A 72,089-nucleotide genomic window follows, 5' to 3' on the forward strand; every position below is an offset into this window, starting at 1 on the left:
CGATAAATCCACATTTTTAAGCAATTGATAAAGCAGACTGTTGTAAGACACCTGAATTGGATCACTCAAGAGGACTGAAGCGAGAAATTGTTGGCTATGTCATATATCCCAAACATCAGTTTCTGGACTAAAATATTTTGAAGTTAATGTTTTTGGAAAAGCTCTAGTCGTTATTCTGAAAAATACAAACCAAGTAGCCAAAACAATAATGTTGCCATCTTGAACATTGCTAAGGGTTGGTTGGCTGTGCTGCCTCTCGGTTAACAATACAAATATTTGTATATGGCTGTTTACCAAATACATGTTACCCTTAAACTTAGGACTGTGCCTCACCTAAACCGAATAACATCTGAGGAAGTTTGCATTCATCTGCAATTGCAGTTGCAATTAATCTAGCTATACACCTATCCAGCTCATAGTGCTCACTGCATTATAAGCTAAATTGCATTTTTCTCAAAATGTCTTCTCTAGCTTGGAATGATTGCCCTCCTCCCTCTCTGGTGACTTGAAAGCTGTAACTGTAGTGTCATATTCCAGGAACTCTGGGATATGTAGTTTTTCAGGGCATCTGAGTCCACTGCATGCCAGTTGTCCTAGGACATTACATGACCCAGGGCTTCTTGTGCCTAGGATGTCACTAAGCACACACGTGCTATCACAAATGCTTTCTACTCTTCACAACACTGTGCACAAGAACCTGGTTGTCTTTCTTTTGCTGGCAACAAAAACAGACATGGTGTGCCAGTGAAAAAGGCAAGATGCTTTCACAACAGAACAATGGCATCAAGAAGTATGGTCCTTGATCATTAAGGAACAAATAACTAAACACATGGGTGCCAATAATAAGCAAGGAATAATAGCTTGGAATCTCTTAAAGATGTTTGGTATCCATTTATCCCCCTTGTAATTAATGAGCCATTAATTAAAAGTTTTCCAGAAAGAAATATATTGTTTGGTTATATAAATTTATGATGCAGCATCCTTTGTGCTACTCTTATACGACTGAATTCCTAACCAAAGATCCAATCCTATGGGCCCACTGCACCACTGGGACTCATGATCTGCCTGCACAGCATGCTTTACAGTGGGTACAAAATCACAACCCACCATTCTGTGCAGTCAGGCCGTTGCTGCAAATGGCCGCATACCGGCAACCTCCAGAAAAGCCTTGGTGCCAGTAAGTTAGTGCATGGTGGATGGATTGGGGGAAACAGGAAGGAGGAACAGGGTGGAAAATGGGACAAGGAGGGGTCTGTGTCCAGGAAAGGGGTTGTATTGGCAGCAGCAACTCTGATATCTTTTCCTCCTCCCTGTCCTCTATTCACCTTCCTGGGTCCACTTGTGCCATACTCGGCAACAGGCCCAAATATACCCATCACAGCAGTGGACACTTACCCCTAGCCAAGGGACAAATGTTTCCTTACCTGGTGGAAATCTCCAGGACTGTCCCCAGCAGGGCTTGCGGAGACACTAATGACAGCAATGGATTTGCATTGGGCCATTTGGAGACAATTGCTCCTTGACATTGACATCAACAGTTGATGTTCCTTGTGTGTGCTCAACAGAAGGCTGAGCTACAGAATGGATAGCATGTGACTTGCAAAAAGAAAAAAGTCAAAATGAATTTTATAAAGGGAAATAATATCAATTACATAGTTGCCAAAGAGGAACACAGCCTGCCTGTTGATTCACTGCTCATGGATCAGGACGTAGATGACCTCACTTCCTCTCAGGAAATGGCAGCAGAGGCTGTGCACTCAGAGAAGCCACCTACCCCCAATGCCATAAGTTGGTGGCAGACTGGGTGGTGGGAGGAACAGAGTGTATGGGGGGAGGGAGAGGGTGGATCCCAGCAGCACTGGCTTGTGTCAGGATCATAAGACCCCATTCCCTCTCCTCTTCCCTTTCTGTTAGTCTCTATGAACCTGTACCAGCAAAACAGCTGGCACAGATCTGAGGAGCCTCAGAGCCCAATCCTATGCATGTCTGCTCAGAAGTAAATCCCATTGTAGTCAATGGGGCTTATTCCCAGGAAAGTTTGAATTCTGGCAGGCGAGGCTTGCTCCACCGTGGGGGATTAAACGTTTCCTTATCATGAGGAGACCTCTGCGACTGTCCCCCATAGGATGCAGCATGTATTTCATTGGCATGGCTGCACTGGCAGGGCGGGGGAAGGTTGAGTTAGGATTGGGCTGTCTCAAAACAGTGCAACACTGCTAAGAGAAGGTGCAACACAAATAGGAATTTTCTAGAAGTAGAACTCAATATTTTATACTTTTATTTTGTATCTCAGGAGTACTCAAAAAGCACTAAATTAAATATGTGCTTTCAGCAGGCTGCTATTTCTCACACAACCCTGCTGTATTTGCTTTGTCAGTATATAATCACTGGACAGGGATGATGCAACTGGCACATCAGTGTATGCATGGCTGTATTGAACCCAGAGACTAAACCACAGGGGGCTCTCTGACATTGGTTCACCTACCTTCACCAGGCTTCAACTATCCTTGGTAATCATATCACAGTGATCTTTCTTTTGGCATGGGGAGGGGGGGAGAGAAGAGAAGACCTTATATAGGTGCTATCAAACTAACCACACTTTTAGATTGTATAACAAGCTCTGGTGTGAGCTTGCCTTTCCCCCCCTTTTTTGAAAGATAAGCTGTTTGGAGAAGAGAGCTTTTGAGTGGAGGAATGATATAAAGTAGGGTGTGCTTCCAACTCTCAGGATATCCTCAAATAGTCCCCCCCCCCACCTTGCACCCAAAGGGCTCAAGTCATGGATTAACACACATTTTGAACCTGGGGGGCTGGAACCTGTATAGCAGAAAAATTGGAGCAAAAAGTTGGAAGAAAACACCCTCCCTCTGCTGAAAATCTGCCACAGCTACTATTTAATTAAAAAGGAAACAAAGGCTGACATCTGGGCTCTGCTGCATACTTAGCCGGAATCTGAAGAGGGCCTGAAGTAAGGGAGCCAAGGAACAGTAGGAACCATATGCAGCTTATGGAGAAGAGAGTGGGCAGGCCACCAAATTCTGAAGTTTTGAGCCCATGTGCTAGAGAGCCCAGAGAACAGATGAAGCCAAATTAAAGAGGCAGAATTTCATGTACTGTCAAACTAAGCAGTCAAGCCTTGGGTGCCAGGTCTCTGGGAGCCCAAGGCTGTCAAAATATGTTCCTGCTAGGCAGTCTTTAGGAATATATAGCATCCGTTATTGCTCGGGAGGAGAAAATACATGTTCGGATTTTCTGGGACATGATATTTAGGTGATTGTTAAGCCTCAGTTGGATTTAGGGTCCTGCACTAATGTTTATTGGCTGTTGTCCGCCCTCCACACTGCTAGAGCATCTATTCAAGCTGTGCAATTGCAAATAAACAAATCCTAAAACCAGCAATGTGACAATAGTACTAAGTGCTTCCTTCATCATAAGACAAAAGCTGCTTTGAACTTTCTACCATTCACGTGAAAAGGAGAAATGTAATCAAGAGTGCTGTACTTGTCCCCACACCCACGTCAGAAAAAGAACTTCTTAAAGAGAGTGCTAGATGTGCACCTTTGCCAAATGCTTCTGATCTGGCCTGTAGCAAAGGGGGTATCATTTTAATCTCTTGTATATTTCCATGCATTCTAAAATCACCCTTTGAGCAAATCATGCTTTGCTGAGTTTTCTCCACATTAAAATCAGAAAGCTCTCAGGACCTAGTAACCACCCAAGAGACCCCTCTGGGGATTTTGGTATCCAGCCATCTCTTCTGTTGTTTATATGGCATTTTTATGACGAACTGGTCCTTGATGCAAGTAAACACGCTCCAGGGAAGCTAGGTCTTGCTAGACCCGTCTTTTACCTCTTTTAGTTGATTTTGAAACGCAGAGACTTAGGAGGCCTTCTGAATTGTTCTCTAGATTCATGTTCCATCGTAATCTGAACCTGCTCACTGCACATAGAGGCAAGAGATAGAGGAAAGACTTCACTTTCATCTACAAATCAGTATTAAATGAGAAAGCACTAATGTTAAAATGGTTGTAATTCCAGCTGAATCAGAGTCACCAACAGTTGGAACCTTGGGTGCCCTTCAGGGAGAAAGGCAGAATACAAATCCAGTAAATAAATAAATAAACCTAGGTATACCCAGAAAACCACCAAGTTCACTGTGACTTGCTCCCACAAACCTGTGTAAAGGATTTCAGCCAAACAGTGCAATTCTGTGCATGTTTAATCAGAAACAGCATAACTGTATTCAGTGGGACAGAGTATCTCATGAAGTAGGCTGGTCCATGAAAATTCAGGGTGAGATAAATTTGTGTGACATACTGCAAAACACTTTGCAATACAACTAGCTCTCTGCAGGTTGTGTTCAATGAGATTCACTCTCTAGTAAGAGCATTCAAGACTGCAGCTACCACCTACTCAATACCCCCAGGTTTTAAGTGTGAATGGCCTTGGGTAGTTCCTTATGAACAATACACAAGCCAACGGGTAGGATCTATTTTTGTTTTAACTCTTGTTCTGTGTAATGTCCCAGAACAGTATGCAGCAAGACGTTTTGCATCAATTAGTATCTATGAAACAGAAATGGAAAATGTATTAGTATATTTTTCCCTTTTCTCCATCTGCCTTTGTTTCCATTTGCCTTTTTGTTTAGACTTTGCATCTGAAAACAAATGGGGAGCAGTGGGTGGAATTGGTGTGTAAGCAAGGTCTAAGGAACAGGCCAGCCACCATGGATACTTATTCACAGAGTTTTCCATTTGCTTTAATGTTTGCTATCACTTCATATTTCTCAATGTACATAAATATGTACACTGGTACATACATTCTTCATATGAAGAGCATACATTCATCCAGTGCTTTTTTTGTAAAAAAAATAGGTGCAGGAACTCACAACTTTTTATTTATTTATTTATTTATTTTAAAACCATTTTTATACATGCACGCGCGTACACACACGTCCATCCCGTGTGAGCTCCCTGATAGCAAAAGCACTCCTGCCACAGCTGCAGCGAAACATCCCATTTTTTTTTTTAGGTGGGGAGGTGCTCCATTGGGCTATAGGAAAGCCTATACAGTAGTTAAAGTGTTCAGAACAAATATATAAGGTCTTGAGCCCAGCTGGTGGCCATCAGTGCCTCAAGTGTTAGTTCCAAACACTTTGAGCCTAAGAGCTCTGGTGGCTCAGTGGCTAAATTGTAGATCTGTGAAGCCAGAGGCTTGGGGTCCAAATCCCACTGAGGAATAATTTTTTTTTTTTTTTTTTGGTGGGAAGGTGCTCCATGGCTGCAAAATATAAAGGTTGGTTGCTAGTTGCCAAAAGGGGAGCCAGTTGAGGCTGCAAAACTCCTCAAAGTTCAGTCCCAACTGAAATCAGAAAAAAACTGTTCTTTTTTTTTTAAGTCCCAGGTAGGACTTAACCCACAGCCTCCAGCAGGGGGCTCACTCCAGGAGCTTAACTGAGGGTTAAGTCCTAACTGGAACTTAAAAAAAAAAAAGTTCAAAAAAGAGCCTGCCTGGGACTGAACTTTGAGGAGTTTTGCAGCCTCAACTGGCCCCCCTTTTGGCAAACTAGCAACCAACCTTTATATTTTGCAGCCATGGAGCACCTTCCCACCTTAAAAAAAAAATTATTCCTCAGTAGGATTTGAACCCCTAGCCTATGGCTCCACAGACTTACAGTTTAACCACTGAGCCACCAGAGCTCTTAGGCTCAAAGTGTTTGGAACTAATACTTGAGGCACTGATAGCCACCAGCTGGGCTGAAGACCTTATATATTAGTTCTGAACACTTTGACAATAGGCTTTCCTATAGCCCAATGGAGAGAGTGCTGGGCTGTGGAGCACAAGGTTGGAGGTTCAAATCCCTCCCTAGCCAGCAGTGCAGAGCTGAGTGGTGCAGGCAGGGGGGAAAAAAGGTAGGGGCAGAGAGGAGGGGAAAAAAAGGTGCCGGAACGCTGTTCCGGTGCGTTCCATTACAAAAAAGCCCTGCATTCATCATATGGAGAGCTGTGATCTCCCCTCCCCCATGTTGACTTCAGAGCATTCAGATGATCAGTGACCACCATCAGCTGTCCAAAGCTCCACCAAAGAAAATGTGGCTCAGACACATTGAGGAAGATCTAAGGAACCAGCAACTGACCATCAATGAGGCTAGAAATAAATCGCCAACCATCACCAAGAGTGAAAATGTGTTATGAATGACACATGGATCCCAGCAGCACTTACAGCAGCATATTAGTTGACAGGATGACTTGCTCCCCAAGTGCCAGCTAAGGACTAAAGAAGACCATCAGCTGTCCAACTTTTTGCATCCCTAGGGAAGCCATCTGCTATTTTGACAACTAGCACAGTGTAAGAAAAGTGACACCTTTCTTCAGTGTAAGAAAAGCACTTGGGGAGCTGCAATTCCCTTTTCTACATAACTATTCAAAACAAGAGCCAATCCTTGCTATTTATCTCCTTGTCTTTTCTCTGTGTGTTCGTACAAGCAGAAGTAAAAATGAGAGGCAACACCAGCTTAGACCTTGTGCTACTCTTTAAAGGCACGCTAACCATAACTTGAAACACAGTTTGGCCCTGAATGTCTGCAGGGGTGGGTGTGTTGTTAAGGGCAGCAGAAGGTTGGGGATTCAGATCAGGAGCATGACAGGACAAAATTACATTCTTCCTCCCCTATTTGCTGCAGCTCTAGTCTGGTTTGGGACCCACTAGGGATGCTATTTAAATTCAATCCAAAGGATACACACAGCCAAACATGTTTGAAGTCATTTCTGAAGATTAAAGTTCTAAATTCCCCTAGGATCGAGGTAGAGATTTCTCACTCCAGACCTGATTCTTGAAGGACAGACGAGAAGCAATATCTTTTTTCAACAAGAGGAAGTTTTAAACTCACACAGAGGGGGAAAAAATTGAGGAAAGAATGGGGACAGAGGAAGTAGATGTACATAACTTTTACCAATTCAGTTATGCAGGAAGCCTGTCCTAGCTTTGGAATACCTAAAAATAGGAAAAAGCACCACAATTCCTCACTGTATCACTGGTGAAAGTCAAGTTCTATCCAAAAGCTCATACAGGACAGAACTCTCTCCTGGTTTTAGAAATAGGCTACCTCGAATGCCAGATGCAAGGGAGTGGCAACAAGATGCAGGTCTCTTCTTGTCTTGTGTGTTCCCCAAGACATCTGGTGGACCACTGAAAGATTCAGTGGACTAGATGGGCATTTAGCCTGATCCAGCAGGGCTCTTCTTGTGTTCTTAACTTTGAAGATCAAATCTTCTCTTCCATCTCCTTCTGTTTCATACGGAGCCATCTTCTACTCTGAATAAGGCCACTGGTCCAGCAAGCTCAACTTCTGTCTCTTCTCTGAAATTGCAGAGACATTCCAGTCCTATCTGGGACACCAGAAATTGAACCTGGGACATTCTGCATGCAAAGGAAGTGCTCTACTATACAGCTATAGCTCCATAGACGCTTTCCATTTGGTTTTCTGACCTTCTTTCATTCCTGCAGTTTATTCTAGTATCCTTTCCAGCAAGCTGACTTCAATCTTGTGTGGTCTAGCCACACACATACAGTCCTCTGATTTGCTTTCTAGATTTAAACATGACTTTAAATCAGAATTTATTATTGGGATCTCCCACAGTCAGCACATAACTGCTTGACTTAAATGATCCTGAATGTGCTTAAGAAAAAAAAAGTGCTTTGCTGAATCCAATCAAGGTCCAAATTTGTCCAGCAAGAATCTCTACAACCAAAAGGTGGTTCATCAGTACTTGGGCCAGTAGCCCACTAGTGCACAATGATCTGCCTTCCATATGTGTGTCAAGTATGGCTCTTCTACCATAAGCCTTAGAAGCTTTCCTTTGAACCAGGTACGTGAAGCAAATGAATAGAATTGGTGATTTTCTTGATCTCAGTCTAAGCAGCTCAGACAATCAGTATATTTATGCAGGTAATATATAAGTGAGAGATCCCCTATGAGAAGACAAAGAAATGAAGTGGGGCACAGAAATGGGAACATCATTTATATTTGGGTATGGAAGTTAAAAATCAAAATGTGATCATAACCAAACTCTGTTCTTTCCAACAGAGTACACTCTAGTCAAGTAGCAAGGAACACAGCTTTCATTCAGCCAAAGGTGTACAACAGCGATTTTCAACTACTGTGCCATGGCACATTGGTGTGCTGTGAATGGTCTACAGGTGTGCCACAGGAGTTTGGAGGAGGGTCATATATTAGTAGGGCCATTAGGAGATGGAAGCTCCAGCCAGCGATGCCATGTGCCTTGTGCTTTGTCAAAAACCTGGTGGCGTGCCTAGACAATTTTAGTGCCTTGTCAGTGTGCCATGAGATGAAAAAAGCTGAAAAATCACTGTTGTAGAGGGAGGAAACTGTGCTAATGAGGCATAAGCATACTGCTGGTTAGTTATTTATTAAACACTAATAACTGAACTCAATACTGAACAGAGAGTTTACACATCTAACAGTAGATTTCTAGGTGACAACTAACCACAATACGTATAATTGGAGAAACAACAGCCGTGGCCACAACAGTAATGGGGTTTCATTAACCAATGTTCAAATTTACTAGAAAGCAAAAGTTACACCAATCCTTTAGTGAAGTTTACAAACATTTTAAAAGTGCATAACATTTGGAAGAAAAGAAAAAGTGACATTTTAATTAAAAAAAATTAGGGCTGGGGAACAGCTCTGTGATTTGTGTTCACTTGATTGCCACAAGAATACTTAATTTTCTCTCCAGTTTCAGTTACTGAGAATACGCCAGTTATAAACAACATAGTAAATTCATCATACCAGGATACAGGTATTTACTAGCTTACTGGGGTTCCTTCCCACATTCATCTCCCTCCGCCCCCTGCCCCCCACACACACCACATTTCTCCTTCTACATTATATTGATAAGTTTGCTCTTAAAACTATGGGACTAATAAAATAAGATTTAAGAAATAATTCCATGAAGGATGAGATTAAAGAAAAGATTCAAACTGAATCTTAGATTCCCAGCTGGCTACAGGCAAAGTGACCTAACTGTACTGAGAAAACACGAGACACATTAGACTTTACATCAGTTACTTTGTATGGTCATCTCATACATGAAAGGATGCTAGCTTTAGCTATTTCATCAGTTTAGAAACTGACTTCATAATCTATCATGTGTACACCACCACGCTATGCCAAGAAAGAAAGAAAAAAATCACAACCCAGCACAAAAAATAACCCCCCTAGCCCTTTCAAAATAAATGGTAGAAAAAATTCACAGTCACAGAAGTTGCCTTTGAAAGGATTTTGAGACGGGGCAGTGAGGAGTGTCTAAATTGTACAATATAAAACATTGTAAGTAACAGAGCTGAAAACACAGAAGCAGAGTTCTTAAAAAAACAAACACAAAAAACAGTGCTTCCCTTGCAGGTGGTTTTTAATAGGTGAACACTCTAGCCAGACAACCCCTGCAGATCACTGAAGCCATTGTCATACAATGCAATTCAAGCCTCTGGTGAGCTGAAGGCCTTTTGCTGCTAGATCTAGTTTGCCCTACTTCCTACAGGCATTTCATCAAGTGGTCATTCTTGCAGTGGGATCCATCTGCCAATAAAGTCTCAAATTCAGCAACAAAGTCTCAACCATTGCTAACAGAGGTAGAGAAAGTTCTGTCTGCTGCTGCGACAGCCCACATTTCCATTTTTAGCACTGTGCTGTGCAGGTTCCAGTAATGAGACCCATCCATTTTTTTGTTCATCAGCTTGCTCACAAGATACAATTTTTTCCCAACAGGCTCTTGCTGCTGGAAAGCATCTTGCAGCTGCTGCCATCAGTCAGAGTGGGATGTCAGCTTTCTGGTTTTGCTGCTTCCCCCTGGGCCTCTCCACTTTGCTCTGCAGGATTTCTTTGTGCATCTCCTTCCCCTTCTGCAAGAAACAAAAGAAGGTGAACATGTAGTGACAAGTTGTCCAGACCAATCTAAATGAGGTCTGAAAATGCTGCCACATTTAAGGCCATCGGATAAGATTGTTGGACTAACTTGGGCAAGACACTGCCTTTCAGATTTACCAAACACACAGGGTTAATGTGAGGACAAGATCCAAATAATAAATGCACTCTGAAGTACTATATCAATTATCTAGAAGAGAACATGAGATGTGCCTTATATGCTGGCAGAGACCAAATAGCAGAGAGCTGTCCAACTTGCACCAGCAACAAGTGTTGTCATAATTCATGAGAACGGTACTGTCCTTGCAACAACCCTGGATCCAAAGGTTAACCAGCAGCACTGAACAAGGATGCCATGCAGAAATAGTTTTTATGCTCCCACAAAATAATTCAGGCACAAGTATAAAACCACCCCCACCCCCAATGCAGAAGCAGTGGACAAAAGTGCCACAATCTCATAATCAACAAAGAATGGTTATTTTTTTTAAAAAAATTCTTCCTGAAGATAATTCTCTGAACAGAGTTTTGTTTTGCACAGTTCATAAGTAGTAAAGCAACAACAAACTCAAAAATGCCAATGTGACAGTTCACAGATACAGAGGAGAAACTGAACTTTAACTACCAACATTGATCATCAAGGTTTGGACATTTGGGAAGGGGTCTCTCTTCCACACCCACCCACTCTTATACTGGTTCAACTTATTAGTTCATCTAGTTCTTCAAGGCCACAGGCAGATATTTCTTTCACCCTGGCTTACGCACATCCTTTTACAATGCTAGGAACTAAACCTGGGACCTTCTGCTTGCAAAATGTTTCTTCTGCCACTGACCTATGACCTCTTCAAACAATGATACAAAGGCACACCTAAGAACTAGCCTGGCACAAAGGTAAGTGCTTATATGTTACTGTCCAGGTTATGGCTTCCACTAATGCCCACTATTGTTTCTACTGAGGGTACTTACCAGTTTTGTTTAAATCAAGTTCTGATAATTTCAGGGATAGTTCACTAGAATTCCCACTTGTAGAGGATACAAGGATGTCATGAAGGGCATTTCTTCTCCCGGTTCTTCCGGAAGCAATGAAATCTGCATATGTAGATTCCACATCAGTCATTGCTAACCAGTATCCACATAGCAGTACCTGAGGAAAACCAAAACAAACCTATATTTAGGATTCTAGAAAAAGAATGTAACAAGGAGCTGAAGATGAAACATGATATGCTCAAACACATCCCAATTTGCACAATGTATGGATATTTCTCATCTTATGAATTACTTTGGGAAAGCTAACAGCATACACTGAAAAATGCTGATTGTACGTAACATTTTATTATGGTATTTTCAGAACAACAATTATTTGGAAAGAGTAGTCAGCAGGTAACCATTCATATCCAGGATCAACTGGGATACATACTAAGGAATAAAATACCTTATTTTGACTTAAAAGTTATTCAAAGCATATGGCATTTTCACCGGGATACCTTCTGAGAATTTTCCCACAACAGTGGCACAAAATGGAAGTTCAAGGCATTGCATACAAATAGCCTCATCATAATGCTATATTATTGCACTAACCCAGCACTGTAACTGTTGCCTGCAATTCTAGGCAAGGAATTATTGGTAGTTCATTTCAATTACCCACGGTAAATGCAAGGTGATAAACACATTGCCCCAAATCACAAAACGTAATCTATACCAAATTATGAAATGGTGTCCTTGTCTCTCAATCCACACTGCCCCAACACTAATTTTCTTTATGCTTTTAGCACCAATATGGGCCAAGAATGAAGTTCATAAAACCAGTGCTTTGGACTGATCTCAAAACCATGTGGGTACAAATAGTAACCTTTCTTTTCTAGTTCACCATAGGCATTCAAGTAATAAATATTGTGTCCATCTCATCTAGTCTCATTTATTTAACATAGCTCCTGCCCTTCAGAACCAAGCCTCAGGCACAACACAGATTAATAAAACTGAAAAGTATAAAACCAAAACCACCACCAATATCAACACATATCCAAAGAGAAGAAATCTACATAAGTGCAAGTGTCTTTCCTCTTTTAAATATAAGATTTTTGGGTGTTTTGTTTTTTTTACCAGTGTGCAAGGTCAAAAGATCCAGCAGGCACCTGTTAGGAGAAGCTTCCACAACCAAGATGTCATAATCAAGAAGGCTCTGCTGTTTAACTTGCAGTTTTCACTGAAGTGTGGGTGGCACTGGAGCAGGGCCTTGCCAACAGTCTCCGTGAGCGTCTGTGTGCATCTGTTTGTGTTATTATGGAAGGTCAGATTCCCTCAGGTACGCCAGGACTGAGCCATGCAGAGCTTTAGAAAGAGTCACCAGGACTTGGAACAGCACTCAATACCAGATAGGCTGCCAGAGCAACTGACAAAGCCCTCACCTAATGTGCTTTTCCTGACAAGTGAAGGATAGCTGCTGCATTCAGCATTGCCCGAAGCTTCCAAACTAATTTTAAAGGCACGCCCACACAGTCTTGACTCAAATGGCTTCATGAGGAGGGATCTGAAGTGTAGGTTCAGATATCCACAACTATCATACTGGCTCTCTCAGCCTCCATGTCTCCACTACTTCCAAACAGAAAGGCACTCTTGAGATAAACCTATTCTTGACAAGCCTTTGTCTATTTTGGTCTTTTAACTTGTGTTTTTCTTCTGCAATCTCTCCCTTACTCTAAGCACAGCCAAGAGACAAATAGCTATATGAGCCTTCCTGGAGCCAAATTGAACAGTTATTTGAGAAGCAGGCGGAAAGGGATTAGGTACAACATTTTTATGGGCTAAATATAGCCATGTTGCATGTCTCAGGAGTAACTTATCTACGCAGTTGTTTCAACTGATGAAACTTCTGAGAACAGCATGCGACAGGGCCCCATGGCCCAAACACTGACACACTAACTTTTGATGCTGCAAACAGACTTAAAACAGAGGTCAGAGTCCTCTCAGGCTTCTTTCTTTCCTAGTAGGAACACACTTGGTCTAAAGATTCCCTTAAATGAACAAAGCCTTTCACTGTTTCCATCTCTTATATAGAAGTCTGTCAATTTAAATTCCCTAAAAATCTCCCTTGCAGGAAATGAGTGGATATTGTTGGCAAATGAAGGGGTAGCAGGAATCACTAGCCTCTCTCCTTCATATCTTCTGCCCGCCCCCCCTTCACCTGGAGGCTGCTGCCTTAGAGCAGATCAGGATAGCAGAAAACCTACTTGGCTCCCTTCAAATTGCAGCTCTTTCATTGACCCGTGAGAAAATTGCCCCAACATGAAGTTCAGCCAGATTAATACAAGGGACAATCACCAAGCAAGCAGCCACTCTTCACGCCTGGGTCTGGTTTTACAATGTCTGGGTATGACTACATCATACCAACAGAAAGTTTCAGAACATTGAAGTGTAATGGAACCAGTGCAGTAACTAGTGAGTTAGAGCACATGGGAAACTGCTCATACTAATAGTTTGATGCAAGCTACACCACAGCTCAGAGACCATATAAATGGGAAATAATGGAAGTAGGATAGAACAGGTTAAGTATTTGAAATACTCAGGCATAAACTTCCAATATAATGCCTCTTGGACTACCCATTGCAAATCAGTAATAAATCTGATTAATACAATGGCCATTATTTGTTTCTTTTATAATTATGGTAACCAATCTGTTCCTGCTGCACTAAATGATTTTAATGCTAAAGTTGGCCCACAACTTTTATGTGGTACCCCACATTGGATTGGTACATTGGATCACTCCTTAGAATGCATTTAGTCCAAATTTCTCCATAAAATCTTGGGAGTGCCGAACTGTGTGACCTGTGTAGTGCTTTGTTTGCAAACAGGGCATGGCTCACAGCCATTAAATACTGGCTTCGATTATTCTGACCCCTCTAGTCTTATCTACCACTTGCTTTTAGAATCTGTCTCTAACTGGTTAGCTTACATTGAAAAGAAAATTGTGTCGTTGGTTTATCCCTAGATTCACTATGTACGCTCTCTCAGAGGACTCAATGTAGTCTCTTGGACACTGAATTGCAAAATCTCCATTGTGTAGCTAAAAAAATTGCACTCCTCCAAGCTTGAAGATTCCACTAAAACCTGCACATGTGGCTCCATTTTTACATTTCTTGCCAAGCTCCCTGCAATGTGGAAACTTTTCTTTGGCCAGGTTCAACATAATGCCATCCACAGTCCTATTAGGTAGATTTCTAAAAAGGTACCATATTCCCTGCAAGCAAAGCATTTAGTGAAATGATTTTAAAGTTCTTTTAAACTGTCCTTTTTATACTGAAATTTGTGTTAGATATTTAAAGTCAATTTTGGTAAATAAGATGGGTATCCTGACACTATTAAGATTCACTTTATTTTGAATGCATCCTTTCCAGACATAACTGAGAAGGTAGCGACTTTTTTGCAATGTGCTATTGCAGTGCAGCTTTATAAGACAGTGTCATTTTGATGGTGTATTTGCATTTATTTGGTAGTCTTTTGAGAGTATCCTTTTTTGTATGTTGGTTGCTTTTTATGCAAATAAAGGATTGGAACTCCACAAATCCGGCTGTGCTGTTGCTATAAGTAGCAACTCGATTTGGGCCTGCCAGTCAGGTAGGTCAAACAAGCAAGAGTACTGTGATATCCCAGCACATAGTATGTAGAAGAATGGCAACTGGCACAGGCTAACCACCCTAGTAACAATTGTAACAGGTAAAACAGTCCTTTTTTGCTCCTTAGTTTAGGCTTTCAGTGGTGTCAGGAAAGAGGAGCACGATGACATTGAGTGGCACCACTAAGCCACCCAAAGCTTGTTCCTGATATCTACAATACCTTTGTGACAAGTTATATATCAGTTGCAGAGAATTTGGCTAGGGAAGGAGACAGGTGCAAGGTGGGTGTGGTGGCATGAGAGGATACAGAGATTTTCCAAGGGTGAGCTTTATTTCTGTGTACATAGAGGACCTCCCCCCCCCTTTAAAATATGTAGTTACCATTATTTTATTTTGGGTGGCTGCATTTCAAAACTTACAGGTATGCAACTAATAATTCACTATCAGCATATAGCAGTACTTCCTAAACTTTTTAGCATTGGGACCCACTTTTTAAAATGATAATCAGTTACAACCCACTAGACATAAAATAGATCTAGAAAGTATTATACTTAATAAAATATTAATTACTAATAATTAGAGTCCTGTGCTCCTGAGGCTGCTATAGACCTTATATATATATAGTATATGTGTGCAGTCATTTGCTAGACTCTCCCTAGAAATGGAGCTCAAGGACTGTTCCCCAAACCTGTACAGTCATTCCAGGGTACCCAGAAGGTTGAACTGCAGAGCAAGATGTACACTTAGGGACTTCCAGGCCAGACAAAAGATTGAAACTGGATTCATATGTGGGCTACAGCATGCCAATTACTAGAAAATTGGAAAATGTGACATTTTAATTTGGGGGTGTGAAGATAGCTGGAATGGTAACCTGGTATGAGGTTAGCAATTGTCTTCTGCAAACTGGGCAAGGGTACTTGCAAAGCTGTTGCTTTTTAATGTTTCAAAAACTTTTTGTGACCCACCAAAAATTAGCTTGCGACCTACTGGAGAGTCCCAACCTATAGTTTGGGGAACACTAGCACATAGTCCTATCTCAGAATACACTATGCGACAAGACATTACTTGCATGAAAAATGTAGCATTTTGATCCCTCACTTGTCCAATATTTACCAGTTTCTATTTGTCTATTGAGGTCTTTGTCTGATCCCTTTATCCAGTGCTGATTTTGGAGACCAAGTGCAAAGCCACTGCGTAATTAGGCAAATAACCAGCTGCAGAAAAATCACTCCTCAAAAACAAACAACGAAGCAGGATACTAATTTAGCATCAATCCAAGGCTACACGCTAATTATTCTGTGTCAGGCTGCAGATTTACAGCAATCAGCTAACGCAGCAGCTTGTTACAAGGCTTGTTCTCAGGTCCCACTAAAAACTGCATCTTGCTCTGCTGACTGCAATGGGTTTGCCTGGCAACCAACATGAGCATGCCATTGCTCATTGTCACTGAAACAGTCTTTGCTGATTTCATGCTGGCTTCTAAAGTAACCAAGCTACACACTCACAGAAGTGTGTGGATGCTTTACATGCCATGCTTTGTAGCCCCTTCTCTGTTTCTTGCTTTTTTGTATCCTGAGCTGCCAATCTCCAAAGAGACCACCAAATAAAAACAGGTTAGAAAGGATGTCCATAGCTATAAGGCAACTGACCAATTCTACCTTGACAAAAAGCTATATTCAGATGTTACGCCATCCACGCACAAGGGTGGTGGTGGGGCGGCATCCTGGCTAATCAAGTCCCAAAGGCCAGTGTGCTCACCAGCCCTGCTCCTGACTTTCACACATCTGGTACTTGTCCACATTTGATGCTGTCTTCTGTAGATGAGTCCTGAACACATGGAGGCCCAGGGTAGGGACATGGGCAACAAGCATATTTGGTATGTCTAGCCAGCACATTTCCATTTACTTCCCTCTTCTGTAAACATTGATGGACAGCATAATATTTTGAAAAGAAGCCACACCCAATCTCCCAGAGGTAGCTCAGAGCCTGAAGAAGCTACTCCCCCAAAAGTTTTTCCTTGTTTCCAAAGAAGCAGAACGCATTCAGCTATGAACAGTGTCCCCATGCAATAAAGACTTTCAGTCCAATTCTGTCTAAAACCCTGTGTGCTTCAGCTACATCCTGTAGGGCAGTGAATTTTCAAATTCACAGGGAGAGTTTGAGCTGCTCCAAGTTCTTACGGGGCCGGGGGGGCAGCAGGGCTGGGGAGGAAAGGGATCCCCAGGATCGCGCCGCTCAGGGGGGTTGCAGGGGTTGGCTGCACGTATGTGAGCCTCCTGCAGCCTCCCAGGGGTGCTGGGAGCTCTGCACGACTTTCTGCAGGGCTTCCCGCAGCTTCAGAAGTGAAAGTGGAGCAATCACACTCCACTTCCGCTTTGGCGGAGGCAGGACACAATTGCTCCACTTTCGCTTTCAAAGCTGCGGGGAACCCTGCAGAAGATTGCGCAGGGCTCCCTGCAACCCTAGGAGGCTCAGGTACGTGCAGCCAAGCCCTGCAGCCCCCCTGAGCCTGGAGGCAGCTCCTCCCTGCCTCCAGGCTGCCCCCGCCCCTTAAGGGGAAAGTGGCCAGGTCCACAGGCTGGGGCGCCGCAACACCCGAGTCTGAAAGCCCTGCTGTAGGGGATTTTTGTTTGCTTGAAGTCTCCTTGGGGTAAGAAGACGTTTGTCCCCTTGCCCAAAAGTCAGTCCCAGAACCACTTTGGCGCAACTCATACTTGTACCAGTTCAATCAGTGGCGCAACTCTATGTTGCTCCATGCAAGTAGCTCAGGTCTAGGAAGGGGCTCAAGATTCAACGTGCACCATCACGGATCTGACCCTTCTCCTGGGCCTGATCCACCATCCTCCCCACCGCCTTTCACCTGCAATACATTTATTGTTTGCAATGGACTCTATCAATACAGTGAAACTTCAGCTTAACGAACTAATGGGGGCGGAGGAGAAGATGAGTGTCCACCAATGCCAAAAGTCCATTAAATCCAAATGCATTTATGACGAAATGCAAAATGTATGACTGGTTTTTAATGAAGCAGACTTTGTCTGAATTCTGTTAAATTGCTAGTTCTCACTTCTAGATAACACCAACATGTTCCAAGTATAGTAATAATCATGCGTATGTTACCCAACCTTTTTTTCCCCAGAGAAAGAGCTTCAGTATGTGGCAGGAGGTCTAGCATAAATACACACACAGACAAGCAAATTCTCTTTATTCATGCAGAACTTTTTTTTTTTTTTTTTAATACCACATACCAAATAACCATTTAATCTGTGTAAAAGCATGTCACCCACTGCAGGTCTTGTACACACAATAATGCCATAACACCACTTTATACAGCTCTTTCTATGCATTATTTTGATGGTGTCCTTAATCAAACCTGAAAGGTGAGTATTATCCCCTGTATTGTAGGTGAGTATTATCCCCTGTATTGCAGCCAGGGAGTTGAAGCTGAGAGGGAGTAGCTTGCCCAAGGCCATCTAGTCAGGTCATGACAGAGATGAGAACCAAGGAATGCATGGTGATATTCGCCTAGTGATATCTGAACCAGGGAAGTCCCTCTTTGCAGTTCAGTCTCCTAATCACTATGCTACAACAGCTCTCACTAGTCTGATGAGTTGTTTGCGCAGATGGGCCAGGCTCGGCTTATTATGCAATTATGAACATGGTGAGCTACACTGTAAAAATATAGCTTTAAGGAAAGAGAATGGGGAGAGGAAATATTCTACAACTGCAGCTCAAGACACACAATTCCTATATATACAGCCCCAACACAAAACCACTATTTAGAGGAGGTGCCAAGACTACGCTTTCACTTCTTTCCACCCTGAAAGCATTCCCAAACCATAATAGCAGTTTTCCCTAGCAGTGGAGGCAAGGCAACTGCTACTTTGGTACATGTGCTGGGGCTCCCAACCTGGAGAAAGGAGAGGATGTCCTTTGTGGGAGCCCAGTAGAGCACAGTGACACACCAGAACAAGTCAAGGCCATTGGGTACTGAGCAACATCCTGATGGACCTTCACTCAATGGCAAAGAGTGCTTTGCATGCAGAAGATTCCAAGTTCCATTTCGGACATCACCTGGTTGGGCTGGAAAAGACCCCTGGCTGAATTCCTAGAGAGCGACTGCCAGTCAGTTTAAGCCTGAGCTAGATGAATCAATACAGTGAGTCCTCACTTAGAGTTGTTTCATTTTAAGCCATTTCCTTAATGAGAAAAAAAAAATCAATTCCTGGCCAAGGCCACTGTCTATGTGAAGTTTGCACAGTCTCCCAGTGTCTGCATGGGTTTTCTCCAGCCCCAAAAGCTCACATTAATTTCAACATTTACTATTAGAAGTATTTAGAATTTTGGTGATGTTTTTGTTATGAGAAATATGTTGTAGGAATGCAACCCTTGTTTATGTATATCAATTAGCCAACAGTAAAATTGGTTTCATTATAGTTTTGCTTAAAGTTGCAGTCTGCAAGAACCTATCAACAACTTTCAGTGAGGACTTGCTGTAGTTTGCCTCCATACAACTTCTAATGCTCCTGGGGAGACAAGCCTATAGAAGATTTCCCAATAGCAAATAGTGAGCAGAAGAAACAAGGTAGTGAGAGCAGGGAACAGGAGATAGGGCAAGGGCAACTGGTAACAATGGACCAAACTAGACAGGAGGCTGGTACATTCATATGTTTAAACATGGATATTCCCAAACACATATCACATATTAACCCTTTTAAATTTTGGCTGTAAACTTAATGATTCACCCACCCCTACCCTGCCTCTATAAGTCCTCTCTTCAGGTAATTTTTCCCAGCTAAGTTCACTTCCAGTATCAGTGGCTAGCTGAGAGAAAATGAATTTGGGGAAGGGAAGACCTCAGGGAGACAGCCTTGCTTGCTTTTGTGCTTAAAAAGGTTCTTCTGGTATTAAAAAAAAAAAAGTCAGACAGTCCATTCTTTGCTCATCAAGCAATTGGGGCAAATTTGTTCATAAGGCTGCAATCTTATACACACTATCCAGGGAGTACATTCCATTGAATTCAATGAGACCAACAGACCAACAGCACCATGCAGAGGATTGTGCTGTTAGAGAACATTATGGAATACTAGATGTGACTGTAGTAGATAATGTCAAGTCAGAGGTAGAAGTAGGGTGTGCAGGACCAGGGACAGCTCTACAGGAGTCAACAAGTTGAACTCTGCTACCTGTTGAAGCAATCAACCCTTTTGGTAGAGGTACTAAAATTGTTTAAGCATTGCCATACTAGGGCAGTGAAAGAAGGGACAGCATCCTGGCTTGCAGCCTTTTACTGTTTGCTCAAGACCCTTCAGCATCTGAGGTGGGCATTCAGAGGAAAGCAGGTGCCTTGGGCAATCACTGTGGTTGCTTCTTATTGTGCTTGCTTCAAAGTCCAGGCCCTCCTTGTCATGGGGGTTTGTGGACTGAGATCCAGCTAAATGTGAAGTATGTAGGATCTCCAGCGCTGCCTCCTCTGGACCTTCAAATACTATTTGGACTCAGGCACGTGACACTGGATTGGGTCTTTAAGCTAGTTTGCATTTGAGCACAGAACTGTTAAAAACACACGGTCATGTCTGTGTTTGTCCTGAATACAAATGCGCCGGGGACCCCAAAGCTCAGGTCTGGGTAAAGTGGTCAATTCGTGAGTTGGCAGGAAGCAGTGGGAATCTGGGGAACAGGACTAGTAGAAACAGTGGTGGCAGTTGGGGAGAAAGAACAGAAAGTGGGCACAACTGGGTCTGATAAGCAGTTATAATATTCGCGCTATGAGCTTTTGTTTCCAGGAACCGATCTCTTTTAAAATAGCAGTTACTATCATCTAACTTACATTACTGTCATTTTTTTTATTGAAATAGCACCTGAAGGGGATGTGCTGGACAGATAATCAAGGATACTGTGTGTGAATCCTTTCACTGCTGCAAAAAACCATGAGCACTGGTCCAGTCTGGCCTTAATAGCCCTTGCTGAGTTATTACTACAGAACTGCGGAAGAAAGACCATTATGTTTTCAGACACTGAAATACAGCAAGTATTTTTTATAGCATGGCCGTCTTCCAAAGAAGAAGCAAAGGCCTCAAGTTTCAAAGGAAGAATTAGGACATTTCTTCCAATAAAGAATGAAAGCTTGATAAAGGACTAATAACGGAAATAGTCTGTTTCCAGAGGGCAGCCCAGCAGAACAATAAAGCAGACCCCAGTGAGGACATGGAAACACAACTTTTTAATCTGGTCTGGGGTCTTGGAGCTAGGAGGCAAGTTAAGCATGAATTTCATCATTTCAATTACTGCACTTGTATGATAGTTTTAGCTGCCTGAATCTTGCCATCACAGATCTGCCCCAGAGACAGAGGTGTCATTCACCAGCACTTTAAGTGGTCTCACAAATCAGATTCAGTGAATCCAAAATCTACATGAGGATATTCAAATTCTGCACAAAGAAATTAACCACATTTTATCAAGACTTTGCAATGACTGCATTTGTTGTGTATATACATGCTCAATTTCAAAACCTCTCTCTGGATCCAACCAGATTTTTCTTCTTTTTACAGAATATGGATTTTCTCTCTCCTTCTCCCAAATGGAAAAATGCAGCATTTGATGGAGACTGATTGGCAAAATTGAGTGTAATGCTGACTATCGGGGAGGGGCCATGGCTTACTGGAATAGTATATACCACTTGTTCCTGAACTTGTGATCATATAAGAACACAATATTGATATCTCTGGAACTTGAAATACAAAACTTAAAGGTAAAAAAAAAAATCACACAAACCACAGTGTAGAGTCATTTAGGGATAGCGATGTAGCTCGGTGGAAGAGTACCTGCTTGCAATCTTTAGTTCAATCCCTGGCAACTCCAGGTAAGGCAGAGGAAAAATTCCTATCTGAAACCTTAGAGAAATACCACTAGTCTATGAAGACAATACTGACCTAGATACAGACATGAAAATTTCACCCTGAAATACTGAACTCATGGAAAGACACATCTGCATGCTCATGTACTCTATAACAAGCTTCTTTGCAAAAGGATGTTTCCCCCTCCATCTGGATTATCAAAATAGTTCCTATATCCAGCAAGTCTGAAGTTACTTTTCTTATTTGAATCTTTCACCAAAAAATTGCTAAAAATGCAGCACTCTATTTGCAAGAAAAAAAATATTGCTATCAAAAGGTTCTATTAAACAGGCACTCCTGGGATACTGCAGATGAGCAAACATTGCCAGCAGGGTTAATGACAAAAATAGGCTCCTGAGCTGGAGTTAACAGGTAAGGGGAATGCCTTTAGTCTCATATAGAAACACTGACAAAGGATATATACTGCATATTGTACACCTAGTAATTTTATTATTCTCAATAATGCTATGGAATATTTTTACCAGAACAATCTCTAGCATGGAGAACCTCTTATTTCTGATATTACTCTGAGAATTACTTGACCAAGAGAGCTATCTGGCGAGATAAATAATACCGCTAAGATCTTTATGGTAGCTGTCATGATCCTAACAAAGACAAATGCACCTTTTATATACAATATGTCTGTTCCAAGAGGCTTTGAAACTGCTGACAACTGAAAAGAATGGACACGGTAGTTTTCATTTCAATTGTTCAGCCCAGCAAGGACAGGACTGCAGATGACAAAAATATGCTCACCTGCATATAAATTGCTCATTTCTCATTGACCTAAACTATCAAAGCAAAAAGGAGGAAAAAAGTGTTTAGACAGCATTGCCCGGTACTTTTCATATATTAAAATGCTAGCCATTTTAAGGAGGAAATTGATAAGGTCTAATATTCCAAAATAGTATTTGACACTGTGCCTGGATAAAACAGAAGTGTTGAAAATCCTTATATTAGACACTTAAAAGGAGTATACCAGTGATCCAGATCTAAGAACTATAGAGAGAGCCAACCGATTAACTTCAAATGAGCATTAATGGGATATTTTTACCTTAATGGTTCCTTATGCATAAATGAATCCATACAGAGATAGTGCACACTCCCTGCTCTTTTGACAGCATTGCTGCAGTATCTCTGTGCTCAGTATTTAGCACATGTAAATATAATAGGATTAAGGGCCCAATCCTATCCCTGTCCACCACCCCCCCCCCCGCCAACGCAGCTACACCAAAAATGGGCATGCTGCATCCAGCAGGGCTGGGGGTGGGGGAAGGGAGATCAGGTGGCTTTGGAGGGGAAAGGGGAATAGCTTATCCCTTTGTAAGCTTCTTGCTCTGCAATGGGTCTCCTCAGATCTGCACCAGCTCTGTATCTGGTGCAAGTTCAAGGAGATGAAGGGGGTTGCAAAGCTTGCAAAATGGGAGAAAGGATTCAGCATGTGGCATAGCTGCTGGATCCACCATCTTCCAGAACCTCCTTGCCCTCTGTTCCAGCCCCCCTCCCTGCCCAGTTTTGCCCCCTCCCTGCCCAGTTTTGCTCCCTCTACACACCACCTGCTCTGGTGGGTGCAGAGAGGTCCACTGACAGACAGCGAGCACTACCACCTCTTGTAGCAGCACACCTAAAATGGCCACCAATGCCTGCCAACAGCATGTGGAGTGGTTCACTGGTGGTCATTTTGTGACAGCAGAATTCTGTTCCACTGCTACAATGCACTCCAGCCAGCAGCCCAACCATGCATAGAACTAGGCTGTAATCCAAACATACAACAGAATGGTTATCCGTATTAAGAATAGTTATATACTGCTTTTTAAAAATAGTTCACAACATGGTTTGCATAGCAAAAAAATCAACCAATCAATACTTCCCTATACCCAGAAGAATCACAGTCTAAAGAGATATGCAGGAGAAACACCAGCAACAGCCACTGGAAAATACACCATGCTAGGCTGAAGAGGGACAGTTACAGTTTCCTCATGTGGGGGAGGAACATGGACATGAATACAATTGAGAGGGCTGGTTGATGGAGTCTAAAAAGATCTTCCCTCTAGAGAAGAACTAATCATTCAAAACGGATGTGGTGGTATTTCTGATAATTACTTAACCTGGCAATTCTTTCAGTTATTTTTTTGTTAGCATCTGTGCTACCACCTTAAAAGCATGGACTCACTGTAAGTTTACTAAGAAGCTTATGGGAAAAGAGAGGAAGAAGGAGAGAGTGGGTGAAGTTTGCTGAGCAAGGACAAAAAACACATTATCATTTTAATGCCATCCCAGCTACTTAGTAGCAAGCCCCACCCATAATGACAACACTGCAGGATTTTGAGAGGGGATCCCATCAGGTTATGGGGAAAAACTGCAGTAGGCCAGGGTAGAACACATGCTTTGCATGCAAGATGTCTTAGGTTCAACCCCTGGCATCTTCAGGCAGGGCTGAAAAACACCCCTACCTGAAACCCTGAAAAGCCACTGCCAGTCAGTGTTAAGGATAGACCAAGATCACTTGTAATATATAAGGCAGCTTCTTCATATATGTGCAACCCCTATGAAAGTTATGTTGATTGTGAGTGTACATCAAGGAAGAATCTGCATACTGAACTAAATTAAAATGAGGGTTTTAAAAACCCGCACCATCTTACACATATCACTAGGATAAGCAGCCTCTTTTTCTACCTGCACATGAACATTCTGGCTCAGATTTTTCTGATAAGTGAGGACTTTACATTTTCCAGGTTTCCACTGTATTTTTGTTTTGCTCTGCTCAACAGCTGTGGTAAAGCCGAAGGCTGCCTGCTTTCTGTTGCTATGCAACGGTGTAGCCTGGTTAAGACAATTATTTCATCAGGAAGTCCTGAGTGTGCCTTTTTAGCTCTGTTTCCTGAAGGAATACTTTTTACCACTTCATTATAAAATGGATCATTAAACTTCTTACCACAACACTGTATACTAGACAGAAAACATTGTGTTTGTCTTTTTCATATTCCAACAACTGTAATTGTTCGTAACACTGCATTGGTGCATCCACATTGCAAACTTATATTAGTCTTAAGAACCTAAGAAGAGCCCTGCTGGATCAGGCCAAAGGCCCATCTAGTCTAGCTTCCTGTATCTCACAGTGGCCCTCCAAATACCCCAGGGAGCACACAAGACAACAGACAAAACCTACGTCCCGGTGCCCTCCATTGCATCTGGCAATCAGAGGCAGTCTGCCTCTAAAACCCAGAGCTTGCACACAGAGCCTCCCCTGCATTGGGCAATCAGAGCCAGCATGAACTGTGATCTCCCCCCACAAAAAGAACTCTTGCCAACTAAGAGTGCTGGGAATTCTGTCAGAGATTCCACCTCACCGCTCAAAAAAACCCCTACAGTTCCCAAAGGGGGAAAAAAAAATCACTGCTAGATTGTTTGTGGTAGATATTCAAAATGATCATTCTATATATTGGCATACAGTTCAGAGTAAAGAGAAGCAGATAACCTTCTTTCTCTGAAATACTTTCAAATGCTCAAAACCGACCCAGTCAGCTTCCCTGAAAAGATTTCATGCAGAGCTTATTTTTCCCCATACATAACAATTTCTCATCTCTGCTTGCCCATAAATGATACTTGTATTTGACTATTCATCTTATTGCTCAGTGTACATATTGAATAAGACTGGCATCTGACCAGCTCTGTAATTGACCAGCCTAAAGTAGTTTTATCTAGAGTATTCTTACACTGAGGCTCAAAATAAATTACAATAAATGCATTCTAATGCAAATGGAATATTTTGGTTGGAAATATTCATTCTCTTCACACATTTGTCTAGTGATGTGTAATATATCATCCTGTGTCTTTTGGCAATGTGCAGCCAGCCTCACTGGTTCCAAGTGCCTTCAGAAAAGCTCCTGTGTCATGAGCAGCTAGCCACTAGCAGTTGCGATAGAACTTCTGCTGGATGGAAAGAGGAGTGCACATCACTGAAACTCTCACCACAATGCTGCATAACAGGGTAGGCAGTGAAGCTCTGGCAAGTGAAAAGGGACAGGCCAAGTTCTTCCCTTATACACCAATTGTTAGGAGAGAACACAGAGCTTTGTGGAGCATGCCTTCCTTAATTTTTCACGTAGAGACTGGAAAAAGGCTACACTTTTCAGGAACTCTCATATTCTTCCTAGTATCCAAATATACCAGTTCAGTAAATCTTGATTATTTCAGACCGCCTATTTGAAAACACTGAATACTGGGCTTCTCTGACATTAGGTTTCCCCCACTATGCCCAATTCTCCTCATGACTACCTTTTCCCCAAAAGAGGCTTTGCTGCTTTAAAGCTACTCCTTTCAAGGATCATGTACAATTTGGTTTATACCCTGGCCCTTCCAGAGAACTGATGTTGTTTCATGTGGTCATTTTTTCACAATGCAGCTTGAAACAAGCAGGGCTGAAAGATGCTGCAAGAAGTGACAGGTCCAGTGATTGAAAGTTTTAAATGGGATTTAAGGACCCCTACAAATTACAGCTGCTTCCTTACTATGAAAAATAGGTTCTCTGAAAGACAGATGGATTACGACCTATATACAGTAGCTGTGCACGGTCAGAATACAGTTTTGTTCCACAAGCCATGAGCCTCTCTATGCAGACCAGCACACTCAGTTACGCAACTTTGTAAGGAGTCTGGCCCATTTGAAATTTTTTAAAAAATGAGATGGTTACTGTGATGAAAACTGTTGTGGTTCATTGTGGAGGATTTTCTCTCCAATTCTGAGGTGCTTCCGGTTCTAAGGGAGCTAGCTAAGCAATTGAGAACTGGTGCATGGTGCTAAAGAAAAGGTCGCCAGGCTTGAAGAAACTCCCTTTCCTGTGCATTTCTGGGACAGCCCACTCTATGAGAATGGAAGGCTGTTGGGTACATAGAAAGGACCAAGAAATAGCCAGTGACCATTAAATTACACTTACGTTGGTCTGTCCTCCCTCTCTAATAGAGCTCTTGGTTATCTCAGCTCAGGCCAGGCTGCGTTGTAATCCAGGTTCTCAGTCTAGAGTCCACCGGGGCTACACATGTGAGGTTTTCCAGAGGAGCCAGCACCACTTAGGGAGTGTGTATCAGGGAGCAAACAAGCCTGCTTATATTGTTTTTCCCTTCTGTTGATCAATTTGTTAATAAAACCTCTTTGTTTAAAGCCTCTGCCATGTTCTGGGATCAGTGGATTCGTCAGCCTCCCTGCTCTGCAGGTACTACAGGTGGGGCCTAGGTATCCACAGGGGATCCATTCTCAGACACCCCCCTCTGTGGATACCAAAAATCATGGACAATCAAATATTTGTGTGATCTTTGGCCCTTTAAGTCCTCCAAAGAGACCGGAGTTGTGCTCCAGTCCTCTCTGGAGGGCTTTCTGAAGCCCACAGAGCCAGTGCGCGTCCACTTGCTGCCTCTGTGGGTTTCAGAAATGCCTTTTCAGGCAGGTGACAGCAGACTAGATCTACCAAGTCTTGTCCCACTTGTCCCACATGTCCAAACCTAGTGTAATAGTGGAGAATGGGAAGGGAGTGAATGTCTGGCACTAGGCACTATGAACCACGATCGCTAGAAGCCCCTCTTGCCCTTTATGACATGTACGTGGTCGCTAGAAGCCCCCCTTGCTCTTTATGACATGCACAAACACTGTGCTGCCACAAGGCTGCTGCCACAAGTAGCTGCTGATATAGGACTGTGAGCAAGAGCCTGAACAAAAACAACAGATCTTAATGTTGTCAATATGTCAAAGCCATTTCAGGGATGTGAAATGTAAACCATTCAGAAGTTGCATCACTTGGAAGAGGACAGGCTACACACCTGCACACTTAGGCCTACATTTCAGCCACATGTCAGGGCCGATTTGAAAATAACTGGCACCTAAGCAGGCTTAGTGCTACTATGCGCAACAATAAGAATGGACAAATTGTATGACACAAATACAGTAGATGTCAGGTAGGGGATTTCCCCCCCCCCCACACACACATATATTTCATTTTTGGGTCTTTTTACAAACATGAGAAGTGCAGAAAGCAGTATTATGTGTTTATTTCGTTAATCACAAACAAAAAAGTCTCAGAAGATCAAATTACAAGGATAAATAATTAAGGAAATCAACAATTAGCTATTTCCGTGTATCTGTTTTCAGTTCTGTGGTTAAGCTTTAGGTATTGCCTATCTTGACACACAAAAAATGGTGACAGTGGCTCAGCTCCACCCTTGCAAGAGCAGAACACAATGAAACTGCACCGAATTGGTGAGCTATGCTTAGACAGACTGACTTCAGCATTTATTTCAAGTTCTAGTTGGAGCTCAGGCACCAATGCTGCAAGGTGATGCTTGCTCCATTCCAGGGCTCCAGACAGCAGCAGCAGCTTTGGGTCAGAGTTAGTGTTATCTTTATCACAGAAGTAGCTTCCTCAGTCACATTTTGAGGTGAGCAGAATTCCCCCCCCCCTTATATCAGGTTTCCTTAAACAGTGGATCAATAGTTGGTTGGAGGAGATCCAAGAGGTTGGGTTTTGGTTTCCCACTGAGAAAAGGGCCAATTCCTGTGTACCCTTCATCTCCCCCCACAGTGGTGTTTATTAAGGGCTGTTCAGATGCAATCCAGATGCAGGGGAGGGCACCAGGATGAGGTCTCTTGTTATCTGGTGTGCTCCCTGGGGCATTTGGTGGGCCGCTGTGAGATACAGGAAGCTGGTCTAGATAGGCCTATGGCCTGATCCAGTGCGGTTGTTCTTATGTTCCTCTTGGGACTTGCTGCTTGAATACTGTTCCTGCATTTTAGATTATCCTGCCAATTTTATTTCACCGCGTAAGACTGGTGTTTCATAGTAATTACAAGGTACTACCCAAAGTTATTGTTTTATGGTGGGGGCTGGATTTTTTGTTTGGGAATACCCTAAGAAGCGTGTTCTAGCTGCATATCAACTTAACTTTACGTAGGTTTTTCCTTTTGCTATCCTGCACTATGGATAGTGGTTAAGAAGCTCCTTGTTGCACTTCGAACATAACTGGCAGAACACGGTTTTAGTGTGGTCATTCATATTCTCCCTAAGCAGAGAAATCCACTCCAGGTTACTGAACATGGTGATTTAAGACTCTTGCTAAAGAACATTAAACCAGGCATTGGGAAACTGGTATCGCATCATCAAAATTTACCAAGAAGTGAAGCAGTTACTAAATGCTATTTGATTTTCCTTAGTAAACTGCTTTGTGACCTTTTTTTGTTGAAAAGTGGTATATAATTGACTATTGCTAAAATGACCAGACTTTGAAAAGTTGGTGTCACTGGATCAAGTTCATCAGTTTAGGGCACAATCCTAACTCATGTTCCAACACTGACATAAGGGCAATGCAGCTCCTAGGTAAGGAAAAATACTCCTGTACTTTGAGGTGGCCTCCATGAGTGTCCCCCAACTGCAGGATGCAGCACACGTCCCACTGGCACCGCTATGCCAGTGTTGGAAAATGAGTTAGGATTTGGGCCTTAGTTGACTGTGGGTCCAATCCTATCCAACTTCCTGCACCAATGCAGCTATGCTGCAACCTCAAGGTAAGAGGACAAACATTTCCTTACCTTGAGGAAGCCTCCATGACTATTCCCCCACTGCAGGATGCAGCACACACACCATTTTCACAGCTATATCAATGCTCATAAAGTTGGATAGGATCTGGCCCCAAGTTAAACTACAAAGTTTTATTCAAAATCCAGTTGCTAAAATTTTGAATGTTATGGTTATCATCCTTAGGGGGTTGTGCAAACTAGTATTCTAAATAATGCTTTTTATAGGGTAAGGGGACACTGGGGATGAATTTATAGAACTGGAGATGAGTTTATAGAATCAAAGGGGTGGTGGCCCAAAAACGTTTGGGAACCACTGCACTAGAAGGATTCAACCCATCTCAAGCCATTGAATGCAGGGTCTCTAAAGTTTAAAACTAAAACTAAAACTACAAGTTTTAATAAAAATGAATAATTTAGGCTTTATATGCCACAATTACTTGGAAACCAGTTATCATTTTCTACTGAACAAATAAATAACTGCAACATCATATTAAAAAAACAAAAATTACACGTTGCCCTTCTATGAAACCCCTTGTCTTATATAAAGTCATCAGAAACAGGGAGAAACCTATACCAATTAGCTTCTTGCTAGGCCCTCTCAAATTGACAGGTAAAGTCACTAAAAAAAGAAGACAGCTTGGGATAAGCAAGGGGATTGTGATCTGTTTAAAAACCAAACAGATACAGGTCGGAAGGAATCTGATAACTACAGCACAGTCAGAAAACAAAACAGAAAAAGAACACCAAGTTTTAGTTTAGCAGCTGGCTGAAGGAGCCTTGGGCAACTCAGAGAACTGCCTGCCATTTCTTTCCAATCCCACTTTTAAGGCTAACATGGGTCACTTGGCTGTTCTACCACATTCAACAAATATTTCTAGTGCTCTCTTCACAAGAGAAGAGCGCTAAAGGTCATGAAAGAACTCACGATAACCAGGATGCTGTAGTGGTTTTGGAGTTGTACTTAAGACCAGGAAAATCCAAACTCAACTATGAAGCTTCTTTGGTGACCTTGGGACCAGTCACTATCACCCAGCCTCACTTACCTCACAGGATTGCTGTGAGGACAAATAGGAGGAAAGGAACTATGTACAGCACCCTGAGCTCCTTGGAGGAAGGGAGGTACAAAAAAAATGTGAAAAATACTGACCAATAAGGATGCCCTGGAACATCTACTATGCAGAGTGGCGGGGAGTGCAAAACAGTAGCAATATCCTATGCCTACCATCAACCTTTTCTGATCTTTCAGTAGTCAAACCTCAAATATTTTTAATGCATTTTTCTGCATCCCCAAAAGAATAAGGAGGCAGAAATCATACTCTCAAAAACAAAGGCTCACAAGCCAATGTTATCACACATGCACAGTATATCTAGGAGACAGCAGTTGAGGTTAAGCATTAGGCCTATCCATACTCCTACACAGATACTAAATGTGAAACTGAAGACTACTTGCATGACACCAGTATTTTTATCCTTCACCTGTTCATATTTCTTTCAATAAATCTGGGGCTCTTGGGAAGTAGATCTGTCTTTCTGACTACATAGAGGGCATCTCATTTTTGGCGATACAGACAGGTTAGTTAGAAGCATATAAACCGGATCTTCAAATGTGTGCAATCTTTACTTTTACTGATGATATGATTTGTCCAAAAAGGAGCACTAAAGACCCGTGAACTTTGAATACAGAAGGCATCTGATCTTTCACCTTCCACCACCACCACCACTTTGAGAATTTGCCTCAGCCTCATCAATAGTATTGTTCTTATAACTAGCTCAGATGGATGCATGGCCATAATCGCTACACAATCTGTAGAAAGAATTGAAGTAACCAAGTTCAGCTCATTGGGATAATAATACATACATTGCATAACCATTTACTGCATGGTTATATCACCACCTCCATCCCAGACCTCTGGGCCTCATACACACAGACAAGAATTATAACACTAGGGATATACCAAATAAGTACCGATAGCATGTTGTAGGTTGACCAAAGAGGCTCATATAAATGGAACAGCAACACAAACCAAGCTACATACCACTGGTATTGCACAACAGCTGGTACTAATTCCTGTCAGAAAGCATGACCCTCACCATTATTCTCATTTAAGGACCATTTGTATGGTCACTAAATGTTTCCGGACTTGCTTTGACCGGCCAGTAGCTATGAAATAAGCAGGGAGACCCAAGTAGTAAGAAGCCCTGCTGGGCCAACAGCAGCAGTGACAAATGGTGGAGTTGGAGATGGTAAAGTTAATTGGCAGGCATGGCTGCCTTTATGAAGTATCTTCATGATGACACTGTAGCATTGGAAGCACAGGCTGCTATAAATAAGTTTGTTGCTCCCAACTGATTTGCACATTAGCATCAGGAGAGAGAGATGAAGGCTTAAGGGAGTTCAACAAAGAACTAGAGTGGGATCCCTCTAGGCAGGAGATGAACAGTTCACATGCCTTTCAGAAAACCCTGGCAAACAAGCCAGCTCCAGACAGACATACTAGCAGCTGCTTATTCTCTGGATTCAGCCTGTGAGCTCAAGAGGCGGGCTGTGGTACTAGGCAAGTTTGTAACTGTGTCAGGCAATGGACAATTTCAAGCTTGCAAGATCCGCTTTTGAGGATGGGTAGGTTGCCGACTAGAACCCCAAAGCCAATCAACTTAGGATGAAATACAGACTTGAGAAGGAAAACAGCACAAAGTCGGGTGCAAATCTACATCAGTTAATGCAGATCATGGATACTGGAAGCCTAATTTAGTGGAGGAGAAAGCAATCTTGAAGTAGCCATCATCAAGTACTAGGTGTGTAGAAACCTGGCAGATCTACTGTAAATTTACCAGTTGATTCACATCTATATCCTACCACTCTCTGTTCTAGATTACTGTCCAGAATTTTACAGGGAGCCAGAGTCAGACACCTTACCAGGAATTTGTGTCCAATTTTGGCCAGCACAGTTTAAGAGTGATATTGACAAACTGGAGTGAGTTCTGGAGCAAAGAGGTGCTAAGAGGTGTGGCTAGTTTAGTGAGGAGACTGGAGACCATGTCCCAAGAAGACATGTTGAAGGAATTGTACAAGTTTAGTTTGGAGAAGAGTCAGTTAAGAAGAGACATAATTATCTATAAATATCTGAGGAGCTGTCATGAGGAAAAGTGAGCAGATTTGTTTTCAGTTGCTCAAGAGAGTATCAGGATCAGGACAAATTGGTTTAAAATTACAAGGGATATCTTGACTAAACATTAGGAAAAACTCCCTGATGCCAGACTGTTACTGGAACAGTGCCTCAGAAGTTGGTAGAGTCTCCATAGTTAGAGATCTTTGAACAGAGATTGCATAGCCACCTATCAAGTATGTTGTGTTAGCAGAGCTGAAGGAATCAGTCAGCTCCACACACATCAAAGCTGAGTTTTGTTAACCTTTATTGCAACAAAAAAGAACTGCAGCCATTGTTACACACAGGCAGAAAAAGAAGCTTAACAGACGTTTAATCAAAATTGGAGTGAGTAGTCCACAAGAATTTAAACTAGGAACTAAAACTGTGACTGCTCCCCTACTGATGGGGATGAATATATACAGTGCTTTTTTTGTAAAAAAAAAAATAGGTGCAGGAACTCACAACTTTTTATTTTTAAACCATTTTTTATACATGCACGCGCGCGCACACACACACAAACACACATGTCCATCCCGTGTGAGCTCCCTGATAGCAAAAGCACTCCTGCCACAGCTGGAATGAAACACCCCATTTTTTTTAGGTGGGGAGGTGCTCCATTGGGCTATAGGAAACTCTCCATTGGGCTATAGGAAAGCCTATACAGTAGTAAAAGTGTTCAGAACAAATATATAAGGTCTTGAGCCCAGCTGGTGGCCATCAGTGCCTCAAGTGTTAGTTCCAAACACTTTGAGCCTAAGAGCTCTGGTGGCTCAGTGGTTAAACTGTAGGTCTGTGGGGGTTCAAATCCCACTGAGGAATAAATTTTTTTTAGGTGGGAAGGTGCTCCATGGCTGCAAAATATAAAGGTTGGTTGCTAGTTGCCAAAAGGGGGGCCAGTTGAGGCTGAAAACTCCTCAAAGTTCAGTCCCACACAGGCTCTTTTTTGAACTTTTTTTTTTTTAAGTCCCAGGTAGAACTTAACCCACAGCCTCCAGCAGGGGGCTCACTCCAGGAGCTTAACTGTGGGTTAAGTCCTAACTGGAACTTAAAAAAAAAGTTCAAAAAAGAGCCTGCCTGGGACTGAACTTTGAGGAGTTTTGCAGCCTCAACTGGCCCCCCTTTTGGCAACTAGCAACCAACCTTTATATTTTGCAGCCATGGAGCACCTTCCCACCTTAAAAAAAAAATTATTCCTCAGTGGGATTTGAACCCACAGACTTACAGTTTCACCACTGAACCACCAGAGCTCTTAGGCTCAAAGTGTTTGGAACTAATACTTGAAGCACTGATAGCCACCAGCTGGGCTGAAGACCTTATATATTAGTTCTGAACACTTTGACAACAGGCTTTCCTATAGCCCAATGGAGAGAGTGCTGGGCTGTGGAGCACAAGGTTGGAGGTTCGAATCCCTCCCTAGCCAGCAGTGCAGAGCGGGGTGGTGCAGGCAGGGGAAAAAAGGTGGGGGCAAGGAGGAGGGAAAAAAGGGGGCGGGGTGGTGCAGGCAGGGGGGAAAAGGGTGGGGGCAGAGAGGAGGGGAAAAAAAGGTGCCGGAACACCAATCCGGTGCGTTCCATTACAAAAAAAGCCCTGAATATATATACCCCCACACACTGTTATTGCATACAGGTCTAGCTCACATGCCATTGCTCTTCCAATGCAATGTAGCTGTGGACAAGTTTCATTGATAAGGGGTTGTCTCAGTTATCTTGTAGATCCAATCCAACTCCATGATTCTATGCAATGATACTTCACCCTTCACATCCACAGAAACATTATGAATGAAGTCCAAAAGTTCTCAGTTTATTATTGGTGATAATCTTACTTCTGTATAACAGACCAACACACAGCCCTACTTTGTTTATTTCCCTATCAAAAGGGGGAAAAAAAATTCTATTACCATTGGTGAGATCTGTGTGATTATATAGAACAGATAAGGTTCATGAGAATACAAGGGCTTTGTCAGTAGGGAGTTGAGCCATTAGGTGTAGGTTCATCGGTTTTAAAGAACACACTTCAACTTAGCCAATAAATTGAAATGTGATTTGATAATTGGATCAGACCATTTGATTTACAGAAATTCTATGCAGATTATTGGCAAGTTCTTCTGCTTGGAATGCAGCTCTTAACACATTTTTTTTTTCTTCATTTTTAGAGTTTTAAAAAAAAAGGTTTTTTTACAAGCCAAATGAGTACAACATGATTTTAAAGATCACACTGCAAACCGAGTACCCTATTACTGAAGCACTCATCTTAAAACATACCACTTTGTGTTTAGGCATTTGCCTTGTGTATCAAGAGACAATTACGGTCCATTGTAAAAATGTCCTCTGAACCAGCTGAGGTTTGGTCCAGTTCCATGCTTGCCACTACAGAAAATTGACACAGGATGGGATAGATGGAGAAATTCCACAGCCATACAGAGGACACCTTGTTAGAGGCTATATTCCCCATGAACAGAAATGACCACTCATTAGCACATCAATTTTCTCTGATTGTGAAAGCATGGTATGATCAATAGCTTGATGCTTCTCCCAAGCAGAGTTCAAATGCTTCCATCTAAAACTCAAACCAACCAAACCTGCTAACTAAAACTCAGACCTGGAAATCAGGTAGTAAAGTACAAAACTGGAACCACACTTCCCATCTGACACTTTACTCATGCAGGCTGTTGCTCACTGTAGATACTGGATTTTCTTAAATGGTAATCTTTCTAAACACAAGCTTGGCAGCAGTGCCAGGCAGCAAGTTTTCTGCTTGGAGATCAAGAAGATGAATCAGTTTCTGGAAGCCCTCTATTTTCTTGCCAGAGAAAAGAGAAGCAGATCAAAGGCTACCATTTACAATAGGTAGGAAATAGTTACATCAGAGCCTTTCATCTCAAAAACGAATATGACTGTAACTGAAAGTCTTGTAGAAGTGTTTTTGGAAGTTCAGGATAAAAAGGCATCATGTACATGCCTAAAATATGAAAACACAATGATAAATATGAATGTACTTAGATATCCTATACTATACTCCTACTCCTTTTCCTTCTGTACTTCTACTATATCTGTGCCCAAAGCATTTCAGTTGCCAAGTCTTTCTACAAGTCTTTCTACAAATAGTCTAACATGGGTTTCTACAACATGTGCAGTCCATCAGTCATGTACATACTGAGCAAGTAACACCCCCAGGACATTTACCATTCCTCTGTTGGGCTATCAGACAGGACTGGCAAACTGCATTCGGTTTGATGGGCCATCAGCTCTGATCTAATCAAGTAGTCTATCACTCAAACAGAATCCAATCTGCTATTCCTGCATGGCTCAAATTCTTTCCCACCCTTTTGTCTGACACTGCTGCAAGCCCAGATGCCACCAGCCCCCAGTATATTCTTCAGTCACCCAAACACCACATCCTACCCTTCTCTGTTCACTATTACCAGGACCCATGATCAACGAGGGGAGGGGGAACCAGTACAAATTACCAGGGCCCAGTGGTCTGGAAGGGGTCCAGGGGCCTGATTAAGTAGCATATGTTTGTCTTGTGTAAAAATTTTTAACCGCCCTTGCTGGAGAGCCTGAAAATCCCTTTCCAACCTGCTCTGAGGCCTTGACCAGGACAGACATCTGAGAGTAGAAGCAGCAATTGCTACCGGTTTGCAATTTTTAATGCGAGTCATATTTCGAAAAGGCAGCTGAAGGGTCATCAACTGGCTCATTTCCACCTATGCCGAGCCGAACCATGCCCTGCAAAAAAGTGAATACAGGTATAACCGAATTATCCATGGATTTTTTACCCGTGGTTTTATCTCAATGCGATGAGAAGGGCCCTTTAAATTAAAGAAAAAAGCAGTTTAACAATAGCCTCGTTAATGTGAGAGGGGGCAGCCGGTTGAAAATCCATCAATCATTCCCTCTCCAGGCACTTAGAACAGATTCACTCCAAGGGACGGGGTCACTGGCTCGGAGTGAAGCCTTTGTAAGCACCTGATGGATGGATTGTCTGCCTAGTGACTGTCATATCTAAGGTCAGAAAGACCGTTTTTCAATCACCAAGCAAAGGGACATTGTTTTTAAAATGGATTTGCTTTAATGCGATTTTTGCCATCCACATGAGTTCTGGGAACAGAGCCCTCGAAAATAACAAGACTCAACCTGTAGAAACAGAAAGTTGACAGAACACTTTTGTAACTGGCTCATGTGCCAAGGAGGTATCAATTAGACCAATTATATGCATGCTCATGAAGAAGGAAGTTCCACTTCTTTCAGTGGGACAGGCTCTCAAGTGTACATGGGGCTGCATCTAATATAGAGGAGAAAAGCAGAGAAAATGGCTGAGATGCATATTATGATACCCTTTGGGTTGGGGATGTGCCAGGGAGCCAGACAATGCACCTGAAGTCCAATGCTCAGCTCTGTGCTACACATTCTCCTTTAATTGAGCCAGACAGAAGAAACAAAATTTAAGGGAATAAGTGTGTGCATCAGAATTTTTGAAGCAAGAGTCCTTCGGTCCCCAGAGGCAGCACTGGAGTCATGGCAGTTGCAGTGGGAAAAGGTAACAGCTATTGTGAAAACAAATCCTCCAGCCACACCTATTTAACCAGCATATTGCACCTCTTACACATTTCGGGGGGGGGGGATCTCAGCTTCACTGGTAGGATTTATCAGCCCCCAGATGCTAAGGATACTCCAGGGCCTTTTGCTCTTTCACAGACAGATGGAACAGAAAAACCACTTTTCAGCTGTCAATTGTTGGAGAACATGCAACAGAATACCTTAAACACACACAAACACATGAGGATCATGCAGCCACACTGTGAGAGATGTATCTGTAGTCTGTTACTTACTAGTTACATCAAAGTAGGGATGGAGCTCCCATATTTCTCATGCTTAATGAAAGTGGGCTGGGAATCTCAAAAACAAAGGTATAAGCAAGTGGCACACCTGTCCTTTTCCCAGTTCAGTTTTTGCTTAACTGCAGTGATTCCCAAATAGGAAAGCTGGCTGTCAGGAGGCAGATACATGATGGCAGGTTTCCCAAAAGTGTTGTTTCTGAAACGTCTTAAAAGGGAAGTAGCAAAGATACATGTCCCAGACAGCTGTAGCCCTATTCAGAATATTTGTACCATTTTTCAACAGAAACTTCAAAATGGTTTACATGATAAAGTAGTTAAGCCATTTCTGCCCAACGTTGCAAACATGCAACAGAGACCAAATGTGTATACCTGTGGACAGGGCAAAAAAAATTGATTAATCTTTCTACCCTGCCCCTTCCCTGAAGCAGCTCAAGACACAAGTTTCTCTCCCTATTTTAGATTCAAAACAACCTGAGAGGTTGGGAGACAGTTACTGACCCAAGGTCACCCAGTCAGATTCACAGTCTGGTAAGGTTTTTAAGCCCAAGTCATAAGAACACTGGATCAGGCCATAGGCCCATCTAGTTCAGCTTCCTGTATCTCACAGCCCCACCAAATGCCCCAGGGAGCACACCTGATAACAAGAGACCTGCATCCTGGTGCCCTCCCTTGCATCTGACATAGCCCATTTCTAAAATCAGGAGGTTGCACATACACATCATGGCTTGTAACCCATAATGGATTTTTCCTCCAGAAACTTGTCCAATCCCCTTTTAAAGGCATCCAGGCCAGATGCCATCACCACATCTTGTGGCAAGGAGTTCCACAGACCAACCACACGCTGAGTAAAGAAATATTTTCTTTTGTCTGTCCCAACTCTCCCAACACTCAATTTAGTGGATGTCCCCTAGTTCTGGTGTTATGTGAGAGTGTAAAGAGCACCTCTCTATCCACTTTATCCTTCCCCTACATAATTTTGTATGCCTCAATCATGTCCCCCCTCAGGCGTCTCTTTTCTAGGCTGAAGAGACCCAAACGCCATAGCCTTTCCTCATAAGAAAGGTGCCCCAGCCCAGCAATCAGCTGCCGTCTTTTGCACCTTTTCCATTTCCACTATATCCTTTTTGAGATGCGGCGACCAGAACTGGACACAATACTCTAGGTGTGGCCTTAGCATCGATTTGTACAACGGCATTATAATATTAGCCGTTTTGTTCTCAATACCTTTTCTAATGATCCCAAGCATAGAATTGGCCTTCTTTACTGCTGCCACACATTGGGTTGACACTCGCATCGACATGTCCATCACCACCCCAAGATCTCTCTCCTGATCTGTCACAGACAGCTCAGAACCCATTAGTCTATATGTGAAGTTTTGATTTTTTGCCCCAATGTGCATGACTTTACATTTACTTACATTGAAACACACCTGCGATTTTGCTGCCCATTCTGCCAGTTTGGAGAGATCCTTCTGGAGGTCCACACAATCACTTCTGGTCTTCAGCACTTTTAGCCCAACACACTAACAAGCCTATTGCACTAGCTCTTAACAAAGCTGAAACTCAATAGGGCTAGAAACTGGGGAGATGGGAGGGGGAAGAAACATTGAGTATTGCAGAAGCTAGGACTTGATTGAAGTAATAATGCAGAAATGTTCGAGCCAGGCAGACAAAAACATGCAAGTTCTTGGAAATGCATTATTCACACTTCAAAAAGGTTTAAGCACCTCTGTTTAATCACATCAACTTTTGAGGGGTCACAGTGCCACAAGTTTAATGCGATTATTGTTCCTGTGTCAGGTGGCATCACATTTCTTAAACTCAGTTATTTTTACTGGACTCCAGTATCCTCTTGCTGCTATCACTGAAACACATCCTACAAGGTCAGCTTTTTGATGTGGCCTAGTTGACACACTTCATATCATACCACAGAGCAGTTAAGATGGTTGTATTGTTTAACATATACTGTCGTGCAAGCTCCTCCCCATCCCCGAGCAATGTGTGTTGCTTTCAATCCTACGTGCCTCTACAGTTATCTGTGAACAAAATATTGTCTGACAGGTCACCATGAAGCTTGTAGAAGAACACCCCATTGCTTTAATTTTGCTGAATGTTTCTACTGTTATTCTGTTTTTCCATCCAAGCACGTCCAATGCCAGAACTTGCCTGGAAAGTACAAAGGGAAATTACTTAAAATTCTGAGCCTAAACATGCTGTTTATTCCGTTTTCTCAATGTGTACTCCCAGCCACTTAAAAAAAAAAAAGAGTCTGAAATTTTCACATGCTCCAATTCTTTTATGGATTAATGAGTCTTGTTCCATTTTGTTTTTGACCATTGCCAGGTTTTAACCCACAAACTCACTCAACCAGCAGCTTCACTAAGACAAGCCTCAGAGGGGAGGGGGGACACAAATACCCTACACACACACACAAACCACAGACCTACTTCCCAATCTAATAACTGCATATTTTACATTTCATTAGATGCTGAAGAACACATCTTACTGAAAATAAATCAGCACTTCTGCAAAGCGAAGTCTTGCCTTGGTCATATTTTACAAGGATTTAAAGGCATCAAGAAGTATGGAGGCAGAAGTCTCAAGATTTGAGGTATGGTCTGAGGTGACATGATGCCACCAGCTGTCTGAAGTTAACAGGTCTTGGTCAGCTCAGTGTCTGATTTGAGGCCAACTGGGAACCCCATGTATACTGCCTTGAGTTCTCCCATGGAAGAAAAGTGGGACATAAATTGTCCATTTGGGCAACAAGTTATCATAGTCATAGATCTTGTCAGGGGCAGTCTTACTATGAAGCAATCTTTTGATCATGAGTATTCCAAAGGGATGCCAGTTCCTTGCACAACTACTGATATGGTATGGTTTTAACATAACTGTGGTTAAGGGACAGTAGAGCATAGCCATTTTGAATTTAGCAATCAAACTAATGTCCTTGGAAGCCACAGTACTACTTGAAGAAAAAACAAAATTTGCCTATAATACACCTGTCATTCACTTCAGTGGCAAAATTCACACTGATTTGAATAGGGCTAGATTATGTTATCTGCTGGGGAATACAGACAGGACATGCATAAACAATTTCAGCACTATCTTCTCATATAGCATCAATGGAATTAGTATCGAGCAACACCTCCTGCCCCATCTCATGAAGCTCTCCAAGAAGGCTGCCAATCTAAACAAATCAGTTAAAGTTAGCTCTTGGAAATTGATTACTTCTTTGGGAAACCATTAAGGAAATAAATATCAGTGTCAGGAAGTTAAGTGTTAGTCCCCACTCTCAGATAAGCAACAAGTTCTCCGCTAACAGAGCTTCAAACAGAGAATGCAATTAAACTAAGAGGTTTACCATCCATCCAAAGTCAAGATCATACGACATGCAAACCATCACAAGGAAACCTTTCATCTATCTAAACGTGCTGGTAGGTGTTGAACAAGCAGTGTTAAAAACAACTCCAAGATACTCTTGTACATGGTTGTGTCAAGTGAACAAGAACCTAGGGTAGCACAGATGGTGTAACTGATTACTGTATGTTCAACAATGAGAGCCTAGATTTATATTTCCCAAGGTAATGGTTTCCTGCACGTTACCAATCTTCATAAGACAAAACTAAGGTACAGGGCCTCTAAGAGCAAAAAAGGCTACAGTCTTAAGCACTCATCTGTGTGCATGTTTAGGAGACTGTATTGCAACCCTATGCATGATTTTCTGAAGATAATCTGTTGCACTGAGGGGAGCCTACTCATAAATTCTATTAGTGGAACATTTCTTAGAAGACATGCATAGGGTTGGGCTGCCCATTCAAAACTAAGAGATAGGCAATGGGTAATGGTAGCACTTTTCCATGAACTGCATTTGTTGCAATTCCATGTCTTGTTTCACCCCTAAACATCTCTTATATTGATCATCAGCCTCACAACAAGTTCTTTAAAATAAGAATTTGTGCATACCAATATTTTTTCAGAAATATATTTACATCTGTATTTTAATGTCTGTAGCTACCAATATTTTGAGAAAGTTTTGAGCATCCTATCCTTCCTATCCTCTACCCCAGTATTTCTCAAACTGTGGGTCGGGATCCACTAGGTAGGTCCCCATTCATGTCAATATTTTATTTTTAATATATTAGATTTGATACTACCATGGTATGTGACTGCAACTGGGGAAATGTTACAGACCTTTACTCTTAACAAGTTACTATGTATATCCTTTGACAATGATAGTAAAAGGGACTTACTGCTGGGCAAGTATGGGTAGGATTGCAGCCTAGGTTAAAAATTTTCCTGCTTGATGTCACTTCTGGTCATGACATCACTTCTGGTGGGTCCTGACAGATTATCATTCTAAAAAGTGGTTCCTGTTGCTAAATGTGTGAGAACCACTACTCTACCCATTCTGGGCATGTTTCAATGAGACCTAGCAATTTAAGTCTTTTCCTACTGGAAAATATGTGGCACAGAAGTAAACCTGTTCGAATAAATGGGACTGTGAATTTACGAGCTTTTCTAAGTATAATCATTTCAGTCAACATTTAAAAAACCAAGATGATTTAAAATAACTAATTTTGACCATAGTTCCTCCCCCCCCCTTCAGATTAAGATAAAAAGAAACCAAATAAGCTGGTTGACTTGGTTGGAAACACCCAGTTAGCTTTCAGCACAAACAAAATCTGAAATGCTTGAAGCACATTTTAGCAATTTTTAATGTTCAAGCACAGGGTTTTTCCCCATGCACTCTAATGAATTCTCAATTCATGCACAATAATCATAATGTAGAATTATAAAAACACACACTCAAAAAAGAAATGCTCACTTAAAGATAACATTCTCGCATATTCAGATGTTTCATTTTGGACTGGGTATTAATCTAGCACCCACAGCCTTCCTCAGGCTTCCCATGATCTTGATTTTAGCCCCAGTCAACATTTTAAAATTTCAGGATTCAACCTGGTGCACATGTTTGGCACTGACTTTGGGCCAGTCGTTAGAAATAACTAATGTGTGCCATTGACTTTGGGCCAGAAATGTACTCAATGTTGTGTCCTCACCACTTCACATACTACAGAGTTGTCAATACCGGTTGAACGTCCCTAATCCAAAAATCTGAAATGCTGCAAAATCCAAAACAGGTGGCTGAAATAGCGATGCCTTTGCTTTCTGATGAGACACACAAGCTGGGTTTCATGAACAAAATTATTAAAATGTCGTATAAAATTAACATCCAGCTATGTGTCCAAGGCATAAATGAAACAAAATTAATTTCGTGATCTTTGGGTTCCATCCCAAAGATCTCATTATATATATGCAAATATTCCAAAACCTGAAAAAAAATCTAAAATCTGAAACACTTCCGACCCTGAGCATATCGGATAAGGGATATTCAACCTGTACAAAGCTAGATGCACCTCTTTTCTGACATGCTTGGAGATATGCACCTAACTCATCTGGATTTGCCACCAACTGTACTCTTAACAGGAACATATGGCCCATTCCGCTCCTAGAGGAGGGTTAGTATATTATAAGCTTGTTTCCAAACACCCAGTTGTCATATTCACACTTCACTTTTTTTAAGGTGAAGGTGAACAAGGCAAGGTTGGGCAACTGCCAGAGGCCCATCAGTTTGGGAAGGTCACTACTGATGCCTGCTAAGACTCAGAGGGGAGGTCTGGGATCAGACAGCAACCTTACTGTAGCAGTGGATATGGAGTTCTTGTTCCACACACACCCCATTCTAAGTGGACCAGCAGAAAGAACAGCATTCTAACCAGTGGTTACTACTCTCCAGGATTTCCCCCGCCCACATTGCCCTACATCAGGGGTGTCCAAACATTTTGGCAGGAGGGCCACATCATCTCTCTGACACTGTGTTGGGGGCTGGGAAAAGAATTTACATTTAAAATTTGAATAAATTTACATAAGTAAATATATTAGAGAAGGACCTTGTATGAATGAATGAAGGTCTTGCAATAGCTCAAGGGCTATAAAAGGTCTTGAGCAAAGCAAGGCCAGTCTTTCCTTTGCTGCTTCAGACATGAAACAGCAAGCAGTGGAGCCCTTGGCCCACAGCTCACGCAAGATATTGGCCGTTGTGCTGAGAGCAGTTGTGTCAGGCCAGTGCAGACTCCAGCAAGTCTCAGGTGTTCCACAGGCTTACTGGAGACTGGGAACTCCCCACAGTCTGGATTGGAGGTCCACAAGGACCACAAATGGCCCCCAGGCTGGGGTTGGGGCACCCCTGCCCTACATAGTGGCCACTAGAATAAGTGAAGGGTTACCCATTAGATAGGAGGTATCACAGCAGAGGTCCCCTTGCCATGGTCCCCTCAACCCCAGAGCTAGCTCTTGTACACAGTTAAGACAAAGTATGAAGAAGCCCTCCATAACCACAAACAATCCTTGCACATTTGGAACTAGGGACAGAATCTTCCAGGTAGACTTGTATCATAATAATTCTACTGCTTACTAGCTTGTAAATGCAGGTTCACACTCTTTAGTTTTTATCTTCTCTCATATATAGAGACTTGGCACTGCAAACTTTGTAGTCTTTTGCATGCAATCATTAATATGCTTTAAAATCATCATGCTATGCAGACAAGCATCCAGCTTTTCATCATTTCTCTAGCTCAACAGTTCTCCAAACATTGAGTAGCAGAGCACTTTTCAGGGAAAAAATTTGCCACAGAGCACTATCATTGGTATGCCAAAGGCACGTATGTGGATTTTTGGCTGTTTTTACCTAATATTTAATACCCAACTAAATATTTTTAGTCAATATTTTATCATATAGCAACAGCATGAATTTTTAAAATTCTAAATAGCTTAAACCTTGATCTAAACTTAATTTTCCCCATTGAAAGTCATTAAAAAAATTGGAACTTTAAATATTTTCTCAAAACATCAATTTTGCACATACATGTCTTTGGTAAAAGGGTCATAATATTTTCACCTAGTACCTACATAGGTACTAAACCAAATGACAGCATTATTGATATGGAAGGTATTTTGAAGCATTTAGGCATGTTAAACATCAAGTTTTATTTCATTCAAAATGCTATTTTCTTCACTAATTTCAAAGAAACACAAAACTTAATTACATAAAAACAAAGGCAAAACACTTGAGAATTAATTCAAAGCAGTATTGTAAATTCACAGTATGTTACCCACAGTTTGGAAATGGCTGCTGTACCTGCTCCAGACAGACAAAAAGTTTAACTAAGCAACTAATACGGTCTGCGGTATGGGCCTCTCCCCTCCCTTACTGGACTAGCCATTAAATATTGTTGCAAGAGTCTCTTTTCTCTAGCAAATACAAACAGCTCCATTGACTGCACAAATGCTGTGTCAACAAAAGAAACTCCTTATGCCATCCTACACAACAAAAAGAAAGAGGAAGGACAGCACAGTAATGTGTTTGGCTCAGCAAAAAATGAACAAATGAAAAAGCCAAACAACTATGCACAACATGTGGACCAGAACCTGGTGGGTGGGTGGGGGGGGGAGAGAAGAGGCTCTACTCAAACTATTCTCTTTAAACATCAAGGAAAGTTTTAGGCACACTTGAGCCTAAAGAGCGCAGGTCTCAGGGGGAAGGGAACATCATAGATTGAGATGCAGTTTGCTTAGCCATCATCAGCATCTTAATGGCACTTCAAACTAATCTTCACCTCCTAGGAGTAGCCAGAATTGTTCCAGACAAAACAGGAGGAGATGGTATCTAAAGGTCTACCATCTTTCCTCCTGCACTAGAGATGCATGCACATTCTTGGTGAGCCACTTGCATCCCATGCAGGCAGAGACCAGCTGGATCCTTGCCCCATCCATTTGTGGCTGTTGGTCCACCAGTGTGCTACTTAATGCAATAGGACAGGCCTTTACTAGTCTTAATGCCATGTATTATGCTTACTGTATATCACTGCTGATGTAAACAATCATGTCTCATGCACTTAGCTTCACATAAGAAGTGTCTCCCACTGTTTCTCTTGCATTCCATGGTCATTTGGTTCTTTTGTTCACATGCCTAGACCACCCTTGTAAGCTCCAACAGGCAAGCATTGTTTCTGCCTCAATACTTGCATTAATTCACTCAGCATAGTCAGGGGACTGCTTTTTCTGCCATGCTGTTTTGTCCATGTACTTCATATAATGGTCACTAACTACCCTTTCCACCCCATAGCCCTTTGACCTCACCCTTAACTTTTTCATTCACTTTCCCTACGTGCATACACAGACCTGCCAATTGAGGATATTTCCCCACATCTGATAATACAAAGCACAGTAAACCAACGTTTATGTTCTATAATAGACAAGACAAATGTAAGATGCTACATACATTTTTGCTGCAACAAACTAACATGGCTACCCCAGGAAAGTCTTTGTCATGGGTCTCAATTGCTTCAGCTGAAAATTCTTACAGCAGGGGTTCTCAAAGTGTGAGTCGCAATGCCCAAGAGCATCGTGGTACACTCAAAGGGGTGCTGTGGGATGTCCCTGGTTGCCCCTCCTACCTGTTCTCCCAGGTACTGCCATCTTGGATCTCGCAAAATCTCATATTTGGGTTCCACCATCTTGGAACCCATAAAATCTTGCAAGATTTGGATGCCACCATCTTGGTTTTCACAAAACAAGATCCAATATGGCAGTGCCCAGCTGAGCCGGGAAGAAGAGGGTTCAGGGGCACCATGACCTTAGTGAGGTTGGGAACCACTGCCTTATAGTGTGGCAGTCTCAGTGTTCATACAGCACTCTAGAACAGTGGTTCTCAAACTTTTAGCACCCTGCAGGACCCACTTTTTAGAATGAGAATCTGTCAGGACCCACCTGAAATCATGTCATGACCAGAAATGACATTATCGAGCAAGAAAGTTTCTAACAACTTTAGGCTACAGTTCTACCCACACTTACCCAGGAGTTCTATTTGCTATCATTGTTTAAAGTATATACGAAGTAGCCTGTTAAGATGTGTAACATTTCTCTGAATGCAATCACATACCAGTGTAGCATCGAGTCCAATATATAAAAAACAAAACACTGAAATGGGGACCCACTTGAAATTGATTCGCAACCCACCTAGTGACTCCCGATCCACAGTTTGAGAAACATTACTCTATAGTATTTGAAGTGCTTCATGTCACCTTAGTAACTATTATAACCATCCTGCAATGCAGGCCTGTGTTATTATGCCCCTACTACAGATGGAGGGCTGGACAAAAGTTAAGCTATGAACTGGATATTTCCTACTTACAACCAACATCCTTCGCAACTACAACATGCAAAACAAAGTGCAAGAACAAGAATTAACAGGCTCAGGATCCCACTGCACATTAGCATGTGCATTTTAGAAATGATACCCTGCCTTTCCTGCAAGTCATTCAAATTGGTTTTGGCTGACTAGGTGGAAAAATATCTTACATTTGTATGGCACTTTGAGCAAGCAAAGTGCATCACATATTATCTTGGTGCAACCCTTACAACAACCTTGCAAGTGAAGTATCATTGTTCCCAGGAAGCTTGTGGCAAAGGCAAGATCTGAGCTGGGAAAGTTCCAAATCACAGCTCAGTCTCTTAGCTACTACACCAGCTCTCAACGTACAACTCAGGCCCTTGGTCCAGCAGCCTTTTTAGCTAGCCACATTCAGAGCACGGCGGAAAGGGCCAGCCCATACACAAATGTGCCTCTCAGCATTAACCTTACCACTACCGCACAAAAAGCTTTCTACCTAGATCCTAGCATGACCATGTCAGCACAGTCTAACCAGGTAAGATAGGAAAGGATAAGATATAGGTGAATGATGAGACAATATAAGGAGGCAGAGAAGTAAGGGATAGTCTCTGTCCAGCATACATTGCTGTGCCAGACTGCCTTTTCAACTTAATATCATCAACATAAGCAGACACACAGTCAGTGCCAAGGTCTTGCACTACCTTCCTGCTCTAATCCCTTTTTCATCCTGCACCAATGCCTACCTTTTTCCTTCCACGCAAGGTGACTGCCTCTTTGTCCTCCCACAAACACCTCTATATTTTTCTCTTCTTCATTGTGCGAAACAGCTTCTCCATATCCTCCATAATTGCCTCCCACGCTCACATCTGCTTCAGAAAGGCAACCCTGCCCCCTGAGGCATGCCAAGTTGCATTGTAAGAGAACAGAACTAGATATCACTACCCACAACAGATTCCTCCCTTCAGCTTGGCTGTCCCTTCCTCAGAGCCAAACTATACCCAATACTCAGGTGAGTGTTTTGGCCCTGACATTTCTTTCTTTCCATGCAATCATGTGAGAGGTTAGGTAAAACAGAAGACAGGTGGAGGGTATTCTTAATCCTGTTCCTCTACTAAAGATTACAACCCTCCTACTTTCTAGTTAGCGTAAGAGTAGCTTAACCATGTTGCTTTGCATATGCTCTGCCAACAAGCAACTAAAGGAATCAGCAGGCACACTGTCAATACAGCAAAATGGCAGCATGCCAGTACTCCTACGCAATCCATCATCTTGCAACAGGGAAACTATACAGTAGTCACACCTGAACCACTATGCTCAAGATTTAGCTGTAGCCACAAAGAACATGCTGCAAAGGCCACCATCGATGGTCAAACCCTTCTCCATTGCTCCAACCAGTCAGCCTATCACATAAATTCTTCAGTACAACTAGGGTAGCCACCTTTTTTGTCTAGTGGGATTTTGGTAGCTACGACAGCAAGCTTCACAAAGGCCAAAATTTCACCAATGCCACTCTTCCTGCCATGCAAACGTAAAAAGCTACATATTTAAGGTTCTAGCAGCCAGAATCTGAAAAGGCACAGAAGGAGCCCAGGCAAAAATTCTGCAGGCATTCTTAATCTTGCACAATTAGTCAGTGAGATTGATGAGATGCAACAGATGATCATGGTCCCATTTACCAGTAGCCTAGAAGAGAATAGTGGTAGGTGCAATTTTATTCACCCTGTCAGCAATGTCAACGCTGATGTGTTGCACACATCAATATTCCCTGCCCTGCACAGTTATCTAGAACAGCAAGCCTGTGCTCTTTTCTGTTCATCCCAGAATCCAGCAAGGTGAAGAAATACACCAATGAGGCTCTTAAAAAGTAACCATTGTACAGGCCCACCAAGAAGAGAGCAGAACACATGCTGAAGTCATCTACTGCTGGCAGCTAAAATTCCTCTAACACATTGCAAGCAGTCTACAGAGTACAGAAGGGAAATCTCAGACAAGACCTCAGTGGCCCGTCTTTGCTTAATTATATTCGCATAACTTCTACAGTTAATCAAGAGCCACACTGGGCCATTCCACAAACATAAGGCTAGAGCAAAGAAATACCACATCAATCTCCTACTGCCAGCCTTGGCAAGACAATTATTACTACTAGCCAGATCTAAGTAGTGGTTCCTCTGCATACCTAATAGCATAATATGTCATCACCTAAAATTTACACAGGCCAAACAGGAAATCCCTTATTATAGCATAACCAATGCACATACCACATTTCAATCTCTCACTTCCGCTGTAAGGATGCCATGTTTAATAGAAACCATTTAAGTGATAATGACAGTGCAAGGCAGAACTAGAATTCCTTAACTCAGAGATTCCCAAAGTGTACACCACAACCATTGTGGCACACTCACAGGGACACTGTAGGATGTCCCTGGTAGCTCTTCTTACTTGTTCTCCCAGGCACCACCATCTTGGGTCTTGCAAAAGCCCACAAGTTTTGGGTGCTGTCATCTTGGACCTTGAGAGATTTCATGAGCTCCAAGATGGCAGCACCCAGATGAGCCAGGAAGAAAAACCTGCCAGGGCATTTTGATCTAAGGGAAGTTTGGGAACTACTACCTTAGCCAACCTGACTGTTATTCAGTATCTAAACAAAGATCATTTGGAAGAACAGAGGGCTCCATTTTGTTGTTGTATTCATGGTACCTTTTGTACTTCACCAACAGAGACACAGTTTGCCTTTCCATTTTCCAATAGTCATGTTACCTTGATTTATCTTGCAGTGTTCCTTTAACTCAGGTGTGTGCACCAATTCATTGATTGAAGGGGTACTGAAATAGTTAAAATACTTTCTAGTAAGCAGAAGTCTTGCCATTTGGAATACTGTTAACCAAAGACACCCCAATTATTAAAGGCCATTTGAAAAGGGGACATTTTTGCCCTTTGTCAAAATGTGGTACTGAGTGCCCCCTCAAATTCTTAAGGTATTTCAAGGCTGCAGAGACAGCTGAAATCAAACACACTTAACTCAAAACTTGTAGGTCAGTAGAAAAGGCTGAAATAGCACACCTGTACATCTTTCAAACTGCATATTCAGGGGCCTCAATGTACGAGAACTATGCAATTCCCCCATTGGTTGATACCTGAAGTTTGGCATACACATAGCTCAGGGCATCCTGAATAACAAAGTTCTGAATGCAAGGGGTTGTATGTTGTGGGTACATTTTGATCTCTTATTTCTAGAGAGAACAAGAGGTCAAAATGTACCCACAACGAATGAAAGTACTTTTCAGGGCACTCAGACATCTGGGACATCCGTAGTCCAAGAATTACTAGAAGAGTCTGAAAATGAGATACTGTGCAGCAGACACTCAATCCTTAATGTATGAAATGTGTCATAAAACAAGCCAGCATACCAACTCAGAGCTAAGCAAGCCCCATGTAGGATGGAATGTAGGCCTGTGGAAGTTCCACTACCTTTTCATACATATACCTGAAGCATGTTTGATTTGAGGGAGTGCACATCTCTGCTTGAAAAATGCAAGCTGCACATACACATGCACAGTATACACACATGAAACTATTTCTCATTACTACATCTCTATGGTAGTAATCCCTCACCTATGAGCCTAAAGGAATTTTGCCATGTCACACAGATATAATAAAGGAGCCCTAACTAATTGACAAACTCAAACGCTGGCTCTGTTTCTCCAAATTGTCCCTGGTTTTTTTTAGGTTCTCATTTCCCATTATTTCAGCCAGAGCTCACCATAATTGGAAGGTACAGTGGGATCTCCTTCCATTGCCTTCCCAAATGAAACCCTTTCTAGAAATACCCATTTGGCCGATTTTTGAACATCCAAAGGTTGCAACAATTCAGGCCACTCTGATAACTGAAACTCAGTACATAGCCAAGAAATCAGGCATTTAACCAAGGCTCACATTATGTTAAAATATATACTCTCACCATTCAGGCCTTAGTTATTTTAAAACACCTTCTCTGTTACTCCAAAAATGGAACTGCCCAATACGCAAAGAGAAAGAATAGAATGCAATCCTGTGCCAAAAATAGATCAGAGTCTTGAAATAGCTTACAAATACTCAAAGGACAGTCCCAGAAAGTGCGTGCTTGGGGCACCAAACAGGGAAGGGGGACAAATTTAAGATCACTTCTTGGGTTTAACCCCTTTGATGCACACCATCCTCAACCATAACAAAAACAAGAGAGGGAAACCAGGCAAAACCCTAGCTCTTGAGAAAGAAACAGGAGGCTGAGGTTGCAATCCTATCCACGCTTTCCTGAGAGTAAGCCCAATTGACTATAATGGGCCTGGCTTCTGAGTAGACATGCATAGGATTGGACTCCAAGTCAGCGATAAAAGGAGTCATTTTGCCTATATTCATCTAATTAAAACATTCCATGGAGGGCAGAAACAGCCTCTAGCAAGTATTTATGCATTAGCTAAACAGGACAAATGCCCACTATTTATTCCTGGTAACTTCCTATTCCCAAACCTAAAGGAAGTTTCCTTTCTGCTTAACAGACTATTGGCACAACACATTGCATGTTCTGGCACCAAATCCATGTTTCAGACAGGAAGGATTTTCCATTACAGGAGGGAGATGAGAGATTTCTAGGCAGACAACTACCAGTTTGTGGGTTTTGAGCCAAATGCTGAAAGCATCCAACAGCAAATATGGGGGCTGCAGCCTGGCATCTTCTCAGATGCTGAAGAAGACGGGATCTGAATCAAGAGCCTACAAACATGCAGTACAAGTAAGTGTCGGGGAAAACCCATCCTTTAAGCACCCTATCCTGAACGAGAGAATCAAAATGGGCAATTGGTAGAAAAGGAATGAAACACATGCCTACAATTAGCATCTAAATAAGACCAAATCTGGCCAATTCTGGTCTTCCAGGGTTGAACCAAGGATGCATCCAAAACAGGTTCTAGAATATAGAGCCATACATGCCATTAGTTCCTTCCCTAGCATTCTCCTCTGTGTGTGTGTGTGTGTGTGTGTGTGTGTGTCACTAAAATAGCTGCTGTGAAGTAGACCCTGCAAAAGCAGTTCCCAATATGGCAGCAGTGATAGCAAAGCCCTGAAAGGAGCAACCAGATGCTTTCCTGCTCAAGATCCCAAACCTCAGCCTGATCCCTTGAGTGCAGTCCAGCACTTAGCATAGCTTAAGAAATCTGCAGTCCAGTCGTCACATGATGGGCCCGCGTAACTCCACGTAGCACCCCCAAGTACGCACCCCATCAAAAGCTTATTTTTTGCATTTTCTTCCACCACACCATGGAATACAATAGATGCCCCTTCTTGAAGAACACAGCAGGGCTTTACGGGGAGAGACACCACCACAAGCCACACTGCCCTTCCTTCCGATCAGCCTGGCATTCTCAGAAGGAAGAGAGATCAGCAGCCCCCCCCCCAGCTATACCCCAGGCTATTTTTAGGAAGCTGAGAAAACAACCTCTGGCCCGGTGGGGAGGGGCGCGGGGAAGAGAAGCCAGGGAGGGAGGGAGAGACCCCCTTGCTGCTGCCCGGTGGCTCTTTGCGCTGCAAAAAGGGAGCCTATCTGGGGCTTCCAGGAGCAGCCAAAGCTGCAGCAGCAGCAGAGGAGGACGTGGGCGAGAGGCGAGTGGAGGATGCTGGTTCTCCGCAGAGGGGCGTTCCAGGTGGGGGCTGCCCGCCCCCGCTGCCCCAGCCCGCGGGCACCAAAGCCAAGCCAAGCCCCGTCTCTCCCAGCGGAGGACCGCTCTGCAGGCGCACCGCGGCTCCGGCACGTGTTGCGCCTGGGCTTCCCCCCGCAGGCTCCTCCACCTTCCTTCCAGCCCGGCTCGGCTGCGGAGAGGACCAGCCGCCCTACTCACCTTCCCCAGGACCGAGTCAGCGCATCTTCCTCCCTCCCTCTCCCGGCAGGCTGGCTAGTTGGTACCACCTCCTCCACCCCAGCAGCAGCAGCCGCCCCCTGCTGCACCCGTTTTAAGGCGAGGCGGGGGGTGCGCTGGGCAGGCGCCCGGGTGGAGCTCCCGCTGTCATTCACTCGCCGCCCCTCGCCCCGCACCCGCTCCAGCTGCAGCTGCTGAGCCCAAATTCACAGCGCTCCGGCTGCATGAAGTCATCGCGCTCCTCCTCTCCTCTTCCCTCGCTCCGCGGCTCGCTGCATTCGGCTCCCGCCTGTGGGGAGGAGGGCCCAGCAAAAGGGGGTTCCCTGTCCCGCAAGCCGCCGCCGCCCCCCTCCCCACTTTCGGGGTGATGCACTTACACCTGGCACCCACAAAGGCTCCTCTGAGGACTGGGGCTGCGCCTTAATCCTGCAGGAGATTCCCTCCCACCCCCTTGCTGCCCCCGGATTTAGATGCGAAATGGGCTCTTCCACCCCTCAGAATGCCCCCCCCCACTTCAACTTCTCGCTCTAGTCCCTGGAGCTTCCACTTCTAAGGGGGCGGGAGGGACTGGTTTATTTTAACGCAGGTTAAAATACAGGTCAGGTAGCCACATCCGGAATACCACCTGTCAACCCAATTCTAAGTGGGTCTACTCAAAAGAAAGTCCCATTATGTTCAGTAGGGCTTACTCCCAGGAAAGTGTGCATAGGATTGTAGCCTGACAGACCAATCCTATGCATGTCTACTCAGAAGTAAGTCCCATTAGAGTCAATGGGGCTTACTCCCAGGAAAGTATGGACAGAATTGGGCTGAGTGACCTCACCCACCTCCAGTGCAGTGCATGGAGAAGGCAGCATTTATTGCCAAAGGGGGAAAGGTGAACAAGGCTTCAGATACAAGCCTTTTTATCAAGTTGGGCTTTATCTTTTTTATTTTACCCTACCCGAACAAGGCTTCAGATACAGAAAGTGGTTTGAGTCAGCATTGACCAGTGCTTAGCAAGAACCTAAAGTCTTTTCTTGGGGGCGTTCTTGCTTACTTATTATGTATCTTTACTGTGCTCTTCAGTAATTTGCCACTTGGAGAGCAGCTGACAAAAATTGTTACAGTACAAATGCAATATTTTATATCATATATATCCATGATGTCATATATATCATGGATATATATCAATGTTTTTAGTATTGTTTTATTTGTAAGCTACCTTGAGTGCCCTTAGAAAGGTGGGTATAAATTCTATAGAGATATAAATATAGAATATCACATAACCAGAGAATGTCTGAGAAAATAAGAGCTGAGCATCCAAACCATGAAAAGACTTCCACTGGAAGAACCAAAGGTCTGTTGAAATACAAGTGGTCTGGATGGAGCTGGGCTGACCTTGCCTGGGCATTCTGGAGCCTTGCACCTCTGTCACAGAAAAGGCCCTGCCTCTGGTGTCTGCCTGCTGTACCTAAACAGGAGAGAAAGGCAGCACAGCGCTAGAATTTCAATCTTACTGTTCCAGCAGGTTCATATGGGAAAAGCCCATTCTTAAGGTGACAGATCAGGAGAGAGATCTTGGGGTGGTGGTGGACAGGTCGATGAAAGTGTCGACCCAATGTGCGGCGGCAGTGAAGAAGGCCAATTCTATGCTTGGGATCATTAGGAAAGGTATTGAGAACAAAACGGCTAATATTATAATGCCATTGTACAAATCGATGGTAAGGCCACACCTGGAGTATTATGTGCAGTTCTGGTCGCCGCATCTCAAAAAAGACATAGTGGAAATGGAAAAGGTGCAAAAGAGAGCGACTAAGATGGTTACTGGGCTGGGGCACCTTCCTTATGAGGAAAGGCTACAGCGTTTGGGCCTCTTCAGCCTAGAAAAGAGACGCCTGAGGGGGGACATGATTGAGACATACAGAATTATGCAGGGGATGGACAGAGTGGATAGGGAGATGCTCTTTACACTCTCACATAACACCAGAACCAGGGGACATCCACTAAAATTGAGTGTTGGGAGAGTTAGAACAGACAAAAGGAAATATTTCTTTACTCAGCGTGTGGTTGGTCTGTGGAACTCTTTGCCACAGGATGTGGTGATGGTGACTGGCCTGGACGCCTTTAAAAGGGGATTGGACAAGTTTCTGGAGGAAAAATCCATTACGGGGTACAAGCCATGATGTGTATGCGCAACCTCCTGATTTTAGAAATGGGCTATGTCAGATGCAAGGGAGGGCATCAAGGGAGCAGGATGCAGGTCTCTTGTTATCTGGTGTGCTCCTTGGGGCATTTGATGGGCCGCTGTGAGATACAGGAAGCTGGACTAGATGGGCCTATGGCCTGATCCAGTGGGGCTGTTCTTATATTCTTATTATCCAGGGTCATCCCAAGACCTCTCAGCACCCAAAGCAGCATACCCAGGACTGCCAGCCCTCCTTCCACTCTCTGGATTGTAAAAGAATGAAGAAGACAGGTGAAACAGGAAGTGTGGAGTAAAACACTCTACCCTACCACTCTGGCATACCTGGGGAGGGGCAAGGGTTGCAAATGTCCCAGGCACCATGCTGGAGGATTCACTGCCATCCACTCCCCCACACTGCCCCCCCCATGGTGGTGCCTGCCTGCTGCCCTCCTTGGCCCATACAGAGGCCTTCAGAAAGTGTGGGGGGGGGGGCATCTAAGGGCCTTTAACATTAGGTCTAGTTTTCACCTGAAAACTGGAAGAGGTTTTTAAGGCCTTCCAAAGGTCTCCGTACAGGGCCAAAGAGGGTGGAAGATGGGCATTGCCATGGGGGGTGGAGTGAATGGTGGCATACGGTCACCCAGAGTGCCACCTGGGGTGTTTTCAATCCTGCCTCTCCCTGTTATGCCAGTGCTCAGCACCAGGGATGAATGAGGGCAACAATGAAGAAATGAATGAGGCCCAATTGCCACATGAGGGAGAACGAGATAGTAGATTCAGGGTCCAAACCTATCCAAATTTCCAGTGCTGAGGCAGCCACGACAAAAGGGCGTGTGCTGCATCCTTCGGTGGAAGGGCAGTCAGGGTGGTCTCCTCAAAGTAAGGGAACATTTGTTCCCTTATCTTGGGGCTGCATTGCAGCTGCACTGATACTGGAAAGTTAGATAGGATTGGGCTCTCAGGTAGTAGAATTCTGTGCTTCTTCAGACTGCATGTGGGGAAGGGTGTCATGCTTCAGAATATTTCCCCATGCAAAAGAAACCTCACTCCCTGTAGTAAATGAGCACATTGGAAGAAATAACTGTCCAATTAGCTTTTTGGTCCAATCAGGCTAAGTTCAGGATTTGTTTTTGTTTTCTGCTTGGGTGTGAGGAAGGATACAAAAACATGACTGCCCTCCTACAGTCTGAAGTGGAGCACTTCAGAATTCTACCTGCTGAGCTTACCACCTTTCTGAGCATTATCTAGAGATCAGGTCTGACTTTGACTATGACCAAGAGTGCCTGTCCTTTCCCCACTACCACTTCCTGGGATTAGCACCCTGCCCTGGCCTTTTCAAAGGGCGTTTGAGCCCCAGCACCTTGTTCACTTTAGAAATTAGGCATTGTGATAATCCTCAAGGTCACTGCCTCATGTATGTTTCTATGGAGATTTGGAAGGCACTCTTCAACAAAAATGCAGCCTATTCAGGCAGACTAGGTTTTGATACAGTCATCTACAGTACACCCTTATTGGTTCTTTCTCCCAGTACACATGGTGTTTGAGTCAAGTTTACAATTAATATTCTCCTCTCGCCTTGTCTGCTTCTCACTTTCCACCCAGTTCTGCAAGTGTATTGGTGGCTGTAAGCATTCAGTGCAAAGAAACTACTGATCTGTGCAGGACAAAAGTTTCACATTAGAAATCAAGTGGTGATTTAGGGGCACCTTTAGTTGTTTTTAGTTGGAAGGAAAAGCAGAATAGAGTTTTGAGAGATGGTACCTTTGATACACAGTGAGCAAGAACAGAAATGCCTGCCTGCTGTTATCTGCACTCTATGGCAGTGTTTCTCAAACTGTGGGTTGGGACCTACTAGGTGGGTTGTGAGCCAATTTCAGGTGTGTCCTCATTCACTTCAATATTTTATTTTTAATATAGTAGACTTGATACTGCCATGGTATGTGACTGCATTTGGGGAATGCAGTTGGGAAAATAAGATACCTTTAAAACGCTATGCTTCACATCTGGGTGCCGAGATGTAGTATGAGACTTACCGTACACTGTGGTAATCCTGAAGGACCATCTTCTTTTTATATGAGCCTACTAGAAAACTGGAAAATGAGCCAACTAGAAAACTACTAGAAAACAGGCAAAGAAGGAAGGCCCATAGCCAGGGAGACGGACCAGGGACAGACTGCACTTGCTCCCAGTGTGGAAGGGATTGTCACTTCCGAATCAGCCTTTTCAGCCACACTAGACGCTGTTCCAGAACCACCATTCAGAGCGCGATACCATAGTCTTTCGAGACTGAAGGTTGCCAACAACACTAGAAAACTTCCTTCTTTATTTGAGTCTATCTGCAGGATTCCGCCACCATCTGAAATTAGGTGTAAACAGTATAGTGACAAGAGACAGGGCCTTCTTTGGGCTGACATGTTATAGAATGCCCTCCTCTGATAACATTGTCTAACAGCCCAATCCTATGCATACCTAGTCAGAAGTATGTCCCATTATAGTCAACAGGGCTTGCTCCCAGCTAAATGTGGAATGAAGACTTTTTTTAATTTTCCTAGGTATGTATTATAATTGTTTAATTTTGTTTTTTATGGCTTTTCCTGGTTTTATGGTTGCTACTTTTTGATTTTATTCTTAGGAGTTTAATTAGTGTACATAAAATGTAAGTGACCTTACTTAAACATAGTTTTGTATTGACCAGAGTGTTTTAATATGTAATTCTGCTATCTTATTCTGTAACTTACTGTAATTGTTTTTACTATTTGCCACCCAAACCACACTGGTAATACTCATATTGAAGTGCAGGGTATAGATTTGATAGATTATTTCACATTTTTATATCACCTTTCCTCCAAGGTGATTGACCAAGGAGCTCAGGGCAATGTACATAGTTCCTTCCCTCCTTGTATCCTCACAACAACCCTGTGAGGTAGGTAAGGCTGAGGAAGAGTGGCTGGCCCAAGGTCACCCAGGAAGCTTCATGTCTGAGCAGGGATCTGTGTATCTAAATCAGATCTAATCTATCAAGAGGTTCCCATGTTAAAATGTCAACAGTACATATTGCAGTAGTCAACCAGAAGCAAGCTGTACAAGGCCTCACTCTTGAATAAGCACCCATTTTTGCCTAGCCCACAGGTGTACACATTTTTTCCCTGTTGCGTATATGCAACAGCGGGTAGAAATGGGTTAAGATCAGTGAGTTGTGTTTAGCAGGTAGACTTTGTTTTTGAAAGTAATTCTTAATTATCAATGATTATTACTATCACAATTAATTTTTAAGTAATGTTAATCCTACAGTCCAATCCTAAGCAAATTTCCAGCGCCGATGCAGCCACAGTGCAGTTCTAAGGTAAGGGAACATATTTATTCTTTTATCTTGAGAAGGCCTCCTGACTGCCCCCACCGCAAGATGCACCATGCTTGCCGTTGGCACAGTTGCATTGGCACTGGAAAGTTAGGTAGGATTGGGCTGTTAGTCTTAAATTACCTTTGATGGGTTTTTGGATCCAGTGGGAAGGGGATGTGGGGGTTGTGGACCACACTGGGTGACACTATGGGGGATGACAATGACACCAAAGGAGGTAATCCAGAAATTTCCTGGCTGACCTGATTAGGAGGTCAGGTCTACCAGGCAGGTAGATCTGGGCTCTGTATTGGGAAATCTGGTAGACCTGGTTTCTGGAGAAGTTTCTGGCTGTCACCACCCTCCTTTTGTCTTGTTTTACCCCCTCCCTGCCCCATTCCACCCACCTCTGTTGCTGCTCTTCTCCCTCCACTTCACACAGGGTGACACCAACCCTAGTGATGCCACTGTTTCAAGCTATCATACTGTGAACCATTCTTGTGATTTTCAGAACTGTGAGCAGGCAAATCTGCTGTTTTAGTGGCTATATTTAGAGCTCCATGTTATTACTGTGTCAATACAAAATGAAGTTCCTGCCAAAAAGGGTTTATGGATTTCCTCAGTTAGATGCTGCAGCTGTGCCTGGAGAGATAGTTCAATTGAAGGGGGGGGGGGACACATGCAGATACAGAAACCAATCGCAAGCGGCTCTTTGCACATATTGGATACACAGAGGCTTTTGCCCTTGGTCGCGTTTCACAAATGAAGTAGGTCATAGCTGATGGGGAGGAAAATCAGTGAAAACCCAAACATATGGGATCATACACAAAGCAAGAACACACAAGTTCTGGTGGGCTTCCTTTAAGGTTTGAGACAGTGTATTGCTAGAGCTGTGCTATATGCACACACACACAAAAAGGAACAGAAAGGGAAACTGTCTTCCAGCAGTGATCCCACAGGCAAAAAAAGAGAAGTGAGAGTTCTTTGGGGGTTTTTATATCAGAGTAGAGGTTGAAAATGCACATGTGTTTATGCCTGCACGTGTGCACACGCGAACACACCTTCTTCAGCTGTTCTTGATATTGCAGGAACTTACTTGTCTTTCTGACTTATTTTGACAACTCTGCTTCCACCATTTTCAGTAAGTGCATTCAAATGCATGTTACCCCCTTCCCCTTCACCATTTTCCTTAATTTTTGCAATCACTTCATATAGCAGGATCCTTCTATAGTGGTAGTTCCCAAGCTGGTGGGTTGCCACCCACCAGCCTGGGAAGCATTGGCCTATGCCCTTTTAAGGGTTGAAAAGGTGGGGAAAGGCAGTGATGCAATTCCCAGGATTGTGCTACAGCTGGGAACAGAAGGGAGATTTGCTTGTCTCCTATAAGCAGTGCCAGCATCCAAGAGGGGGTGCAGTAAGCCCCACGGATGCCACAGCACAATTCCCTAAGCCTCAGAAAATTAAAAAGTGATCGGAACCCACTTCTAGGTTCACAGCTGAAGCTGGAGACGTCCGTGGGGCTCCCCACACTCCCTTCAGATGCTGGCACTGCTTGTAGGAGATAAGCAAACCCCCATACTGTTCCCAGCAGTGGTGCGATCCTGGCGATGTCACTGCCATCCTCTGCACCTACTTAGGTGGTTCCCACTTCTCTTGTAGAAGTCTGGAAACCACTGTTCTATATTCTTAACTATACTCAGATGCTTACATTAAGGGGTTCCATAGAAGTTCCCCCCCCCCCGGCAAGTAGCAGCCATGAAAAGACCTGTTCCAGGTTAAGATAATACATACAGCCAACTTCAAATGAGACCCAATCAAACCTCAGCCCAAGCCGCTCATTATGGTCTAAGATCTGAAACTATTGTGGCAGATTTGAGCAAGTTTTGCAGAAAATTCAGTTAATACCTCAGATCTTATAAGAAAGGATGAATTTGTAGGAGCAGTCAGTCATTGTCTAGACAACTCTGTTAGCTTGCTAATTTTCTTACAGCATGCAAAATCTGAAAGGGGAAAAATTTATCTTAAGTGAACTTTTGCCTTTTGACAGACATCCTTCTAATTAACTGTGTTTCTCATAGTGCTGAGCTTTACTTCTGTGCCCTCCAGAGGATGTATTTTACTTATTATTTTCACTACCACTTCACATTGCTATACATCATCCATAAGTGCTGTCGACCTTTTCATATAAATTGCTTTCATTGATTCTACAGTCCACAAAAGGAGAGGCTCAGTAGAATAACATTTGTTTTGCATGCAGAAGGTCTTAGGCTCAATCCCTGCTATCTCAATAAAAGATTCTCTGCACAGTGCCTGCCAAATCCTCATCCCCTTCCTGAGCCTGATCAGTCTTTATGGGTCAATGTGGATTTGTTCCAGAGATATCACTGATGTAGGTCTGAGTTGATCTGTAGGCCAGCAGGGGCTTACCTGGGGGAGGGGAACAAACGTTCTAATGCCTCAGAGAGATCCCAAGTGGGATTCAGCATTCGCCATGTTTACCAGTGTTGGGAACTTGAGTCAGGTGACTCGGAATTAAGTCCCAAAAATGTGTGATTTTGGTGACCCTGTGACTCATGAGTTGCACACATGGAAGACTGTGTCACCCTGACTTGGCACTTGCTCCCACATGTGCTGACTTGAGTCTGCCTGTGTCTAGAGGTGCTTGCTTATTGTTTCAGTGGCATGGAAAACCTCGTGGGTCCAGCGTTCCAATGGGTGAGCAGCAGGGAGTTCCAGCCAGGAGGCAGGAAAGGGTTCATGTGAACAGGAGCAGGGAGGCGGGACTGGGTTCTTTTTTCCCTTCTCTGATAGAACAGATGATCATTGGACAAAGGATGGGCATTCTTGTATTTCCATTAGCTGAGAGAGGGAGGGAAGGAGGAGGAGGAGGGGCAGCCCTCATTGAATGACCGGCTGAAGTGGGACTACTTCTGAGTAGGGCTGCCAAGGATTGGGTTGTCCTGGTAAGCCTCACAGCTGCTGCTCGTGACCCTCCTCCCTCTCGCCGCTTCTGTCCCATCTCTCTCGCTGTCCCTCCTATCCCTCCTGCCCTCTTTATAGATGGACAGGGACATCAGGGGAGTGTTCAAAGAGAGCTCCAACACACACACACAGCCCTTGGAAGCAGCCCCGTTTTTCCCACAGTGGGTTTTTTAAAGGGGGGGGCGGGCGACTTGACTATCCATTACAGTCACTAAAGGGTGACTTGGAGACTTGGAAAGTGTCCCCATCAGGACTCTTTTTCTAGTCGAGTTGCAGGGGGTAGTGACTCAGTGACTCGACTTAAGTCATGCCATGCTGGGTTTTCTCATCCCTGATGTTTGCGCTGCTGTACTGCTGCACAGGGGAGTTAAGCAGGATTGGGCTGTAAGTCCTTCAATAGCTTTCAGACCAAGTTTATCATTATACAGCTTTCCATGTGTTCAGCTGGGCCATGACAAAACCATATCATGTTGCGAAGACGTTTCCTTAAAAATGGGTTTCAGAGCTCTATTTCTTTTATCTCTTGTTTTCCTTACAATGTGTTTATTGTTAGCACATTGACAATATAATGAATGCTCAGACAGTCCCTGTATTGTCTGAGACTTTGTAGCTCCAATGCGTACCGTTATAAATTATTTGTGCCAGAACGTATAATTTGTGTTAGTGGTTCATTGTGGCAAACCTCATTAAAATGGAGGGATGATGTTTGAAAATAAAATCCCTGAAGAAAAAGGTGCTAACATTATGCAGATTTGACAAAATTATCTCACAAAATGAATTTGATAACCCAAAGAACAGGAGGGGTAACAGAAGTGAAAATACCCAGACATTTTAGCTACAGGTGGGGCCTTGGTATCTGTGGGGGATCCGTTCTTGGACCCCCCACAGATGCCGAATTTTGCGGATAATCAAATTTGTGATTGGCCCCTTAAGCTATCCAAAGGCGACTGGAACTGTGCTCCAGTCCCCTCTGGAGGGCTTTCTGAAACTCCACCTGCTCACATCCGCCAAATAAGGCATTCCTTTTCGGCCATATGAGGCATTCCCCAGGCCTCAAAATGCCTTAAAAGGCTTTTCTTGGCTAACAAGGCCATTCTGAAGCCTGCAGTGGCAGGGCACAGATGTGTGCTGCCTCTGCCTATCTCCATCAGCCTACTTGTCTCTATTGGAAAAGGAAGAGGGGGCAGAGAGGAAGAAGGAAATGTGAAGTGCCAAGAGTGGGAGGAGCAGCAAAAAGAGAAGTTTAAATTTTGACAGTGGAGAGAAGCTACCAATGAACACATGTGAACAGATGCAGTTTGATGTACTTCTTTCATTTGGATGATGGAACATACTTCTTGCATGATGGAACTCAAGAAAATGAACATAGGGCAAAAAGGCGGGATATAAATTAATAAAATAAAATAATAATAAATAAAACATGGGGCTTGCCAGACACTCTTTCATCCAACCACTGAGGAAACTCAGACCTGTTTCTTTTCATTAAGGTTATGGCATCATGTGCCTTCAGACTACGCCTTAAGCGGCATTTATGAGTGTATGCGGGTGAAGAGTTCATACATGCGTGTTCACGACGTCAACAAAGTCGTAACTCACAACATGCATGAAACAGCCATCACTTATCAAATATTATTTGATAAGTTGTTGCCTCTTACCTTAAAGTTCACAGTGCTGTTCAAAAGTGTCAGCTCATATAGTCCACTGCTAGTCATCACATCCTGAGTAATCTGATGATGAGGCACCATGATGAAAATCAGACATTACCTCAGCTGTGTGTGTACAATGAAGAAGTTCTTTTCTGTGTACAAAGGAACTGAAATTCTTGAATCATATGGTGTCACTTTTTTTTTTAAGGCTTTTGGGAAGTTTGACCTGATTATTCCCCCCACCCATACTCTAGAGCTTATTTTCTTTAGAAAAATAACCACCCCTTTTTTGCAAAATACAGAAACATCTGGTCTATGCATGTTCTTTTAACTATGTGCTGGGGTTTGCATTTGTGTGAGTTAGGAAGACAGACATTTGGTACCAGAAGGACGTCAGGACCCCAGCCCCTCCATATCCTCCCTAGTTCTTGCTTCTGTTGTCTGCATGGCCTATCCTGTTGAATCACCCTTAACTGAGCAAATATTTTCCAGCTCTGAAACCTATTTTCCTTCCTGGATCATTACACTTTTACACCATAACCCACCTTTCTCCCTTGTTTACTACTAACATGACCTTTAACCTCCCCACTTTTCACAAACTCCACCTATTTCTTTTCCCTGTCTACATTTCATCTTCTGCTCTTAAAACACATAGCAAAGAAGAAGACCAGGGTTGGGAACTTGACTCTGATGACTCAGACTTGAGTTGTGAAAATGCGCATTTTTTGCTGGCTCATTGACTCATGCGTGTGGAAGACTTGGAAAACAACAACAACAACAACAGTATTTATATACCACTTTTCAACAAAAAATTCACAAAGCGGTTTACAGAGAAAGTCAAATATCTAATGGCTCTCTGTCCCAAAAGGGCTCACAATCTAAAAAGATGTGAAAGAACACCAGCAGACAGCCACTAGAAAAGACACTGCTGGGGTGAGGTGGGCCAGTTACTCTCCCCCTGCTAAATAAAAGAGGAACACCCACTTGAAAAAGTGCCTCTTAACCAGTTAGCAGGGGTGCACTTGCGTGCAAGGGAAAACACTTGCGTGAAGGGCCCCCTGACTTGGCACTTGTCCCCACACATGCAGACTCGAGTCTGCCTGTGTCTGGGTGTGCTTGCTTACTGTTTTTGCGGTGTGAAAAACCTCGTGGGGCCATCATTCAGACCAAGAGAGCAGTAGGGAGGTTCCAGCCAGGAGGCAGGGAGGGATAATGTTTGCATTTGCATCTGAGCAGGAGGGGGGAGGCAGGAGTGGGTTCTCTGGTAGGAAGGAAGGAACAGATGTTCATTGAACACAGGATGGGAGGTTTGGTATTTTCTTTGGCTGAGGGAGGGGAGGAGGAGGAGCCCAAGGAGATTCTTACTTTACAGTTGGCTGCAAAACCCAGGAAAGGGGGGAGGCTGTTCATAGTGACCACGCTTTCCTCCTCATGGCTCCATTGTTACTTGACCGGCTGCAGTGGAAGTATTTCTGTGTAGAGCTGGCAAGGATTGGGCTGTCCTGGTAAGCCTTACAGCGCATGACTCTCTTTTCTCTTGCCGCTTCTCTCCCAGTTCTCTCCCAGTCCCTCCCAGTCTTCTGTTTACAGACCGGAGGGACATCAGGAGAGTGTTCCAAGAGAACTTTGACACACACACCCCTGTTGCAAGGTTGAAGAAAGCAACTCAGAACGACTTGGTACTCAAGGGTGAAGGTTCACAGGCTTTTATTTGAATTGTATACAGTTGGTCCATGGGACTCATGCACAAAGCATGGACATGCGTTTGATAGTGTCCAGAACTCTTATAGATTTCTCAGCCCTTTGTCTGAAAATTTAGACTTCCCATTGGCTGAAATGTGACATCAGAAATGGGGCTAATTCCTAATAGGATATAGATAAGATACCATTTACATAAAAGATAGAAAATAGGTGGGCAATAAGTGGGCAAAACCATTGATTGGTTCTGATTTGCATACAGGTGGGGTTTCACACCTGGAGTATTGTGTCCAGTTCTGGTCGCCGCATCTCAAAAAAGACATAGTGGAAATGGAAAAGGTGCAAAAGAGAGTGACTAAGATGATTCCTGGGCTGGGGCACCTTCCTTATGAGGAATGGCTACGGCGTTTAGGCCTCTTCAGCCTAGAAAAGAGATGCCGAGGGGGGACATGATTGAGACATACAAAATTATGCAGGGGATGGACAGAGTGGATAGGGAGATGTACTTTACACTCTCACATAACACCAGAACCAGGGGATAACCACTAAAATTGAGTGTTGGGAGAGTTAGAACAGACAAAAGAAAATATTTCTTTACTCAGCGTGTGGTTGGTCTGTGGAACTCTTTGCCACAGGATGTGGTGATGGTGACTGGCCTGGACGCCTTTAAAAGGGATTGGACAAGTTTCTGGAGGAAAAATCCATTATGGGGTACAAGCCATGATGTGTATGCGCAACCTCCTGATTTTAGAAATGGGTTATGTCAGTATGCCAGATGCATGGGAGGGCACTAGGATGAAGTCTCTTGTTATCTGGTGTGCTCCCTGGGGCATTTGGTGGGCCACTGTGAGATACAGGAAGCTGGACTAGATGGGCCTATGGCCTGATCCAGTGGGGCTGTTCTTATGTTCACCTTAAAACTTAGCCAAAATTACACAATTTCCAAAAGTTTTCAAAAACCAGCAGGGTACGCTGTAACACCATTTATCCAGTGTTGAACCTTATTCACATCCATCATTCCAATTAGAAATTGACAGGTCTCCTTGCCATCCTCATTAAATGACACAATGTGTTTTGCCTGGTACCCTTATCTGCATTTGCATACCTTTCTCCTGTGTTAATCCAAACCTTGAACACCTGTGAAGCCTCTCTGCAAAACTAAAGGCTTCTTGTCTTTTCTTAATACCTTCCTGAAATCAAGCAACCTTTTAGTTCCTTAAGAACTACTTCTATGGCTAATTCTATATAACTATTGTGACCCTTTTACCTTGGGTACAGTTTAGCATCCAGGGATCACTTGGTTTCCATATGTATGCTTTTGCTCTTATAGTGTGAAAGTGTGAAATATAAAGCTATAAGTGAGCACTGGTAGGCAGGCATAGTGATGTCCTTGGCAAGACGTGTACTTCTGCCAAGATGAAGCCTATCTCTTCGTTGCCTTAGTTGCACTATCTTTTCTAAATTCCAGCGTGCTTACACTCGGAGGCCTAAACAGCTTCTGTGAGACTAATTTTGCTTCAAACAGCTTTTTACTATTTTCTGTGTTTTCATGCTTTAGCAATGTGGCTTTTAAGCTTTTGCACAAATGGTATGTTACCCAGGTTATTCTGTCACCTTCCATCATATAACACAGCCTTTGAGGCCCCAAAGTCCCAGCTTGAGTTAGACATTTGCAAAACGATTCTTTCTTAATATCAAGCAGCTTTTTCACTATCTTATGTGTTGCTATGCTTATACTGGGCTATCCAGTGGCTTTTAGAGTCTAGGGTCAAAGATCACCGTGCCTCAACCCCCAGCGGCAGCCCCATTTTTTCCACAGGGGACTATTTAAAGGACTCAAGTTCTATCGAGTCACAAAAAGGTGACTTGGCGACTTGGAAAGTACACCCCCCCCCCGTTATGGCTCGTTTTCGAATCGAGTCACAGGGGGCAGTGACTCTACTTGAGTTTCCACATCCCTCTGAGTTCTTGTAGTGGTGTTCCCTGGAGAATTCAGGAAATGCTATTGTTGTGAAATGAACATGCAGGAATAATCCCTTAACAATGTACATGTTGATCTGATCCAAAATAAGTTCTCTTGTGACTGACACTGAAGATCTTCCTTCTGATTCAGCTGCTCAAGTAATTTGATAAAGAAGGAACATCTGGAACTACTCTGTATACTGTACAAAGGGTGGGAGTGCTGTCTTCAGGCAATTATTACACTTCATTGTCCCAAAAGATCCAGAATTTTTATCCCAAAAGATCCCAAAAGATTTTTATCCCAAAAGAAATTGTCCCAAAAGATCCAGAATCAACATTTTTAAATTGTAACCTTTGGAAAACTCTGTTTTTCATCATTTTTTGGTCACCTGATTTCAAAACGCTTCATAAAGATGCTACACTGTAATCCTATTCGAAATAAAGAGGCATGGAAGCATAAAAGAGCAAAGTGACATTCTCCATGTAAAATCTAGCGCTTGTTCAGCTCTGCGTTTAGTAACCACCACTAACCTCCAACTTATTGCCCTGAACCAAAGGTCAAACCATGTGTTACAAGAAGCATGTGATTGGGGCTTAATGGTTGATGTTGGGTTTTTCTTTGGAGGGGGACATTAACAAGCTACTTTGATGATAAAATATATATCAGGACCATAATGCACGTGTGGAGAGGTTAAACCATTTGCCTTTCCATGGTCCTGATCTGGACTGGGTTACCTATTGGTGATGTTGAAGGAAAAACCCAAAGCTGCTATCCTTTGCTGGATTCTGACTGATGAGTAAGTTGTCAAGACCCGAGGCAGGCTTTTAGTTCAAATATCTTCTTTATTAGAATAGCTATTCTGTTGCTCACTGTCAACTCTCCTGACATGCAGGACGAGAAAGAAGGGAATGGACATAAAGTGCAAAGGAATGTTTCAGAGCTTTATACCCCTTTCAAATTCTACCACATATTCATAAAACAAGACCGGTCCTTTGCCCAAATTTGGCCATCCCTCATATTGTTTACAGTCAGCAATGAGTACGTGATTCCACGATAGTATTCCCTTTGAAGGTTCAGTAAGTTTCCTGGGGAAGGTGGATCAAAACTTACACAACCACATTCCCCTGACCACTTTCACAGCCCATGGGCAAAGATGGCATTCCAGAGGCACTATGAGCCTTCAGTCAAACAGAAACAGAATACAAAGACTAACCCATGTTACCATGATTACAAGGCTCCAAGGCTATGCTGTGACGCCACAGCACAGACAGTGGCCCAAGGCCTGTTACTTCTGGAATACATGGAGGAGGGGTGTGCTGTGTGCTCCAAAACCACCTTTGAAGGGGCAGCAAACCTCTGGAAAGAGGAGAGAGTTGTGCGATGCTGACTGTCCACAAGGGAACTCTGACCAAGGCATTGGCAGAGGGCTCCACTTGGTCCAACAGGCAGCATGTCATCCTTTCTGGAAGAAAGGAGGGGTGTCAGGTACTCCCAGAGAGCAGCTGTGCACTCAGGTTCAGCCAGGGTCCATACTTGGATCATGGAGACCTGGGCATGGTGAATCAGGCCCACATGGTGATAGTAAGTTTGGATAGATGCCCACTGTGTGAGGTGGAGGCCCAGTAAGAGAGTATAGCAAAACAGTGCAGTGAGTGAGAGAGTGCAGTGGGCCGGTCAGGGAGAGAGGCAGGGAAAATGATGGTGTCCGTGGCTGGCACCTGCATGGCCACCACAGCAGAGCCAAATGGAAGACAGGGGCAAAGACCTGGGGTACTTCACCCTCCTGCAAGTCACCCCTACCATACTGCAACTGACAGCAGAACATGAGTACTGCCAGAAAAGAACAGAGAACATGAGTACTGCCAGGCTGAACAGAGAACACAACCACTGACTGGTCTTCAGGCAAACGTAGCTCCATGAAACTTGAGGAAGACAATCTTCTCTAGCAGACTGGCCCCCAGCCAGCTGTGGTGAGGCCTCATCACCAGCCCACCTTCGCTGAACACAGGCTTGACAGGGCAGCGCTGGTAGGAACCAGGGACAGGCTCAGAGTAGCAGCACTGAGCAGGCAGAGCTCCCTGCCGAGACTTCTCCAGAACTCTAACACCTGGATGGGAAGGGGCAGAGCACTTTGTTTGACCAGGTCACTGTTGAGGCTCATTTCATGCTCAAAACTGACTGTGCTGAAGGAGGTGGCTGTGGCAGGATACTCAGTGTTGTCTCCTATAGAGAGAGAAAGAAGAGATGCAGGTTCTCTTTCAGGGAGTTGGAACATGGCTGTCACGGCCTCCCTTGCTGGTCATCATGGACTGCATAGACCCCTTCAGAGTATTCAACCAGGCAGCAGAACTGTTGGAGTTTGGAGATGACCTTCTCCCTCACTGGGAGGGTGTCTTCCTCTCTGTCACTAATCTTGTACAGCCACCAGAAGTTGGGGTCCAACAGAGCAGCCATGAATTACAGGTAGTCATTGAACTTGAGTGGTTTTCCCCCAGACCCTGGGGGATTGCATCAAACTGGCAATTGCCAGAATACTGCCATAGTAAGAACATAAGAACAGCCCCACTGGATCAGGCCATAGGCCCATCTAGTCCAGCTTCCTGTATCTCACAGCGGCCCACCAAATGCCCCAGGGAGCACACCAGATAAGTGGGCTTCCATGCGCCTCTTCAGAGCCAGAACCATCTGCACTAGGTGGATGGGCTGGAGACTGTGCAGATGGTGATGGAGTACCACCATGGCACCAACACAGAAATGGTCACCTTCCTCTTGGACTGCACGGCCTGGGCGGCCTCTAGAAAGGGTTGCAGAACCCGGCTCAGTTATTTCAGATGTGAGTACTCCCTGAGGGAAGGTTTAAAGTTGAACTGACTCGCTTCATCCAGCTATGACCTCAGATGCTCTTCCTCCAGAGCAAGGAAGGAATTGATGTGGTGCAGGGTGCTTTGTGCTTTCGCTGAACACAGAACAAATAATATACATAGTACCTTGTTAAAAGTGCAGGTCTGTAACGTTTACCCAAATGCAGTCACATACCATGGCAGCATCAAGTCTAATATATAAAAATAAAATATTGAAATGAATGGGGACCCACCTGAAATTGGCTCGTGACCCACCTAGTGGGTCCTGACCCATAGTTTGAGAAACACTGGGCTACTCTGTATATGCTTTTAATAATGAAAGCCAATGGGGCTTACTCTAGGGTATGTGTCAGCAGGATTGCAGCCTAGGTTTGTTAAAAATTTTCCTTCTTGATGATGTCACTTCTGGTCATGACATCATGGTGTGTGTGTGTGTATGTGTGTGTGTGTGCTAGACACTCCACTGAGTCTTACTTCAGACTTCCTTGGGTCAAATGATGATTATATTCTCTTCCATTACTTCAGATCAGGATATTGTTTGCCTTAGTATTTTTGATGTAATTTTTGCATCTTTTCTTTATATAATATCCAAACTCTCAGGATAATAACCTGAGAAATAAAATGTTCTTGTTAAATATATATATTTTTTTACTTTACCAAAGGTGGTGGAAGAATAGCTGTTTTATTGGTATTCAGGAAGGTATTCAAAGTCTGCCCTCATGTGGTGAAACCACCATCATTATCACAGGGATGCTTGCATTATGAAATAGTAGCTGTATGATTTGTCACAGAACAGCACTTCTTGAAAATGGAAATGGTATTGAAGCCGAAGTTTGCAGATCTGTGTCTAGCTGCCTGACCTCAGCATTATCTGAAGGACTACCACTGCATGACCGCTTTCTGAACTAATTTTTTTTTTGAAAATGGTATACAGTGTATAGCAGTTGTTCCCCAAAATACTGTGAGTTGCTGTGGGGGGTGGGGCGAGAGTGGAGGGGTGGCCCTGACAGCACTGCAGCAGTTGCGATGTTGCAGAGATGATGAAACTGGAAGTGAGCTCCAATAGCCGATTGGAGCCGATTGGAGCTTAGTGCAGCTGTGCAGAGGGGGCTGCAAGCCTCCAGGACCCTCCAGGAGGCTTCAGGATGTCCTCGGGCACAGTGCAATGCCCCTGGGTCCCTACAGTATCGTGATGGCTGCAGCGCCATCAGGGCACCCATTCCTGAGCCAATCCCCTTAAGGGGAAGTGGCCGATTCCTGATTCCCCTGGTGGGTAGCAACCCACCAGTTTGGGAATACTGGTGTATTGTATAAATCGTATAAATATCCTTAACTATAATAATTTGTGCAAACCTTATTCACAGAAAAAAAAAAAATCAATCCTGAGTTTTACAATGTAAAAATTTGGGAGATTTTAACCATGACTCTGGATTCACTCATTTTCACCTGAATCAGATTGCCCAGATATTTGTGAAAGCTGCTTCACGCAAACAGCTTTCCACATGATTCAGTTCCCACATATTTATTTTTTTATTTCTTTAAGGGCACAATCCTAACCCCTTTTGCCCGTGCTTTCCAGCACTGGCATAGCGGTGCCAATGGGACATGTGCTGCATCCTGCAGTTGGGTGTCGCTCATGGAGGCCTCCTCAAAGTAAGGGAATGTTTGTTCCCTTACCTTGGAGCTTCATTGCCCTTATGTCAGTGCTGGAAAGCACTGACATAAGGGGTTAGGATTGCGCCCTAAGTCACTTTTATTCTGTTCTTCTACCTGCCCCCACAGGGCAGCACTGAACACATATAAAACTACCGCAGACACTCGCCCACAAGTCAATCCCATAGATAAGTCAAGGGCAGGTTATGAGTCAACAATCATGGCATTTTCCCATGACCCTCGGATAAGTCGGGGGTTAAACTTAGGGGGGTGTCTGACTATAGTTTTGTCTGATTTTACTCGAAGCCAAATCCTGAAAAATAACCTACCACTAATTGTTACCTAAGAACTGTAGTCTCTAATTTATTAAAAACATAGTAAAAATCATAAGATACATTTTTATTCTTATTAAATTCTGGTCTTCACCACCATTTTGTAAACACTATCAGAGTAAGTGCACTGTAAACAACCTACCAGTAAAACAGTGGTTCCCAACCTGGTATTCACATATTCCCAGGGACACTTAACAGGACCTTTAGGGGTACTTGAAAAAGAATGGAATAATGGCAAAAAAAAAAAAAAAAAAGGCAGGTTGTGTTCCAGAATGCCTTGCAAGGCAAGAATGCCTTGCAAGGACCAGCAAGGCAGGAAGGGAGGTAGCTAGTTGGCTGTGAAAGCCCCACCAATAGCTAGTTTTTGGTCATCAATTCATGTATGAACCAATGATTGAAAACCAGCACAGTAAAAAAACTGAAACGTAATATGGAAAGTGATCAATCACCCAGAATTTCTCAGTACACTTCTGGTGCAAAACAGTGCAAAGGCAGAGTCTTCTGTTTTTCAAACAGATAAAAAGAGAAAGTATGTGATGATTACATGAAGTCTGAGAGGAGATGAGGGCTTGTGTTATTACAAACATTTTGCTAATATGAAGGGTACAATTTATGAAAATGGGCTGCCAAGGGACATGCAAATAAAAAAGATTGGAAACCCCTGCAGGAGAACCATGAATAAAATGCACCTTTAAGGTGTCTGGTGTGTTAAGCCAGAAGCTCTACATACATCATACAACCCATAACACATAACTGAGTGTGCAATTCGATTCACAGCAGAGATTTGCAGCTGCATATATTTGCAACCCTTTTTACTCAGAAGCAGACCCACTGCTTTCCATTGGTGTTATTCTTAAGTAATGGTGCACTGAACTGTAGCCTGGGACTTTGTTTCAAATGGAAAGGAAGATCCCATCCTGGTGTTGAAAAAAACAGACCTGCTTTGCAAACATTTGCAAAGCAGAACCAGGAGGCAGCATTTGCAAAAGGAAGGAGAATAAAAGGTTAACTTTGGCTGGAATTTCCCAGGAAAGTTGCTATAGAAACAAATGATCTAGGTGCCTGCCTGCTACCTGCCTGCTGAAACTTTTCAGAGTTGAAAGGCTCTGCCCTCTGATTGACCTGGAGATAAGGCAAAGTGATAATTTGAGCTTGATTACTTGGCAAAAATACTGTAGTCCAGTATCTAGGCAGGGGTGTCAAACATAAGGCCCCCCTCGGGGCCCAGAAGCTTTTTATCCGGCCCTCAGGCTGTCAGCTGCTGATAAGTGCTAAAGTGTTTCTGCTGCAAGGGCAGCCCACATGAAAATTGGGCTCTCTTATATCT

The 72,089-nt window shown here is 43.3% G+C and overlaps 1 protein-coding gene across 1 annotated transcript; it reads right to left on the reverse strand.

Moving 5' to 3' along the window:
- Positions 1-8,554: 8,554 nt before the first annotated feature.
- Positions 8,555-52,357, reverse strand: PKIA (cAMP-dependent protein kinase inhibitor alpha). The gene is made up of 3 exons (XM_066625863.1): positions 52,106-52,357; positions 10,910-11,087; positions 8,555-9,924 (listed from the first exon to the last, which is right to left on the reverse strand). Exons 2-3 carry the CDS (start codon positions 11,058-11,060, stop codon positions 9,845-9,847), a joined length of 231 nt encoding a protein of 76 aa, XP_066481960.1. The 5' UTR covers positions 11,061-11,087; positions 52,106-52,357; the 3' UTR covers positions 8,555-9,844.
- Between the last annotated feature and the right edge of the window lie 19,732 nt (positions 52,358-72,089).

This window comes from Tiliqua scincoides, chromosome 4 (genome assembly GCF_035046505.1).
Source record: "Tiliqua scincoides isolate rTilSci1 chromosome 4, rTilSci1.hap2, whole genome shotgun sequence".
Taxonomy (NCBI): Eukaryota; Metazoa; Chordata; class Lepidosauria; order Squamata; family Scincidae; genus Tiliqua; species Tiliqua scincoides.

Coding starts and splice junctions, on each gene's coding strand:
- PKIA (XM_066625863.1), bottom strand. CDS start 11,060: ATGACTGATGTGGAATCTACATATGCAGATTTCATTGCTTCCGGAAGA. Junction 9,925..10,909: donor ACTTGATTTAAACAAAACTG/GTAAGTACCCTC, acceptor TGTTTCTTGCAG/AAGGGGAAGGAGATGCACAA.